Source organism: Camellia sinensis, chromosome 6 (assembly GCF_055761805.1).
Source record: "Camellia sinensis isolate YWXY chromosome 6, ASM5576180v1, whole genome shotgun sequence".
Lineage (NCBI taxonomy): Eukaryota > Viridiplantae > Streptophyta > Magnoliopsida > Ericales > Theaceae > Camellia > Camellia sinensis.
The window spans coordinates 86,728,397-86,800,485 of NC_138966.1; the positions used below are offsets into that span (position 1 = coordinate 86,728,397).

Consider the following 72,089-nt stretch of genomic DNA (forward strand, 5'->3'; position numbering starts at 1 on the left):
AAGGATGTAAACAAAATAATAAACAACTACCAACATCCACGGACACATGTCCGGATCACGATATAACAAGGGTAAACCCGGGATCGCTATAAGATCATTGTATCGTGGGAGATAGACGCCACATAACCATAAGCACCGTAGCGGGGCGAATCTGTCTTAAGGACAGAGTGTCACACACTCAACTTGATCTTTTATTTTTCATTTGGTTCGACAAAATAAATTCTGTAAGTTTTATTTTATTTTGTTTGAATTAGTTTCTATTTATTTTATTTACACAGAAGATTGTTCCAACATGTAATATATCATTTTGTAGTGTGAGGTTATAAATTTAAATTCAATAAAGAGGAGTTTGATACTTTTTAGTTTCTGTCCTTAGGAAGATTATTCAGCATTCCTATTGTTCTGTAGTTAGAGATTAAAAAAAAAATGACTTAGTTAATTTGTATTGGAATTTCATATTAGACAAGAAAATTGTTAAGATATTCTAAAAGGAAATAGGGTGAATTGTTGTGCCTCCCGCACAACAATCACTGTTGTGAGGCTGTATGGGCCTATTTAGGGGCCCATTTTAATAATCTGAATCGTTAATTTTTAAGAGTATATCAACTAGAACATACCTGTAAAAAATCAAATTGATCGGATACCGTTAACCATTTCATCGAATTACATTTGTATCTAAAAAATAAATGACAAATGTGATTTGAATTATAAAACTAAATACAAATGTGAGTAGAATAAAGGGTTAAAGATATTCAATCAACTTAATTTTTTGCATGTATATATTCTACTTGTTAGGTTTTTATTCTTGGCAATCTCGTTTGACAAAACTCCTTTCAGTTGTAATTTTATTCGATCTTCTATTTCAGTGAGGCTGAGTTTTAGATGCAAATCCAACCCGAATTGCGTCTATGCAGAGGAGTTTGTGATCTTAATCCTATCACGTTTGCCTCTTCGCTAACTATGTCAGGGATCGAGCTACCCGGTCAGCTTGCGGGGGTCTAGGGGATAGCGCCCCTTGGCGGGTCTAGGGCAACGCCCTAGTGGGGTCGAGGGGCAATGCCCCCGAAGCAAAAAGTAAAAATGCAGTCTAAGTTGCTTGTTCGCTTGAGCAGCCATTTGTGCGCTCGAGCGGAGAATTTTTGGTTCCAGAAGTTTGAACTGTCTGTAAAAGTACTGGAAGTTGTGTTTTTGCGCTCGAGCAGAACTTCCTACGCTCAAGCATCAGTCCGCTCGAGCAGCCATTCTTGCGCTCGAGCGGAGATCGTGGATCAGTTTTCTATAAATATGTGGTTCCATCCGCTTTTAGGGTTACGACTTCCAGATGTTCTTCTTAGGTATTAGCGTTTTCATCTGGAGCTTCTTTGCTTGTTTCCTTTAATATCTATGAGAGTCTATATCATGAATTGAGTAGATCATACCAAAGGGTTTGTTTGTTTAGTTTGTTTTATTCAAAAAGCGAGAGTTGTTCTCCGGTGGATTCCGGGGAATTTGGGCCTGAAGCTTTGGTGGATTCCGGAGTTGCTCATCATCATCGGCGTTGTGGATTCAATGTTGGGCAAGACAATTCCGAGGTGAAGACGGGGCTGGAAGCGGCACATAGAGGTCGGTTCAATTCGAGCGTGGATTCGCTAGGGAATTGAGAATACACTTGTGTAATTTCTTTATGTCTTCTTAGTGGATTGTTGTGTAGCTTTTGCCTTGGGTTTTCTTATCAGAATTGGAGGAGCTCTAATTGTGATTTTTTCACGTAAAATCGTTGTGTCGATTTGTCTTTGATTGTTTTATTGGGATTGCTGTTTACTGGTTAAAATTTGTACATAATCACAAATCAATATTTAGGGAATTTCTAAATTTTTCACTACTATTTGTACTCTAAAGAGTGTACGGTTCAAATTATTGAAACAGTTCTCAAAATGGATCCATATAACCCCATAACAGTAACTATTGTGCAAAAAAACATAACAGTTACCCCTTTTTTTTTTCTTTTTTTTTTTTTTTTTTTGATACTTAGAACACCCTCAAGACAAGACCCTTAGGATCCACCCATACAAGCCAAATTGGAAGAAACTAGTCGATCCACCTAAACTGTCGGACTTCCACTTGAGTAGTAGGCGGTTCGAATCCTACTCAGTAAGAAGATGAGCATACTCCCTTACCAACTAGGATGGTTCCTTGGTGGTAAGTTACCCCACTGTCATTCTAAAAATATCTAACAATTTTTCGTAGCAGTCACGTGTACGAAATGCATGTGAACATTGGTGCTAATCAAGTTTTAAAAAAAATATTTCATTGCTTTCTACTCTTTAGTCTCACTGAAAGAGATAATATAATTATATTAAAATTGTAAAAATTATTGTATGTTTTTTAAATTCTAAAAGAATCAGTGTAATACACCTAAAAATAAATGAGAGAGCTTGTGAAGGATGCTCTATTAATACCTCCCCATTTAAAGTTTATGGAAATGTGTGCAATATTTAATTATGTTATTGAAAGAAACTGCAATTTATGATCAGTGGTGTTTAGAAAAAACAATTATAAAAGAATAATAAATATTATAAATATTAATAATTAAAATTATAAATTTTTTTACTAATGTGTAATAATTTTTAAAAACTCTTGAATGGTAATTTCTCTAATAAAAAACAACTCAACAACCAAAATTCCAAATTAGTCTTGGGTTGTTGATTCCATCCCTCCCTTTTTTTTTTTTATTATATATGTATAGTTTAGGAGCACTTACATGTCGGTCTTATTGCCCAAATTTATTTATTTACAAGTTTTATCTATTTTTTTACTTGTCAATATCCCTAAAATACTCTTCATTCACCTTTTTCATCCCCAGTATTAACACTGTTATGACTCTGTCCTCTTTCACCAACAACCACCTCCGGTGACAGTTTTCGATGACCACCTCCAAGGCCGGTGACCATTTCCAGTAAGAATTTTTTGTGACATTTTTTTGTCTTTTTTCCAACAAAAATAACATCTATCACAATCACATCACTACCGCCATCACTTCCAACACTCAGTATTCATTCTCACTCACTTACATTTACATACATATAATCACTAACTTCATTTACTATAGCAATCCCGGTTCTGGCTCGACTGTTGTGGTATTCCGGATTCAGGTTTAATGCTTTCATATTGTTGTGTACCTCTTTCTTCCCTTGTATGTCTTTGAAATTGGCCCTTGGGTTGTTGTGGTTGCGTTTGGAACAGGTTGATTGCTTGTTTTTCCAAAACCTTGTTGCCCAAATTTTTGGTTCTTGCTCAAGCGGCCATTCTTGCGCTCGAACAGGCTATGTAAATTTTGGTCCACCACTCGAGCGGTCTTTCTTGTGCTCGAGCAGGATTTGCAAACTCTCAGTACTTTACACGTCTACAAAAGTGCTAGAGAGGTGTCTTTCACGCTCGAGTAGCGTTTCCTACGCTCGAGCGAGTGGGCGCTCGAGCATCCTTTCTTGAGCTCAAGCGGTTTGTCTGTTGTCTGCAAAATACTGGAGAAATGTATTCTACGTTCGAGCGGGCCTCTTCTTGCGCTTGAGCGGGACAAGTTTTTGTGTCTGACGCTCGAGCGTCAAACTCTCTGCTCGAGCGGACTGCACGTATATCAGATCGCAAAAGTGACTTTTTACATTTCTTTTTCATATTTTTTCATCCTAAACCCTAAAGTTGAGAGCTTCTCTCTCTAAAATTCTCTCTCTCTCTCGCTACATTTTGACCTAGATCTATTGATTTCTCCACCCTACTCCCTTTGATAAAAAGATAAAACTTCTCAAGATCTTTCATTTGACCCGATTAAAGTTAGATTTCAACATTTTGGAGTTCCATCCTTACTTGGCTCATCTTTTCTCTTTAAGGTAGGGATTTTCTACACTTTGTTATGATTTTTAACTTAGTCATTTGTGATTGTGTAACAATTGTGGGATTTGGGTGTATTTTGAGCCAAACCTAGGGTTTGGGTGAGATGTAAAAGAGGGGTTTTTGGTGGAAATGGAATAAATGAACTTGGGGTTTGAAAATGAAGTCTTGTTATGTCAAAATAGGTGATTTTTTCCCCTAAATTGATTATTATATCTATTTTGTATAAATAGTTGAAATTGATGTTACAAATATGGAATTGAGTGAGTATTGAAATAGATGATGGAATTGAGTATATAATGCTTCACACCCTTAGAAATTTTGGATAAATTATTTGTCTTAAGATTGTATATCTGTTTCGAAATATCTATATTGGGCTATCAGTGGATGATAGCTTTGTTTGTTGAAGAAATTGCATGTGGATTAGATGAATTGAAACCAGTCCATGGTTGATTATCATTGAATATGATCATGTTGTGAATACATTGTATATGTATGATTATTTGAGAGGAGAAAGAAGATGTACTCCATACATGTGATTATGTGTTTAAATACATTGTATATGCATGATTGTTTGGGAGGAGAAAAGGGATGGACTCCATTATAATTAAGTTGGCCGGAGTGTCTTGGGTGAAAGTCCCCGAAACTATACATGGGTGTCGATCCCGCGGACAAAATATCCCTAAAATGGCAAATTGAAACTATACATGGGTGCTGATCCCACAGACGAAATATCCTTAAGATGGAAATTGGAAGTGTTTATACGTTGATTGTGAAACTTTGAACCATTGAGTTGTAGTCTCATTTGGGTTATTGAAAAATAATGAAGTTGGTTCGTGCGTTAAAATGAATTGAAGAAAAAAATGAAATGGAATATGGAATTGATATTTGATGATTATGAAAAATGTGAATGTTTTATCCCTAGCATTATATATGCACATGCACTTATAACTCTATTAAATCTCATATATTGTGTTAGATTATTCCTACTGGGCTGTGGCTCACCCTACTTGGAAAAAAAAAAATTCAGGTAATGATGACATGCCTCCACCAAGGTAATAACATTGTCAAAATCTTGGGAAGCAAGAGTTTCTTGTCTTGTTTTGTTTTATTTTTGTATAGCCTAGGGCTAAATTTGTATGAGCTAGTCTCCTTTTGTTGTAACCAAGCCAAGACTTGGAAAGGTGTATGCCCAAAGGGCATTTATTTATGTTAAACTCTTTTGTATTATTATCTTCTGGTAATGAAAGGACTATACACTCTTATTGATGAAATTGTTAATTATGCTTTGGATCATATTTATTGTATTATTTTGGGGGCGTTACATTCACGTATATATTTATTTACTCACAAAAATACAACCACACACAAATATATACATAGAGAAAGTAATAGATACTAATCTAATAAACTAATCATAAATGCATTCAGGGATAAATTTATCACTGAAAAAAATCACTAGTAAAATCATTCATAATGTAAGAAATGGTTTGAGACCATTGTTTGGCAAAAACAGTTTTTTCTTAAACTTTGGTCTAATTTTTAGGTGAGACCCATGCGCCAAAGCTTGCGGGTCCATGTGGCAATGCGTTCTTTGATATGTAACAATTCACATCGTATATTTGGTTGCTCAAAACCATTATCGGATGAATGGGAAATCAATACTAGATTGAACTCCATGAAAATGGTATTTGGTGAAGTTTCCATAAAGAATGGAGTTAAGGTTTGCCCTACATTGTTTTGGTGGGCAAACTTTGTATGGGTTTATAAGCCTTGGGTTTGTAACTTTTTTTTTTTTTGGGGGGGGGGCAAGAGGTACCTAAGTTTTGTGAAAGGGTGAGGTTATGGGCAAAGTGGGTTAGACCCATTGGACCCAAAACAAACACACGCGCGCGCCGCCGTTTGTCCGTCTAGCCTGACGAATTAGGTGCGTGGTGTGAGGTTAGGCTTGTTCGGGCCAAAAATATTTGAATTTTATTTTTCTAAAAATTAAATTCTTACCATTTGGAATTTGAATTTCAAAATTAATTCGTTTGGTCCAATGCACCTACTCCTCTTACTGAACAGGTTCCTACCTATTTAAATTAAACTTGAACAGGTTTTATCTATTCAATTCAATCCAAACAGGTTTTTACCTATTCAAACTGGTTTTATTTGTTCAATTCAATCTGAATAGGTTTTTACCTATTCAAACTCTGTCCCGAACAGGTTATTACCTGTTGAAACCTGTTCTGAAACGCCATAAGTTCTCTTATAAATAGTCAATCCCTCATTCGAATTTAACACTCAATTTTTTCATTCTTTCTTCTGCTATTGCTTTCTGCATTTTGCTGCATTTATTTTTTTTATGAAAAAGTGTATAAACACAAAGTGTGTTCGTTGTGTGAATAGCTTGTAGTGCTGCTACTATTTGTTGTAGATCATTTCACCCTGGAAGATAGACGTCCATAATCTGTTAGCACTAGGGAGAAGACGAATCTGTCTTAAGGAGACAGTATAAACCACTAGACTTGATCATTTTCAAAAATATTTTCTGTAGGTATTTTTCTAGTTTTATTTTGTTTCCTTTCTCCTACTATGTTTCCATTTTCGAATTGCTTTCTGTAATTAAATAGATTTTGGAAAATCTTTCTTTTTAATTTATTCCTTGTGTTTTCTGTTTGTTGTTGAGTACACAAATATAATTTAATACAGTGAAGATTGTCCAACAATCTTAAGACATATTTGCTTTCTTTAATACGTCTTCGTTGTATTAATAATTTTTTTTTATAATCTTGTTTTATTTGAATCCAAGAAAATAATTTTTTAGTTTTTGTAACAAGAAAATTATTGTGTTGTATTTTATTTTTCTGGTTTTAGTAACTATAAAAGTACAATTATTTTGTGTTATAACTTATTTTTTGGTTTTAGTAACTAGAAAATTAATTTGTGTTTTGGTTTTGATTTTTTTTTTTTTTTTTTTTGTAATATGATATTATGGCTTCTGCAACTGAAAGTAGTACTCCAAATCCAATTATTACAACAACTCCAATCCTTACCCAAAATCATGTTCAAGTTCCAATAAGTCATAGAGAAAAACTGGAAAAATTTAATGGCATCGAGTTTAAGAGATGGCAGTAGAAAATATTGTTCTATCTTACAACTCTTAATCTTGCCCGGTTTATTCATGAAGATGCTCCAATGCTTAAAGAGGATGAAAGTAATCTGCAAGTTGTTGATGTGGTGGATGCATGGAAGCATTTTGATTTTCTTTGCAGAAATTACATCCTCAATGGCCTAGACAATATGTTGTATAATGTTTACAGCCCCTTGAAAATAACAAAAGAATTGTGGGATTCTTTGGAGAAAAAATACAAGATAGAGGATGTTGGCACAAAGAAATTTATTGCTGGTAAATTTATGGATTTTGTTATGGTAGACTCCCAAACGATAATTTCTCAAGTTCAAAGTTTTCAATTAATCTTGCATGATATTCATACCGAAGGTATGTCTTGTAGTGAGTCTTTCCAAGTCGCAGCATTAGTGGAAAAATTGCCACCGGCTTGAAAAGATTTCAAAAATTATTTAAAACATAAACGCAAAGAGATGACCATGGATGAACTTATTGTAAGACTAAGAATTGAGAAAGATAATTATTAGGCTGAAAAGAGAAATGGTAACAATCTCATTGAGTCCAAGGCTAATGTAGTGAAACAAGTGCCCAAATCACATAACAAAAAGAGAAAGTATGTTTGAGATGGTCCTAAATAAGGCAACAACAATGGCAATAAAAATTTCAAAAGATAATGCTATAACTGTGGCAAGACTAAACATTGTGCCTCTGATTGTCGCCACCCTAAGAAGGATTGAGGAAGTACAAGCAAAAAGACCACCAATCAAGCCAATGTGACAAAAGTTGATTACATTTCTGATGGGGTATATGACATCAATCTCTCTACTGTGGCGTCTAAGGCTAATTGGTTGGAAATCTCAACGAGTGGTGGGTCGACACTGAGGAAACTTGACACATTTGCGTGGACAAAAAGTTGTTCACTACTTATAATGAGGCTATAAATTATGAGCAATTATTCATGGGAAATTCATCTACTTCTGCTGTGGCTGGACAAGGGAAAGTTATCTTGAAGATGACATCGGGGAAGAAACTTGCCCTCAATAATGTGCTGCATGTACCAGACATCTGGAGGAATTTAGTTTCTAGTTCTTTGTTAAATAAAAATGGTTTTAGGCTTGTATTTGAGTCTGATAAGTGTGTATTAACGAAGAGTGGCATGTATGTGAATAAGGGATACATGAGTGATGGACTTTTCAAGTTAAATGTAATGACTGTTGCACCAAAATCTGCTATGAATAAGAATAACACATATTTTGCTTGTATTCTTGAGTCAAATTTATGGCATGGTAGATTAGGGCATGTGAATTTTGATGTTTTGCGTAGACTAATTGGTTTCGATTATATACCAAAGTTTGAAATTGATCTTAATCACAAATGTGAGATATGTGTAGAAGCAAAACTAACTAAAGCTCCATTTAAATCGATTGAAATAAAAATCAAACCTCTAGAATTAATTCATATTGATGTGTGTGATCTTAAATTTTTTCAAACTAGAAGAGGCAAAAAGTATTTCATAACATTTATCGATGATTGCACAAGATATATTATTATGTATATTTACTTAGAAGTAAAGATGAAGCCTTGAAAATGTTTAAACTCTACAAAATTGAAGTTGAAAATCAACTTGGTAAAACCATTAAAATGGTTAAAAGTGATAGGGGTGATGAATATGATGCACCTGTAGATGAATTTTGTGCACAACATGGCATTATTCACCAAACTACATCACCCTATTCTCCACAGTAAAATGGAATTGTTGAAATGAAGAATAGAACCCTTAAAGGAATGATGAATGACATGTTACTAAGTTCAGGCCTATTGCAGAACTTGTGGGGGGAAGCAATATTGTCTGCTAATTATGTTGTTAACAGAATACCCCACAAGAAAACGAATAGCACTCCTTATGAATTTTGGAAAGGTCGACAACCTTTCTACAAATATTTAAAAGTGTGGGGGTGTTTGGCAAAGGTAGAAGTTCCTGTTCTAAAAAAGACTAAGATAGGACCAAAAACAGTGGATTATGTGTTTATTGGTTATACGCACAATAGTAGTGCATATCGGTTTCTAACTTATAAATCAGAAATACCTAATATACATGTGAACACTATTATAGAGTCAAGGAATGCTGTGTTTTTTGAACATGTTTTTCCTTACAAGAAAGGACATGAATTAAGTTCACAAGAAAGAACTTATGATTTTACACAAAATCAAGAGACTAATGACAATCAAACGCAAGAGACCAGTAATGGTCACAACCAACATGATTTAACTGATGATAAACCAAGATGAAGTAAGAGAGCGAGAATATCAAAATCCTTTGGTCCAGATTTTCTGACATACCTGTTAGAAAATGAACCTTAGAGCTTTAAAGAAGTAATGTCAGGTTTTGAAGCTCCTTTGTGGAAAAAGGCTGTTAATAGTGAAATTGAATCCATTATGCAAAATCATACTTGAGAATTGGTGGATCTTCCACTCGATTCTAAACCACTTGGGTATAAATGGATATTCAATAGAAAAATGAAAGCAAATGGTTTAATAGACAAGTATAAAGCAATACTTGTGGTAAAAGGTTACAGACAAAAGGAAGGTCTGGACTATTTTGACACATTCCCCTGTGATAAGAATAACATCTATCCGCATACTTATTGCTATAGCAGCGTTATATAATTTAGAGATACATCAAATGGATGTTAAGATAGCTTTCTTAAACAGTGATCTAAATGAAGAGATCTATAAGGAGCAACCTGAAGGGATTGTAGTGCCAGGGCAAGAAAAGAAAGTCTGTCGGCTTGTAAAATCTCTTTACGGATTAAACAAGCTTCTAAGCAATGGCACGAGAAATTTGATCATGCTATGCTAACTAATGGTTTCAAGATAAACGAATGGGACAAATGCGTCTATGTTAAAAATACTGACAAAGGTTATGTCATCATTTGTCTTTATGTGGATGGCATGCTTATCATTGGAAGCAGTCAAAACATGATCAAATCAACCAAGCAAATGCTGAACAAAAGATTTGATATGAAAGATATAGGAGTCGTAGATGTTATATTAGGAATGAAAATTACTAAAATATCTGATGGATATGCATTATCATAATCTCATTATATTGAGAAAATTCTTAGTAAATATATCAAGGATGATGTGAATATAGCAATAACACCCATAGACATCAGTTTTTATTTATCGAAAAATAAAGGTGATACGGTGTCTCAGTTAAAATATTCCCAAATCATTGGAAGCCTAATGTACCTAATGAATTGCACTCGTCCTGATATAACTTATGTTGTTAGTAAATTGAGTAGGTACACCAGTAACCCTGGAGAAGACCATTAGAAAGTGATCATTCGGGTTCTTAGGTATCTAAGATTTACCCATGATCTTGATTTGAAATTTACTCGATATCCTACAATACTGGAAGGTTATTGTGATGGCAATTGGATATCCGATACTAAATACTCAAAATCCACTAGTGGATATGTCTTTGCTCTATGGGGCGCTGATGTTTCTTGGAAATCCACAAAACAAACATGCATCGCACGATCCACAATGGAATCTGAGTTCATTGCTTTAAACAAAGCAGAAGAAGAAGCAGAATGGCTTTGCCACTTCTTAGAAGACATTTTAATGTGGCCAAAGCTTGTGCCAGCTATTTGTATTCATTGTGATAATCAATTTGCAATAGGCAGGACACAGAGTCATATGTATAATGGTAATTCATGACACATTCGTCATCAACATAATATCATAAGGCAATTTCTCTCAAGTGGAATAATCTCAATAGATTATATAAAATCTGAAGAGAATATTGCGAATCTATTAACGAAAGGTTTGGCAAAGAGCAAGTGTATAGTTTATCAAAAGGGATGGGATTAAAGCCTATTACATAAGAGTCATCATAATGGTAACCCTACTTAGATGACTGGAGATCCCAACAACTAAGTTCAAAGGGACAACAAAGTTATGTGTGACTCGCCAGAAATCGCCAAGGGATTAAAAAAATCTCTACCCATTCATATGGTGAGAATGATATCTGCAACATGTGTTGTTTGCAAGGGTTTAAGGATAAGCTTTATTTTTAATGATTACTTATATCTTGATTTAGGCATAAAAATCAAGACGAGTATAAGAGATACTCACAATAAGAATCACATATATGAGTGTCGAACTGGGGTCGGTTCTATGAGAACGAAGAGGCTAAATTCTCTAGAAACACTCATGAACAACTAGGAGCGTTCAAGGCCAAAATGAACACAATAGTGAGAACCACAATGTTTCAGAAGTTATTTTGTGTGAAATCGATTGTCTTGGCTTACACTAACGGCTGAACAATTCAAGGCATAGCGTCTATTGGTTAGCTAGTAAGTCCGATAGGTTATCACTAGGGAAGGTTCAAGGCCAAAAGCTACATATCCTAATGCAAGATATTTTCAATTTATACTCTTTCAAAAAAATTTGCATATTGTTGCATTTCCATTGTCATCAAATTCCATTCATGTGGAGGATTGTAAGAAATGGTTTGAAAAACTTGTTTGGCAAAAAGAGTTTTTTCTTAAATTTTGGTCTAATTTTTAGGTGGGACCCTTGCGCCAAGGTTGGCGGGCCCATGTGGCAACGTGTTCTTTGCCGCGTAACGATTCACGCCGTATATTTGGTTTCTCAAAACCATTATTAGGTGAATGGGAAATCGATGCCAAATTGAGCTCCATGAAAATGGTGTTTTGGTGAAGTTTCGATAAAGGATGGAGTTAAGGTTTGTGTCACATTGCTTTGGTGGGCAAACTTTGTGTGGGTTTATAAGCCTTGGGTTTGCAACTTGAAGAGGGCCTCAAGGGGTACCCAAGTTTTGTGAAAGGGTAAGGTTATGGCCAAAGTGGGCTAAACTCATTGGACACAAAACAAACACACATGCGCACACCGCCACCGTACACGTGCAGGTGCACAGTGTGAGGTTGGACTAAAAATTAAATTTGAATTTTATTTTTCTAAAAATTAAATTCTTACCATTTGGAATTTGAATTTCGGTTTGAAATTCAAAATTAATTCGTTTGGTCTAATGCACCTATTCTTCTTACTGAACAGGTTTTATCTGTTCAATTAAATCTAAACAGGTTTTTACCTGTTCAAACTGGTTTTATCTGTTCAATTCAATCCAAACAGATTTTTACCTATTCAAACTCTGTCTTGAACAGGTTTTTACTTGTTGAAACCTGTTCTGAAAAGCCACAAGTTTCATATAAATAGTCAGTCCCTCATTTGGATTTAACACTTATTTTTTCATTCTTGCTTCTACTATTGTTCTCTGCATTTTGTTGTATTTATTTTTCTGTGAGAAAGTGTATAAACACAAAGTGTGTTCGTTGTGCGAATAGTTTGTAGTGCTACTACTATTCGTTGTAGATCATTTCACCCTGGGAGATAGACGTCCATAATCTGTTAGCACTAGAGAGAGAACGAATCTATCTTAAGGAGACAGTGTAAAACACTGGACTTGATCTTTTTTAGAAAATATTTTCTGTAAGTATTTTCCTGGTTTTATTTTGTTTCCTTCCTCTTACTCTATTTCCATTTTCTATTTGCTTTCTGTAATTAAACAAATTTTGGAAAATCTTTCTTTTTAATTTATTCCATGTGTGTTCTATTAGTTGTTGAGTACACAAACAGAATTTGATACAGTGAAGATTGTTCAACACATAATTTATCACTGATCGATTTGTAAAAAAATTATAAACAACAAATTTGATTTACTCACCCTTACTCATGTTCACTTGCAATAACTCACGCTTCTTTTCCACACAGAGGGGAAGAAGAAGAAGAAGAAGAAGTGATCGATAAATTTATTACTGAAAATTAAATTTAAATCTGAATTGGATTTGTAACAGATCTAGTTAAATGAACAGCTTGAGATATAGAACAATGGGTGAGATATGGAGAATCACCATTATTTAGAGTCATTTAAAGCCAATTTCACTACTTCAACTACTAGATTGGTGTACATCTAGATGTGCTAGCTAGAAAATGGTGGCTAATGATAATGATAATGATAAAATATAGTGGCAACGACAAAGGAGATGGTGGTGATGTGGTGGTTGTATATATCAGCGACGATGGAAATGGATCAAAGATAATAAAGTATAGATTGACGACGGTGGAGTGATCTGTAAGAGTAAAGTGTAAATCTATAATAGTTGAGGTAAACATGCAACGGTAATGGTGGATTTGAGATGGTAGCAATGGTGTATAGATCAGTGAGATGGTGATAGTTAGTGAATGATAGCAGTGGTCGAACAACGATGGTGGTGGTGGACGGCAATGGCGACAGTGGCGGTGGCGGTGGACGGCAACAGTGGTGATGGTGGTCGTATTGGTGGTGATCGCCAGTGGTTATGTAAAGCTTTTGAAAAAAATGGTAAAGAGAGAGAAAACAATATGAAAGAACTTAACAGATTAAAATTTAATAAGGGCAACTTAGGTAATGTAAGATTTATTGGTACATTTAAAAAGTTAATAAGACTTAATAGTATTTAAGTCTACTTAGTTGGTAATTAACTCCTTAGGGTAGTTAGACAGCTCTAGCTTTGAGTATGCAACTTGGATAGTTGGACAACTAGGATAGGGTCGAGTTTAGGGTTTTCTTATGGGTTTAGGATTAAGAAGCCAAAAGTCTACAAGTTGACTACCATTTTCTCGTTTCAAATTGTATTGCCCAAGCCAGTATAGGTTCGACATTAATTCTCTAATCAAGAAAAAATAATAATAATAAATTCGTAGGTGATCCGTATGATGCATAGTAATTTATTTTTAAAATGAAAAATTAATTTTGAGTCTTAATACTTTATGTGTAGAAAATTTTAACAATTGAAAGTCAAATACTAACAAATGTGCTAATGACTGATGAAATTTTTTTCACTATATGTGTGATTTTATATAAAAGGCTCATAAAAGCAATTTGTTTCAAAGTAAAAAAAAAAAAAAAAAAAAAAAAAAAAAAAAAAAAAAGAAGAAGAAGAAGAAGAAGAAGAAGAAGAAGAGTGTATTCTCAACCTGAAATCAAATCCTCATTTATGTAAACAAAATTTACCAAAAATCATGAATTCCACTTGTATTAAAATATTTTTTCTAAAAAAAATAAAAACAACGGAAAATGCTATAACATACAAATTATGACTTGGTTATAACTCATGGTGTATTATTTTGGTTATTAATCGAAAAGGTCTTTATTAATTTCTTATATTTTTTATTATGTCTATAGTGGTGCATCGAGTCTTTAATTATACTTAAAATGGTATTTAATTATGATTTATTATAATAATTTTATATGGCAATATTTAAGTATTTTATTATATGAATAAGTGCTTAAAGTGGGTTAACTCAAAGGTAGAATTTATGGTTATATCAGTAAAATCATAATAATTATTCACATTGATGTATAAAACATTACAAATTCAAATCTTTAATAGTGTCCTCAAAAGGAATTATGCACAAAATGTGAGGCTGCTAAAAATTTTACTTTCTTAAAAGTCCTTTACTTTTAAATTATTTCTTTGAAGTCCCTCAGTTTCTTAATTAATTGCAATTTTAACCCTAGGATCAAAATACATGCGTCAACAAAATCCGGAAACCCTAATCGATTTTGGCAACTTAGAAATCATTTCTAATACCCTAATACTGATTAATTGACCCCCTAAATATGAAACTACCACTTGAAAACCCTAGATTTTTTCGGTCTTTATCACGTTGGTCGGTTGATCACGTTTTTATTTGAAATAAGAAATCCAAACCGAATTAGACTCTCTAACCCCAATTTAATTTAATTCTACACTAAAATAAATGTTCCAGTTCACAAATTAAACCCAAAGCCCTCAATTTTTTCTTGAATCACATTTTGACCCAAACTAGTACCATTATACACATATATACATATATATACTTGTACATTTCTTAAATAAATAATTTTGTACACAAATATCTTCATATATATATGAAATCAACAAAAATCTCCCCAAATCTAGCACATGGCCAGCCATCACCCTCTCTAGGCTACAATTATATGTACTTTAGAGATAAATTCCTTAAATCATGGAAAAAGTATCATTGGTACCCCCAAATCAAGGAAAGTTGTCTTGTGTGTAACTATCTTGGTTCCTCTTAAGCCTAACCCTAACTAGATCATGCTTTAATACATGATTAGGCTCCCTAATGATCCCTCATTCCATTACATTCCAACTAAATACAACTTAATTCCATTTCATTCCAACTAATGGGCATTTTGGACTTTTCACAAACCAAATTCTCTATAAATATACCACTCATTCCCATTTGTTGAGCACATTTACACACTCACACACACATAAAAGGCTGAGAGAGAGAGAGAGGGAGTAAAGAGAGGAAGAGAGAAAGCTTGGTGGTGGAAGAGGAAGAAGAAGAAGGAGAAATTGTGCAAACACTTCACAAGGCAATGAAGTAAGCCACAACACAACTCTCTCTTTTATTTTCCTTTTTCAATTCATGTTATTAGAGGTTAAAAATCATATTTTCAGATGTGTTTTAATGGTGTTCATGTGTTCGAAGTTGATGAATTAAGGTTTGATCCTTCTCCTATTCATATTCCCTCTTAATAGATGCAAAACTATCTTTTTCTTTCCATGTCTCCCATTATTTCCAAAGACATACCATTAGTCTAAAAATCTGAGTTATTGATATATTATTTAGTATGTTTTCATCACAAAAGAAGTGAAAAATTTCCCTTAGTTGGCCTTTTTCTCATTAATCTTCTTATTTTGAGTATTGTGAATGAAAAATCTGTTTTACAGCCAACTTTCAAAAATTCTAAAAAACTGTTGAAAGATATCCTGGACTTCAATTTCATGTCAAAATCTTCCTTAAAGAGTTAGATTCCAAGGGAAATTGGTTTCATCGAAAAAGAGCGAGCGGTTTGTGAGAAAATCCAATGTTCGTAACGGTCGACGAATCTGGACAGCGCTGGAGTATTTCTTAAATAACTAAAAATCTAGAAAAGCTATCACATTTCCAAAACATATTCTACAAACTAGATTAAATTCTCTACAAACCATAGGAAGACTGAGTTTGGGAAAAAATTAAAATAGCCCTTTTGAATCTTTAAATGATACTGAATCTGGAAATTTAGTTTTGTATGGGTATTTTATGCTCTTGTGTTCATGAATATGCTAATTAGTTTATGATCATGTCTTGGTATGATATTGCATGTGTTATGAATATGTTCCTTATTTCTTGATTTTAATGATGTTCATGCTTATGTGGATATTGTTGGACAATCTTCACTGTATTTAAAAGATTTAATTCTATTGTGTACACAACAACAAATAGAATTTAAAGAAATAAAGACAGTGAAGATTGTCCAACAATCTTAAGACAGACCCCTTTTTGGGTATCTTCATTGTATTTAATTTTCTGTGTTTTCAAATTAATATTCTGGTTGGAAAAACAAATAGTGATTTATGCTATTTGACAGATAGTAGTAATATACTGTCTCTTTTCTTTGACAACTACTAGTAGTACGATACTGGTGTCATTAACAATTCAGAATATTATTTGGTATTACAGAAAATTCTTGTGATATTTTATTTTTCTAGTTTTAGTAACAAGGAAAATAAAATTAATTTGTTGTTATAATTTATTTTCTGGTTTTAGTAACTAGAAAATTATTTTGTGTTTTAATTTATTTTCTGATTTTTGAATTAGAAAATTATTTTGTGTTTGTTCTGATTTTTGTAATCAGATAGTTTTGTGGTATTTTATTTTCTAGTTTTAGTAACAAGAAAAATAAAATGATTTTCTGTTATAATTTATTTTCTGGTTTAAGTAACTAGAAAATTAATTTTTGGTTTGGTTTTCTGATTTTTATAATCAGATATTATTTCGGTATTTTATTTTACTAGTTTTAGTAACAAGGAAAATAAAATTATTTTGTATTGTAATTTATTTTCTGGTTTTAGTAACTAGAAAATTAATTTTGTTAATCAATCATGTAACTTTGTGACTCGGTCACAATCTGTTAATTTTATAAGTGACTTATGGTTTCGTTTGGTAGACCACTTATTTTTTGAACCCTTTGTGAAAATGTGTTAATTCTTTTGACTTTATCATAGTTCATCGTGAGTATACATGGAAGAATTTGTTTCTAGAGTAAAAATATTAGTTTTACAAACTAATTTTATTTTTATTACAATGTGGATTCATAGTCTTGAATTGTTTCTGCACTTGAGTTGGGAAAAATATATATATATATATATTCACAAGAACATTTTAATGCATATTTAATTTGTTTATTTATGTACAAATCAAACTTATTAAATGAAGGTATGTTTTGTCATTTTGAAGTTTAAAGTTTAAATGCGTTGGATTTTATTTATGAGTTGAGAATCCTTTTATTTCATGATGCAAGTGTTGGGATCGTGCATAATTAATTTATTTTGTTAAATTCATTATTTTTAGTTGATACGTTTGATATGCATGTATGATATCAACTTGAGTTATTTCTTAACAATAATTTCAAGTGATTTGGAATGATAAATTGTTATGTCGACTTTGGACATAAGCAGGTTATTTTGAATATTTCTAATCAATTTTGAATGGGTGTTTAAACACCAGAGAAATTTAAACATGCAGATGTATGTAATTATATCGGTCCGTTTAATTGGGAAGTAATTTAAGAAATCTTTTATGTTGATTATTGAATTATGTGACATGAGATGTCATTAATAATTATTTTACTTGCGTAGTAGAATTTGTTAAACCATGAACCATTTTATTAATATGGGGGTGTATCTCTTGCATTAGTTGAGATAATTTAATTTTCTTCTGTCACAAATATTTTTATGACAGTAACATTTATTTGTTATTAAGTTGCAAGAATGTATACAATCAAATGGGTTTTTGAATTGTTTGATTCTTAGGCAAAATTTTTTATGAGGACATGATTTTGTCAAAACATTAATTCTGCCTGGAGTAGTCATAATTATTTTGGTTTTTTCTTGAATTTGTTTTAAAATTCATTGATTTATATTAGAAGTGATAGGGGTGGTGAATATGATGCACCATTAAATGAATTTTGTGCACAACATGGCATTATTCACCAAACTTCAGCCCCTTATTCTCCACAGCAAAATGGAATTGCTGAAAGGAAGAATAGAACCCTAAAAGAAATGATGAATGCCATGTTACTAAGTTCAGGCTTACCACAGAACTTGTGGGGGGAAGCAATATTGTCTGCTAATTATGTTCTTAATAGAATACCCCACAAGAAAACCAAGAGCATTCCTTATGAATTGTGAAAAGGTCGACCACCTTCCCACAAATACTTAAAAGTGTGGGGGTGTTTGGCAAAAGTTGAAGTACCTGTTCCTAAAAAGACTAAGATAGGACCAAAAACAGTAGATTGTGTGTTTATTGGTTATGCTCAGAATAGTAGTGCATATCGGTTTCTGACTTATAAATCAGATATACCTGATATAAATGTGAACACTATTATAGAGTCAAGAAATGCTGTGTTTTTTGAACATGTCTTTCCTTACAAGAAAGGACAGGAATTAAGTTCACAGAAAAGAACTTATGATTGTACACAAAGTCAAGAGACTAATGACAATCAAACACAAGAGACTAGTAATAGTCTCGACCAACAGGATTTAACTAATGATGAACCAAGACGAAGTAAAAGAGCGAGAACATCAAAATCCTTTGGTCCAGATTTTCTGACATACTTGTTAGAAAATGAACCTCAAAGCTTTAAGGCAGCAATGACAGGTCCTGAAGCACCTTTGTGGAAAGAGGCTGTTAATAATGAAATTGAATCCATTATGCAAAATCATACTTGGGAATTGGTGGATCTTCCACCAGGTTCTAAACCTCTTGGATATAAATGGATATTCAAGAGAAAAATGAAAGCAGATGGTTCAATTGACAAGTATAAAGCAAGACTTGTTGTTAAAGGTTACAGACAAAAGGAAGGTCTGGACTATTTTGACACATATTCCCCTGTGACAAGAATAACATCCATTCGCATGCTTATTTCTATAGCAACGTTGTTTAAATTAGAAATACATCAAATGGATGTTAAAACAACTTTCTTAAACGGTGATCTAAATGAAGAGATCTATATGGAACAACCCGAAGGGTTTGTAGTATCAGGGCAAGAAAAGAAAGTTTGTCGACTTGTAAAATCCCTTTATGGATTAAAACAAGCACCTAAGCAATGGCATGAAAAATTTGATCATGCAATGCTTACTAATGGGTTTAAGATAAACGAATGTGACAAATGCGTCTATGTTAAAAACACTGACCAAGGATATGTCATAGTTTGTCTTTATGTGGATGACATGCTTATCATTGGAAGCAGTCAAAACATGATCAAATCAACTAAGCAGATGCTTAACAAGAGATTTGATATGAAAGATATGGGGGTCGCAGATGTTATATTAGGAATGAAAATTACTAAAACATCTGACGGATATGCATTATCTCAATCTCATTATATTGAGAAAATTCTTGATAAATTTATCAAGGATGATTTGAATTTAGCTAGAACACCTATAGACATCAGTCTTTATTTATCAAAAAATAAAGGTGATGTAGTGTCTCAGTTAAAATACTCCCAAATCATTGGAAGCCTAATGTACCTAATGAATTGTACTCGTCCTGATATAGCTTATGCTATCAGTATATTGAGTAGGTACACTAGTAACCCTGGAGAAGACCATTGGAAAGCGATCATTCGAGTTCTTAGATATCTAAGATTTACTCGTGATCATGGTTTGAACTTTACTCGATATCCAGCAGTACTCGAAGGTTATTGTGATGCCAATTGGATATCGGATACTAAAGATTCAAAATCCACTAGTGGATATGTCTTTACTCTAAGAGGCGCTGCTGTTTCTTGGAAGTCCACGAAACAAACGTGCATCGCACGATCCAAAATGGAATCCGAGTTCATTGCTTTAGACAAAGCAGGTGAAGAAGCAGAATGGCTTCGTCACTTCTTAGAAGACATTCCAATGTGGCCAAAACCTGTGCCAGCTATTTGCATTCATTGTGATAGTCAATCTGCAATAGGCAGGGCACAGAATCATATGTATAATGGTAGGTCACGACATATTCGTCGTCGACATAATACCGTAAGGCAATTGTTGTCAAACGGAATAATCTCAATAGATTATATAAAATCTAAAGAGAATATTGCGGATCCGTTAACAAAAGGTTTGACAAAAGAGCTAGTGTATAGTTCATCGAAGGGGATGGGATTAAAGCCTATTACTTAAGAGTCGTCATAATGGTAACCCTACTTATATGACTGGAGATCCCAAGAACTAAGTTCAAAGGGACAACTAAGTTATGTATGGCTCACCAGAAATCACCAAGGGATTAAAATTCCTACCCATTCCTATGGTGAGAGTGATATCTGCAACATATGTTGTCTGCAGGGGTATAAGGATAAGCTTTGCTTTTAATGATTACTTATATCTTGATTAAGACATAAAATCAAGATGAGTATAAAAAGATACTCACAATAAGAATCACCTATATGAGTGTTGAACTGAGGCCGGTTCTATGAGAATGAAAAGGCTAAATTCTCTAGAAACACTTATGAAAACCAGGTGCGTTCAAGGCCAAAATGAACACAACAGTGAGAACCACGATGTGTTAGAAGATATTTTGTGTGAAATCTATTATCTTGGCTTACACAAACGGCTGAACAATTCAAGGCATCGCGTCCATTGGTTAGCCAGTAAGTCCGATAGGTTATCACTAGGGAAGGTTCAAAGCCGAAAACTACCTATCCTGATGCAAGATATTTTCGACTTATACTCTTTCGTTAAGTCTGCATATTGTTGCATTTCCGTTGTCATCAAATTCCATTCATGTGGGGGATTGTTGGAAATGGTTAATTTTTCCTCAAGTTTGGTCTATTTTTAGGTGGGCCCCGAGTGTCGATTTACTCGGGTCAAAGTGGTAACGCGTTCTATGCCGCGTTGTGATTCACGTGGTATATTTGGTTGCTCAAAACCATTACCGAGTGAATGGGAAATTGAAGCCAAAGTGTGCTCCATGGAAATGGAGTTTTGGTGGAAATTCCTTAAGGTTATAAATTGGCTTGTCCCACATTGTTTTGGTGGGAGGTTTTGAAAGGGTTTATAAGGCTTAGGGTGAGATACTTGGGGTGTGCCCCAAGGGGTACCCAAGTGTTTTAGAGGGAGAGGTTATGGGCAAAATGGGCTAGACCCATTGGACCCAAAAATCACCACACGCGCGCCGCCGCCGCCGTCCGTCCGGTCGGTCGGGCGGGCTGGGGCTGGACGCGGGTGCGTGGTGTGTGGTTGGGTTGGGCTTCTAATCTTTTTGGGCCAAAAACATTTGAATTTTATTTTATTTTTTATTAAAATAAAATTCAAAATTCAATAAACTGGTTTGGATTTATTGTTTATCCAAACAGGGCCCTTCCCGTTTTCAAACAGAATTAAACTGTTTTGGATTTAGTGCTCATCCAAACAGAGCCCTTCCCGTTTTCAAACAGAATTAAACAGTTTTTGGATTTATTGTTCATCCAAACAGGGCCCTTCCCGTTTCTATCTGTTTGAATAAACAGATTCAAATTTGTTTAAATTTGAATCTAACAGGTTTCATACCTGTTCAATTCAAAACGAAAAGCCACCTTAACATCTATAAATAGACTAGCCTCCCATTTGGATTTTACTCAGATTTTTCGTACTCCATCCTCTGCAAATTATATTCTTCATCTTGCTGCATTTTATTTCCGAAAGAAAGAGTGTAAACACTTAGTGTGTTCGTAAGGCAAACAATTTGTAGTGCTGCTATTATTTGTGGTGAGATCATTTCATCCTGGGAGATAGACGTCCAAATTCTGAAAGCACCGTGGAGAGGACGAATCTGTCTTAAGGGCACAGTGTTAAACACTGGACTTGATCAGAAAAATAATTCGAAGAAATTAAATCAAGTAAGTTATTTAATTACTTTCAGTGTTGTTTTATTTGTTTATTTATTCAGATTTTAATTTTGTTTTTGTAACAAAATAAAATCTATTTTTTTTTTATTTATTTATTTTATTTCGAGTTTGATTTTTGTAATCAAACATATTCTCTCCTTTTCTCTATTTCTTTTATTCTTGTTGTTGTTTTGTACACAACAGAATTAAATCTTTTTAAATACAGTGAAGATTGTCCAACAGATATTACTATCTTGTTAAGTTTGTTCTAACTTGACTTAAGATGTTAATCTCAACAGAAAACATAATTAGGGTATCACTTGAATAATGAAGGGATGATAATGTGTTAAGTACGGATTGATGGGATGTGTTCCCTAATTAAAGGTTAAGTCTTGCACAAGCAATTATCGTATAAACCCTAGAATTGGACGGACGTATTTAGATTCTTGCAATGATTTGATTTGGTTAGATAAGGTTAGGTCTAGATGGGACATTCAAGAGGATAAAATTTTTTATTGGAAGGATAAGGTTGGATTTAGGGTGATGAAACATTTTTTCTTTTTCAGTCCCTTTTGAGGCCCTGCGGTTGGCGCTACGTGGTATATAACTGTTAGTAGGCATCCGAGGTAAGTTCTGCAACAAAGCAGCAAAAGAGGGAGTTCTGAATAGTCTGGTGTCCAATTCTTGCGGTTAGGAGAATGAAATCTCTTTGGGGGATTTCTAGAATACTAACATCTAACCGTGTAATCCTTGTTATTAACTTGAATATCTTGCTTCATTACTTGCTTGTTATAAATGTGATGGTGTATTGGATTGGGAAAAAGGGATAGGATATGTGTGCGTTTACTAGGTATTCAAAGCTCACGACCTTTCATGCTAGGTATTGAGGACTATTAGACTGGTCGAAGGCAAAGCTGAAGTATTTGAAGACATATGGCTATCTTATGAGAGTTAGGAACTAGTTTTGTAAATAAGTTATGAGATTGTAAGTGATTAATCACTTATTGTATTTAGAGACATGATTTTGTAATTATTATGTATAACATTTGTAACCTATCCTTATACTTCGTCAACTCCTGTCGGCATTGTGTTAATACCTTGTCAAGATCTATCAAAAATGTAGCTTTGCTATCTAAGGTGGTTGGACTTAGAAAGGAGGCTATATTGACTCCTCCGACCTTCCTGGAATCTTTCTTGGTTATTAGCCAAGGGACTCATTAGTGACGTTTTCTACTCTTGTAACTTTAGATAAACCCTGTATTTATTTGTAAATATATTCTCTGATGTTCCTGATGTTTGGGACATCACACAAAATCTCTATAACCTTAATAATTTCAATTCTTAAAGGAGTTCTGATTAATTATGTAACACATCATAATGACCACAAATAGTTGGACTTAATTCCTATCAAGTCCTATTGAAATACATCCTATTAAAATCGTCGTTACAAATAATTTTTTATCATGATTTTTTGCATATGTCGCTAAAAATTGACAATTAGTGACTTTTTTTGTAACGATTTTATGAATTGTCGCTAAAACTTACAATTAGTGATATTTTTCTATGACCAATTTTTCAACTTGTCGCTGAAAGTAAAAAAATAGTAACGTTTTTTTTTATAACGATTTGTTTAAACTGTCACTAAAGCTTATAATTAGTGACAAAAATGTTGCTGAAAATTAATAATTAGTGACATTTTTTAATAGTGTTTGATGAAAAATACCATTAATTATCATAGAACCTATTGGACAATAAGTCCACTTATTAGAACCTGTATATAAGTCCTCCAAATTTTTATTCCAGCTACATTATTTTTGCATATCTTTTCTGACAGAGCTCATGAAGGTGCATTATCAGTAATACTAAATTTTTATTTAAAAATTATCCAAGAAACATTAATAGGTGAGTCAAACATACACAATCATTTTTGATGAATTATTATTTTTTAAAATAATACTCCACACTATTTATTATTCGGTATTTGTCAATTTATCTTCTAAAAACTTAGCAAAAAAGTATTGAGTTCCATTATTTTAATAAGTCGATATTAAATTGGACACTACACGTGTATGTAAATCACTTTACAAATATGATGTCAAACATAAAATCACAATGGAGTTAATTTTAATTAATATAATGATATTTTATATTATTATATGTGTTACAAAATAATAATATTGTAACGCCCTCAAATAGTTGACATATGATAGGTCTAATCAACTCATTCAATTATAATAATTTCAACTTAGGTGACCCAATCTGTATATTTGTCTTTCATTAATGTGCGAGATCTACAAAAGACTCTTCATGCATTACATATTCAATCTTTTTAAAGGGTGAATCTATATCATATGTGACGATTTTGAAACAACGGAAATTATACCAAAGAATGTCCAATGGACTGCAAATTTGAAGGCTTAAGCCTAATTACACAAAAGATGGTCATCTAAAACTCATACAACTAAAACCCTTGGCTTGCAAAAAATACACAATAAAATAAAAGAGAGCCTCTTACTCTGAAACACATTCCTCGCCTTTAGTTAGGCGAAAGTACCACATCTTTTCCTACACAAATCTACTAGGGGTGAACACAAGCCCAATAGGGAGATCTAAACAAAGTATATATGTTTAAGCAATCTTACAAAATGAATGTCATGCAACGCCATGCTTCAAAATCCATAACTTTGTTTCATTTGAAAACCATATGCAATTAACATTTCAAAAGTCATTATCCCAGAAATTTCGCAAAATACACTGGGGCGATAAATAAGACTCAGGTAATCCCTAGGCTAGTGTCTGCAAGTAGTCATGTCAAGCACTATCAATCCCTCCTTTAAAGGCTCCTAACCGGAAGGCACATGGTACCATCTCCGCGAGTGTTTTCGGTCTTTTATCCTGGACACTTAGACTAACTTCAACAATACCAATTTACACCCCCTATCTGGACTTACCAAACATATTTACCCCAAAACATTTTCAAGATCTACAATTTTTTTTGTCAATGACAATTCAATTTCCAAAACATATATAGCAATGATAATCAATATTCCAAGCTATGCAAATACATGTATGTAAATACAATTTCACAATTCTCATGTTCTCTAGCATTTTACCTTAAGAGAATACAATCATTAACATTTTTAATGTTTTCAAATTAAATATCAATAATCATATCCATGGGTCACAAGATCCAATCCACAATCACAATATTATACAATTTTCAACCTTCCCATGATTCCAAGTATTCTCATTATACTATCCATGGCAATTTCTCAAACAAAATCTTCCTTCTTTACATGGATGATTCAATAATAAAATCACATATAACTTTCCCCATCTTTTTCAACAAAATCTCATGATTTCATGAGTTTCCTCTCAACAATTTTAACTTTTCCCCAAATTTCAAATTTTAGGATTTTCACACAAAATGAATTTCATTTATTCTCAAGAGATATTTTTATCAACGGACTTTTAATAGTCATACATTTCAAGAATTAAAACCAATTCCATGAGAGGGGTGAGAAATTTCTATTTTTTAAAATCCATTTAAACACCTAACTCATAACTTAAAGATTTCATCAAGAGGAAGCTAGAACGTGCCAAAATCATATATAACTCAAAGAAACTTCCTACCTCAAGATTTGGAGAAGAAGAGAGAAGAAACCCCCAAAATTGACGGTGCTGAAATCTGATCTCCACTACACAAAATGTTGCCCTCGAAGAACTCTCCAACTTCGATGAAGAAACTTGGGTCAAAACTCAAATGGATTTGGAGAAATCAAAAGTTTAATGGAGTTTGGTGAGAGTAAGGGGTTGTTTGGGGTGTTCTAAATAAGTGTACTTTTTGACTTTTTGGATAAAAAAATAGAGGAATAAAAGTTGGTTGTTTGTGATAACTTTTTGACTTTTTACGAAAAAATATGTATTAAAATATTGTATAAAATAGCAAAATTACGTTATTACCCCTCTGTCCTATGCGCACTGACAGTGTTGACTGAAGGACAGTACGGATTGCTTTCAAAATGGTGATAACGTTAGAACATATATGTATATAAGATGAGGCTTCAAGGGAACTGTTGGGCCCGTGGGGGCCCACTATGGGTCCTATTTTGATAATCGAAACCATTGAATGTGTAGAACTTATCTAGTATTATATGCCTGTAAAAAATCACATTGATCGAATGTCGATAGCTATTTGATCGGATTAGTTTTTTGTCAACCGTTAATTTGTTCACCGTCTATTTTTTTGATACAAAACTGATTTGATCATATAATTATCGATATCCGATCAACGTGATTTTTTATAGGCATATAGTACTCAACGAGTTCTACACATTGAACTGTTCAGATTATCATAAAGGGACCCGTGATGGGCCCCCACAAGCCCAACATCATTGTCCTGTGTATCATGACATGAGAAATGCATCCGCTTGATTATTTTTGTATCATCACTGCAGTTTGCAGACTTCATTACAAAAGTTGAACTTGACTTATACTTTTTTTTTATAAATTTATTATATATATATATATATATATTTTTGTGAATAGTGATAACTTTTTGACTTTTTGTCTTTATTAAACTATGCCAAACACCTACTAAATGTAGAGAGAAGGAAGACAAATGTACTTTAGAAATAGAGAGGTGAGGGAAAAGTGAGGTGGGTGCTGAGCCCAAGAAAGAAAAAGAAAATAAATTCAGGCATAACACATTTCCACACGTGTGCGCCTTCTTCCGCAAGTGTGGAGCGTATCTCTGTCGCACGTATGGCCCATCTCCCCCGCATGTGCCCTCCTCACGTGCATTTATTTTAGTAGCCAACACCCTGAACTCTCCCTCACCACACGTGCAACACATCCTTCTCGCACGTGCGGTTCTGCTGCCACCCAGAATTTTGCAAGCACAAAATGGTTCCAAACAACCTCGATTCCAACTACGCTCCCAAAACAAAAGAACTCAACTCTGGAAATGAAATGAGGATGTAAATTTGAGGAAAGTCTCAAGTATGACAAACTGAAATGGGCGACAAAGCCTCAAATTGGTTCTCCGACATCCCAAATATGAAAAAAATAAACATGACTAAACGGAAATAAGATGAGTTATGTACCCAGATGTCACAAATATTAAATTTAATTTAAAATAAAAATAAAAATTTAATTTAAATTATTTATTTTAATAATCTTAACATTATCGTTCTATAAAAGTGTTACTTGAATATTTATATACAATAAATTTAATTAAGTTATTTGTTTATTTTGATAATTCTAATTCTATTGTTCTATAAGAGTATAATTTTCATATGATGATTTTATATTATATATATCTTAAATTATAAGATAGTAAAATAAATACTCATTTTGATATTAAAAATAATAGTTACATTAGAAAGAGAATTAGTAATATAAAACTAAAAGTGATTCTAATTATTTAATTTTATTTTTATTTTTATATTTATTTGGAAAAAAATATATGTAGAAATAGAACTACACAAAACTTATTTAAAAAATTAAATATAAATATGTTGCGATTGGATTAAAAAGAAAATACATAAATTAATTATATAGGGTATTGATTTTTTTTTAATATTGTTTTTGAATTATTTATGCATATTGTATATAGGCATATAAAATTTAAATTAAATAGAAATGTTTTGTAATAAATAATTTTATGTTAAATAAAGAAAAATTAAATATAAATTAATATTAAGACATCAATAAGATAGAAGAAAAATATAAAATATAAAAGAAAATTAATTTGATATGTGTGATGCACATTATGTCTTATTTATTTATTTGTATATCGAGAATTTTTTTTTTCCAAATATCATAATAATTAAATTATAATTATATATATGAAAAATAAATATTTCTCTAATAGAGTTCATATAAAATTGATTATTATAATTAAATTAAGTTTGTATAGAACTTTATATGTAAATGGAAAAGATATGCTGATGTGGTTTTTTTTTTAAAAAAAAAAAATTAATCATTTACAATAAAGGAAAAAACACTACTTATATATATCTACTATCTATTACTATTTTAAAACTTTGAAAAAGTTTGAATGTTTTCTACTTTTTCCGTATCCCGAAAATATCCTCCCAAAGGTTTTGGATTTAAATCCAACCACTGCATTATGCACAAAAGTCATGAAGAGTCCTACATAGACCACTGTCTTCTTTTTTTTCTTAACATGGACATTAACATTTATTTATTTATTTAAAAATTACAAATGATCAATTCTCTATATCTCTCCTTCCAAAATTCCTATACCAAAATCTCCCAATTTTTTGAATTGATGATTGAATTATAAAATCTTTCTTATTTCCTCTATTTATTTTCATACTGTTCTACATATTATTTATAACTGTCCATCATGGATTAGACCGCTATGAATATTTTGTGAATATTTTGTGAATATTTTGGGGTGAATATTTTGGGTTACGTCTTAGAGTTGTATTCATTTGTTCGAATCTATACAAAAATACTGTGAATATTATCTTAGAGCTTTATGCATCTATTCGAATCTACAAAGAGGAAAACACATTCAATTTCGTACTGCATCACAGGAATTCTGTAATGCCTCGATCTTTTAATCCATTTTATAATTACCAAACCTTTAACAATCTCCAATTTCAAAATATAAAGAAAGATTATGGAAAATAACTCAGAGTACAACCACTACATAAGTCCAATGTTTATCTTTCTCATAAAAGTTACATTTCATTTTACAACATTAACAATCTCAATTATCATACATTATAATTCAAGAAATAAAATAGATACAACCAAATGCCCAAAGAGGGCTTACAACTTTCAAGTCTAGGGCCTTAATTACACACATAGGTGGAATTCTATCCCAAACACATAAGCCCGATGGCTATAATCACATAAAACATCCAAAATAAGCTTACGTGTTCCATTAAGATCTCCACCAATTCCTAGCTAAGTGGAGGCACATCATCACAACCTGAAATATCTGTTATGATAAGAATGAGCTAATGCCCATTGGAGAATACATTTACCAAGGTATACAAACATTTGATATAATTGTGTTACCCAAAATATGTTGCTCCAAGACTCTTATTTAAAATAAACCCACTTGAGTACATATATATATATATATATATATATATATAAAGTATATGTCACGCTCCCAAAATAATACAAATAATCTAACTCATAAGAGAAAAGAATATAATAAAGTTAAGGTATTTCCATTCACCAAAGTTCGTATTACAAAAGGGTATTACATGCTTCATACATTCATAAATGTTCATCCTAAATCTATAACATGTAATGTCAGTTAATAATAATAAAATAAAATGCCCTACGGGCTTACATCTTTCCAAGATATTAACTTGGTTACAACAAAAGGGAGTCATAAGTTCCATACATATAAAGCCCAAGGCTTGAATAAACATTTGAACACAAAATGAAAAAAAAAAAAAAAAAAAAAAATAGAGCCTCCGCCCCCTAGATCCTTCCAAGCTATGTCCTTGGAGGAAGTATATCTCCAGTACGTGAAAATGGTTTCCGAAGTAGGGTGAGACAAAGCCCAGTAAGAACAATCAAACACAATATATGAGATTTAACTAAGATATAAGTGTCAAGTATATGTATACAATACTTATGACCAAAACACATCTTCTTCGCATGGTTACATGATATCAACATTTATATCTAGTTCCATTCCCGTTTATTCATTTCAAAATAGTTCATTTTATTTCAATTCATAGGCCACGTTTATGATTTTCTGAATAACCCAACTGAGACTACAACTCAATGGTTTCAATCAACACAATAAACATATAGACACTTCAACCTTGTTATTTTATGAAAATTTTGTCTGGGGGATCGACACCCATGTATACATAAGATTTCGGGACTTTCATCCTAGACACTTCGGCCAACTTAATTTTTAATGGAGTCCATCCCTTATCTCCTCCCAAAACATGGAGTACATCCCCTTTCTCCTCCCAAAACATTATACATATACAATGTATTTAAAGACACCGTCATATTCAATGGCATTCAATTACACATATTCAATGTATCAACACACCGTCATATTCGATGACATTGTTATATGATTAGTTTCACTTCTCTTAATCCTCATGCAATTTCTACAACAATCATGGCTATCTCCACCAATAGTCCAATATAGATATTTCTAAACAGATATACAATCTTTATAACAGATAATCTTATCAAATTTCCATAAGTGAGTGATTAAACAAATCCAACTCCACCATTCATTTATACATCCCCCCCAATTTCATATTTCTCATCTCAATTCCATTATTTGTACAAAATATTTATTCAATATATATTAGGGCAAATTTCCCCATTTTTCAAATATTGACCCAAAGGCCAAAATCAGCTATTTTAACATGAGATACCCTAACATCCAAACCTCATAGTCAATTGTATGACATCACATGGAAACCCCTCTTTTTAGAGCATGAACCCAAATCCTAAGTTTTCTCCAAACATCCCAAATCTCACCATATACACATAACAACAAATAACTACATTAAAACCCATAACAAAGTGTAGAATATTCCTATCTTAAGTGTAGAAGCCCAAAGGAGAACAGGAGGAACTTCAAGAAAGATGAAATCAAGCTTTGTTCGGATGAAATGGAAGCCCACAAGATGCTCTATCTTTTTCACAAAGGAACTAAGGTTAAGAGATCCCTAAATCTAGGTGTATTTGTATAGAGAGAGGGTATTTTAGAGAGAGATAGAGTGTCGATTTAGGGTTTTGAGTGAAAAGAAGTCCAAAACGTGATAAAAAAAAAACTACCCTGTTGCGAACTGATATACGCGAGGCTCGCTCGAGCGAAGGAGTTGTCGCTCAAGCACAAGAGGCATCGCTCGAATGCAGAATACATACCTTCAAAAGTTTAACAAGCACACACCATCGCTCGAGCGCAAGAAGCTCACTCAAGCGAAGAACTTTACCTTCCCAGAAATTCTGCAAGTCTGGAAAAAAATACAGGGAAAACTCAAAGCTCGCTCGAGCGAAGAGGCAAATTTCTAGACAACAACCATTTGAATAACTAACAACCAACCTGCTTCAAACAAGCCCAACACACTTCTAACACTCAAATTCAAAGACAAAAGAGGGAGAACAAGACATGGATAACAATATTAAACCACGGAACCCAAGTCCAGAATATAACAAAGGTCGGGTCAAAACTGGAATCGCTATAATCTTCCTCCCATAAAGAATTTTGTCCTTGAAATTTTAAATCAAGTTTCAAAACCGTGTTTAGCCAATTTCCAAAATGATTACAATTCAATTCTCATTATCATCACCCACCTACTGGTCATTCAATCCCTTCACAAGAGAACAAATCCACAATATACATCTCAACATATATTACCAATATGCATCTCCCGAAATTTAACCAATTTCAATATGTACATCACATATTTCGAAAACATATTCAATGTTTATGATACATTTGCATTTCCAAAACTTAAACAACATATACAATGTTCAAATTAAACTTGCGTTTTCAAAACATATTCAACATATACAATGTTCTCATAATTCAAAACATATACAATGTCTTTGTAGTTCAAGAACAAAACTAAAATCTCAACACATACTCAAACATCAACAAATAAGTCCAGATATTTCTCTCGGACTTCCAATTCACACTCCCAAGTTACTTCATCAACCCCGTGATGTTTCCACAATACTTTGACCAAGGGAATTGTTTTGCCTCGCAAGACTTGGTCCCGTCTATCCAAGACTCTCACCGGTCCCTTTTCATACGGGGCATCCTCATCTACCTCTAAGTCAGTCCAATCCAATACATGTGATGGATCTGGCTTATACTTCCGAAGCATACTAATATGAAATATGTCATGCACTCCGGAAAGTTATGGTGGCAAAGCCAAACGATAAGCAACCTCCCCAATCCACTCAAGGATCTCAAAAGGACCTATAAACCGAGGGCATAACTTCTCACTCTTCTCAAATCTCATTAGACCTTGCCTAGGTGATATTTTCAAAAAGATGTGATCACCTACTTCAAAAGACAAAGGTCTCTTCTTACGGTCGGCATAACTCTTTTGGCGACTCTGGGATGTAACCAACCTCTTACGGATAAGTGCAACTTTCTCCGTCGTTTCCCGTACCAACTCTAGGCCCAACAAAGGTGCATCACCCACCTCAGCTCAACACACTGGAGATCTACACGGTCGGCCATACAAGGCCTCAAATGGTGCCATACCGATACTCAACTGGATACTGTTGTTATAGGTAAACTCCACTAAGGGCAGGTGCCTCTCCCACGACCCCTTGAAGTCAAGGACACAGTCTTGAAGCATATCCTCTAGGATCTGAATAGTATGCTCAGACTGCCCATTAGTCTGGGGATGGTAAGCAGTGCTAAAGGTCAACCTAGTGCCCAAGGCACTCTATAAGCTCTGCCACAACTGAGCTATAAAACGCGGATCTTTATTTGAGACAATTGTCACAGGGATCTCGTGCAATCTCACTGTGTCCCTAATGTAAAGGTCGGCAAGATAATCTACCGAATCACTTACGCGTATAGGAATAAAATGTGCCGACTTGGTCAACCGATCAACTACCACCCAAATGGCATCACTACCCCGTTGAGTCCTTGAAAGGCCCACAACAAAATCCATCGTGACATGCTCCTACTTTCACTCAGCTATAGGCAAGGGTTGCAAGAAACCCGCTGGTCTCTGATGCTCGGCCTTCACTTGCTGACCAGTAAGGCATTTCGATACAAACACGGCCACATCCTTCATCATATCTCTCCACCAAAACTAATGACTCAGGTCGTGATACATCTTCGTACCTCTCAGATGTACCACAAGGCGTGAATGGTGAAACTCTCAGAGTACTTCCTCTTGGCAAGACTCCAGCACGAACAAGCAGTCACGGTATCTCACACTCTGGTTGAGATACACAATCAAGCCCTTCTCTATCTTCCTACTAGAGATCTTCTCCTGGAGGGATTCTACCTCTAGGTTACCCTTCTGCGCCTCTAACACTCGGTTCACAAGTGTAGGCTATGCAACTACTAAAAATAAGGTTGCAGATTCAACAAACTCGCCCAGATACAAGTCAAGAGCACCCAACATCGCCCATTCCCGGATGGCAATACAAGCTACACTACTAATAGATTTCCTACTCAAGGCGTCGGCTACAACATTGGCCTTCCCCGGATGGTAATGCAACTCGAAATCATAATCCTCTATGAGCTCCATCCACCTTCTCTGCCTCAAATTCAAGTCTTTTTGTGTAAACAGGTACTTCAAACTCTTATGATCAAAAAACACCTCAAATCTCTCACCATATAGATAGTGCCTTCAAATCTTCAAGCCAAAAATCACCGCTACTAACTCTAAGTCGTGAGTAGGGTAGTTCCTCGCGTGGGTTTTCAACTACCGCGAGCCATAGGCTACTACCTTCCCTTCTTACATCAAGACATAGCCCAAACCTTCCCGTGAAGCATCACAGTATACTGAATAGCCTAAACCCCTCTCCTGAATAATCAAGACTGAAGCGGTGGTAAGTCTAACCTTAAGCTCTTGGAATGACTCTTCACAAGTCTCACTCCACACAAATTTGATTCATTTTCTCGTTAACCTAGTCAAAGATGAGGCTAGTCTGGAGAAATCTTTCATAAACTGATGGTAATACCCGGCCAACCCCAAGAGACTATGGATCTCGAAAGCATTCTTAGGTTGGGCCCAATCTTACACTGCCTCTATTTTGGATGAATCTGTGGTCACTCCTTCCCTGGATACCACGGCCTAAGAACTTAACCTCATTTAACCAAAACTCACACTTCCCCAACTTAGCATACAGCTTATGGGCTCTAAGCAACTCAAGCACCACTAGCAAGTGTTCCTCGTGCTCCTCCTTGGAGGGTGAGCAAATCAAGATATCATCCACAAAGACAACCACAAAACGGTTTAAGAACTCCCAGAAGATTCAGTTCATCAACTCCATAAATACAACCGGTGCATTGGTTAGCTCAAAAGGCATCACAAAAAACTCATAGTGGCCATACAGCGTACGGAATGTCGTCTTCGGGATATCCTCCTCCCTTACTCTCAATTGGTGGTAACTCGATCTCAGGTCTATCTTAGAGAAACAACGGGATCCTTTCAACTGATCAGACAGGTCATCTATACATGGCATTAGATACTTGTTCTTAACGGTTACCCAGTTAAACTTTCGGTAATCGATACAAAGTCACAAGGCTTCATCTTTCTTTTTAGCAAAGAGGGTCGGTGCTCCCCAAGGCGAAATACTAGGGCAAATAAAACCCTTATCTAGTAATTTCTGGAGTTAAATCTTCAACTCACTTAATCTAGCAGGCGCAAATTGATATAGTGCCATAGAAATCGGTGTCGTGCCAGGCACTAAATCAATAGAGAACTTAATCTCTCGGTGAGGTGGTAAACTAGTAAGATCCTCAGGAAAGACATCCGAATACTCACAAACCACTCTTAGTAACTCAATTTGGGCCTCATCACACTTACTACCCATAAAGCTAGCGAGCATAAAACTAAGTTCACTCTGCCCACGCAGATCATATACCAGTGATAAGACTCTATCCACTCGGTCCCCCAAGAAATAAAAACAATCACCGCTCGAGGTACATACAGTAACCCTCTGACGGTAGCAATCTATAATAACCCGGTATGACAATAACTAGTTCATACCCAAAATAACATCAAAACTAGTCATATCAAGCAAAACAAATGCAAATAGAAGTCGACGACTGGCAACCTCTATGTCACAACCCCGATACCCCTGTTTCAGAATAACCTCACCGCCAATAGGTGACTCGACACAAATAGAAGATGCCAACTGTGCCAATTCTAACCCCAAAACCGATGCAAATGCAGATGAAATAAATGAATGGGATGCACATGTATCAATCAACACACTAGCAAATGAATTCTAAAACGAGAAGGTACCTCTCACTATAGAAGGAGTAGATATAAGATCTGGTGCGGTAACAACATATACGCACCCCGTAGGTCTCTAACTACCTGCTCACCCCTCGGAGCGTAAGACTGTTGCACTGATTGAGCCGAAGAGGCTCTCTGATTAGCGCTCGAGGCCTGTGCTGACTATGTTGGCTGGTGACTCTGTGTCTGCCTCGAGCCAGATGCACCAGGTGCGCCACCCAACTGAGGGCAAAATCTCTTCAAGTGCCCTGCTTGCCCACACTGATAGCAAGTGAGCAGCTGGCCTCTACCCTAACTCTGGCCCTGAGAACGAGCCGAAGATGAAGCTGTTCGCTGCCCTCCTCCCCTCTGTGGGCAAGCTAGAGACTTGTGGCCCAACTGACCACATTTGAAACAAGTGATGTCTCCCTGACCACCTCTCCTACAACCCGAACTCATCACTAGAAAGGTAAACCTCAAATGCGCTCCCTGGGACTGCTGGGGTTTAGAACCCCTCTACCTCTTACTATCCCCCTGACTATCTTGACTCCTCCTGGAGCCCCTCTTTCTCTCCTCCTCTGCATCCATGATAGTCTCAAGATGGGCTGCAGCCTCTATAAGGTGTCCATAGCCCCAAATCATGGATCTGGTCACTCTAAACATGAACCTAGTCCTCAATTTCTTCTCGAACTCCAAACATCAGTACTCCTCAGTCGCCACCAACTCTGGAGCAAACCTAGACAGGCTAGTGAACGTGGCTTCAAACTCAACCACTGGTATGTTTAACTGCTTGAGCTGAGAAAACTGATCTCTCAACTTCTCCTTGACAGTAGTGGGTAAGTACTTGTCCTGGAAGGCATCAACAAAGGCCTCCCAAGTCCCTTCAGTGGCTCATTGGGATCACCCAAAAACTCATCCAGATTCGATCCGAAGAACTCCCTCTTCAAAAAATACGGCCCTGCTTCAGCTACTTGGGCCTGGACTTAATTCTCAGCCTTGAGAATGTCCATGGATTCCCGCAATGCTTCGGCTAAGGTGCCCATGGCCTGTTGGCCTACTGGCTCGGCCACATTGGCCTGACCAACTCCCTCTTCCTGTGCCGGAATTTCATCTGGTATAGGCGTCTCGAACCTACCACGCCTACCACATCCACGTCTATGTCTTGACTTCCTAATAAAGTTAACAATTGGCATTAGCACATTTATAAATGTGTCGAAACTAATTCACTTACGTCCTAATACAATGGACAACTGTAACTCACCCCACATAAGCACATAATTACATAAACACATACGGATTTCCTTCCTAGATAATGACTGTCCCATGGCGTTGTTAGAATTCCAATTAGAAACAGCAGTAATCAAGTGCTCTTCTAATAGGACTTCCAGAAACCCATAAATCCAATAACATCTTAGGAACCAAACATATAATCATATAAGCATGTTATCATATAAGTACATATCATCCATACTAAGTCTCTAACAAGCGAGACAAACCCATTATGGTACTAACCACTTCTCACGTATCCAAAGTATTCAAACTCGGTACACTCTGATACCTACTTGTCATGCCCCCAAAATAATACAAATAATCCAACTCATAAGATAAAAGAATATAATAAAGTTAAGGTATTTCCATTCATCAGAGTTCGTATTACAAAAGGGTATTGCATGCTTCATACATTCATAAATGTTCATCCCGAATCTATAGCATGTAATGTCAGTTAATAACAACAAAGTAAAATGCCCTATGGGCTTACATCTTTCAAAGATATTAACTTGGTTACAACAAAAGGGAGAAATAAGCTCCATACATATAAAGCCCAAGGCTTGAATAAACATTTGAACACAAAATGACAAAAGAATAGAGCCTCCAGCCCTTAGATCCTTCCAAGTTACGTCCTTGGAGGAAGTATATCTCCAGTGCCTGAAAATAGTTTCCCAAATAGGGCGAGCCAAAGCCCAGTAGGAATACTCTAACAGAATATATGAGATTTAACAAAGATATAAGTGTGAAGTATATGTATACAATACTTATGACCAAAACATATCTTCTTCACATGGTTACATGATATTAACATTTATATCTAGATCCATTCTCATTTATTCATTTCAAACTAGTTCATTTTATTTCAATTCATAGGCCACATTTATGATTCTCCGAATAACCCAACTGAGACTACAACTCAATGGTTTTCAATCAACACAACAAACATATAGACACTTCAACCTTGCTATTTTACAGAAATTTCATTTGCGGGATCAGCACCCATATATGCATACGATTTTGGGACTTTCACCCTAGACACTCCGGCCAACTTAATTTTCAATGGAGTCCAACCCTTATCTCCTCCCAAAACATAGAGTACATCCCCTTTCTCCTCCCAAAACATTATACATATACAATGTATTTAAAGACACCGTTATATTCAATGACATTCAATTACACATATTCAATCTATCAACACATCGTCATATTCAATGACATTGTTATATGATTAGTTTCAATTCTCCTAATCCTCATGCAATTTCTACAACAATCATGGCTATTCTCCACTGATAGCCTAATACAGATATTTCTAAACAGATATACAATCTTGATAACAAATAATCTTATCAAATTTTCATATGTGAGTGATTAAACAACTCTAACTCCACTATTCATTCATACATCCTCCCAATTTCACATTTCTCACCTCAATTCCATTATTTATACAAAATATTTATTCAATAGATATTAGGGCAAATTTCTCCCCTTTTCAAATATTGACCCAAAGGCCAAAATTAACTATTTTAACACGAGATACCCTCACAACCAAACCCCATAGTCAATTATATAACATCACATGGAAACCCCTCTTTCTAGAGCATGAACCCAAACCCTAGGTTTTCTCCAAACACCCCAAATCTCATCATATACACGTAACAACAAATAACTATGTTAAAACCCATAACAAAGTGTAGAATATTCCTACCTTAAGTGTAGAAGCCCAAAGCAGAAGAGGAGAAACTTCAAGAATGACGAAATCAAGCTTTGTTCGGATGAAATGGAAGCCCACAAGATACTCTATCTTTTTGACAAAGGAACTAAGGTTAAGAGATCCCTAAATCTAGGTGTATTTGTATAGAGAGACAGAGGGTATTTTAGAGAGAGAGAGAGAGAGAGAGAGTGTGTGTGCCAATTTAGGGTTTTGACTGAAAAGAAGTCCAAAAAGTGATAAAAAAACTGCTTTGCTACGAATTGATATACGCGAGGCTCGCTCGAGTGAAGGAGTTGTCGCTCGAGCAACCAGACAAAATAAGTGACCTCGCTCAAGCGCAAGAAGCGTCACTCGAGCGCAGAATACATACCTTCAGAGGTTTTACAGACGCACACCGTCGCTCGAGCACAAGAAGCCTCGCTCGAGCGAAGAACTTTACCTTCCTAGAAATTCTGCAAGTCTAAAAAAAATTACTGGAAACACTCAAAGCTCGCTCGAGCGCAAGAAGCTTTGCTCGAACGAAGAGACAATTTCTAGACAATAACCATTTGAACAACTAGCAACCAACTTGCTTCAAACATGCCTAAAACACTTCCAACACTCAAATTCAAAGACAAAATAGAGAGAACAAGACATGGATAACAATATTAAGCTACAGAACCCGAGTCTAGATATAACAAAGGTCGGGTCAAAACCGGAATCGCTATAATATAAAACATTTCCAAACAATCCCACATTTTTCTATCATATATATATAAGAATACAAAACATTTCCAAACAATCCCAAATTTTCGTCCTTACACAAATGGGCCAGTGAGAACCTCATACTTTCCACATTTATCCACTTCCACATTTTTCCGTCCTCACATGGATGGCCAGTGGGCACCTCACACTTTTCACATTTATCGTCATCACACGATCGGGTACGTTGACAACTCAAACATTCTCGTATTTGTCGTCCTCACACAACCGGGCCAATGGACACCTCAATTTCTCCACATGGGTACCAAACACATCACACAACATATCATTTTAACAAACCCCTAAATTTATCACATCACAAGATGTCTCAATAATATTAATTTATTCCCAATTATCTCTTAAACACCAAAATCCTTAGCTATGGTTTTGTAGAAATTAGGGGTTTTCCCCATATTCTCTATCAATCCAAGAATCATGGAATCAAAGTTGATTTTATTCTAGAATATTCAAACATTACAAAATTATTAAAGCAAAACCTCCCTTCTTCCATAAATACCCATTAAATCAAATCATTTATCTCATACCATATATATATACATATATCATGAAAATGAACACATAATCAAATCAAAATATAGATATACAAGGTTAAAAGTATTCTTCCCTCAAAGGAGATGATGAAAAGATGAAAACCTAACTTGAAGCACCAACAAAATCATGAATCAATCGGTAGAAATCTTGATCAAGGCTTGTTCTTCAACTCTATTGAAAGATCTAAGGTGGATTCTTAGTAGAAATGAGAGGAATCATGTGTTTTGGGGGCTAGGGTTTTGGAAATGTGTGTGTGTGTGTGTGTGTGTGTGTGTGTGTGTGAGAGAGAGAGAGAGAGAGAGAGAGAGAGGATATGAAAAAGTGGGAAAAAAAATGAGCAAGAGTCGGTTTTTAAGTTTCCTTATTTGCATAGACCGCTCGAGCAGTCTCTTCACCGCTTGAGCGATGAACTTAACCTCCTAGTATTTCAGTTTGCAAAACAAGATATTGGATGCACCCTCGTCACCGTTTAGCCGTAAATCTACCACTTAAGCAGTCACTCAGGAGATAACAATCACACAGGCACAGACCCTCAGATACTCACAGCACATCAACCTTATTTCCATTTATAACCATTTAAGTAAATGAAGTATAAATGTAAATAAATGTAAGAGGATTGAATGAAAACATTTACTTAAGTTTAAAATGTAAATAAGGAAATACCCCCCATTTGGATTCAAAAAAAAAAAAAAAAAATCAAAATCATAATCATAATCCAATCAAATCAAAAAGTGGTTCTTCCTGTTTTAGTACAAAAATAATTTTTTGATTGAAATTTCTAAGTTTGATGTTGAAGTAAAGGGATAATACTTCATAGAAAAATTCCATAAAATCAATTTAGACTATTTAAAATATAAGGAACAATTACTGCAAAAAACTGTTTTCAAAATTGTAAGTTTTGAAAAACCCAATTTCCACAGTTAGAAAATTTTCAAGTTAAGTCAAATTTTCGACAGCAATCCTTTTTAATGCACCATCTTTATAAGAAAAGGAATAGGGGTCAGGTCTCAACCCGAGCCATTACAAATTCGCAATCTATTTTTATACACTTCTTTTTGTTCAGATTTTTAGAATTGTATATTTTGCATGGTACTTTAATAATCCATATATGTTGTCAAAATTCTAAATAACAAAAACTTTCTTTGGTTTAATTTTTGAAAACTATTTTTCAATTTTGGGTTTTTTCATATTTTTGAATGATTTTCATTTCATATATTTTTTTTCATTCTTAGTGATTAGCGATAGTGAAATTTTTTCATATTATATAGATGTATATCAAATCTAAATATAATTAAAAAGTAATATATTTGTGAAAAACTACTGAATACAAATAAATATGAACGTGTACTATTTTTTTGTATTTTATTCATATTTTCTTGTATTTAAAATATAATATTATTTAACATTAAATAATTTTAAAAAATTACACAAATAAATTAATTTATAAAATGTTGACACCATAAATAGTATTATTATTATTATTATTATTATTATTATTATTATTATTATTATTATTATTATTATTACTACTATTATTATTACTATTATTATTATTATTATTATTATTATTGCAGGACACGTGGCACTTTCTTGATCAATCAGGAGTTGAGAGAATTTACAAAGTTAGTGGTCTTGCATGGTGGAACATGGAAGACAAGGTGGAAGAAGTTAAAGCACATGTGAAGAATATGATGGATAAAGTGACTTAGTGAAAGACATTGAGAGATATGTGGCATTATGGGAATGAAGGTGGAAGAGTGGATAGTTTTAGGTATTTATTGGGTAGTTATTGCTGGAAGTTTTTTTTCCTATAAATAGTCATTAATTGCTACATTTACAGGACACAAAACCAAATCCAGAAACCAATTTATTTTACCTTACATTTTTCCAGTTATTTATTTTCTAGTTCTTTACCTTCCAGTCCTTTACTTTCCCACACTGCATTCCAATTTTTTAGGAGTAGTTCTAAATTAGTATGTTCATCACTGTAATCCTCTTCAAAGTTGTGGAAGTGCGAAGGTACAACTGTAAACACTTGTTTACTTGATAAAATCTATTTTCTGACACTATTATCTCCCTCATTCTTTTACTATTGCGATTAGTTCTTCTAAATTTTTTTTCTAAAACAAGCTACCGGTAAAAGTTCTCTTCATTGAGGCTAAGAGAATTTCGAAGCAATTGTCTGATTAATTGGTTAGCATTTATTATTTCTGTAATGACTTATTTATCCTTGCTGGCACGTTCAAATTATATTTTTAACTTTCGAAGGCCAAAAAAGCCAACATAAATGTATTTAGATTAAAAATTATATTATATTATTATATTATATTGGTAACAATAGCAATGGGAAAGAAGGGAGTCCTAATGGAGCCATTAAATGACAAGATTTGATGGTATCTTAAAGTCATCACTTGAAAATTTTTCCCTGCTAATATAAATCAATAAGATACCTAGAATTGTATTTAGAATTTTACATAATATGTGTAGTTCAAATTTATTTTACATATGGATTCACCATATACCAATTGAATCTCAACCACACTTCATCCATGACAACTTTCTTGCTTTGGAATCATTCTACATGTATAACTTATAATACGCTAATTAAATCTCAACAATGCTTCTTGATTCAGGGTAAATTTTTTTTGGCAAATTTTCATAGTAACTAGACTTTTCTATATGTGGAATTAGAACAAATCTCAATCACACATTGGCATTTACAAATAAAAGTTATGGGTGTGTCTTTTAACTTCTTTTAAATCTTATTTAACTTTCAATTTCAATTTATGAGAACTCGATCTGTTTAAATTGTGTTTCACTTTAATTTCATAAATTCATTATCACATTGTAGAGATTGAACTTGCGCCAAATCATAAAATTCTTGTTCATTTGAAATTTTGACGGAAAGGTATTTTTTTAATTTTATTTTGTGTTGAAGATAGTTATAGTTGGATTGTTTTTCTTTGTGTTAAGATTATTATAATTAAATTTTTTTAAAAAAAAATTGATTTCCTGAAATTTCCTATTAAGTTAGAACTCTATATTAAAGTTTTTATTCAAAAATAAATAAATTTTGTTCAACAAGCGGTATGCGTTATTTTGTTCATGATTCCAAAAGCCTTAAACCCTAATATAAATTTACTAATAAGGACAATACATATTAAATCTTAAAATAAATTTTTTTTTCTTCTCATGGTACCTCCAAATTACTTATACGTATTCTTCACATTCAACTCTTTTCATCTTTATCTTCAAGTTTCAATTATTTTCTCATCTTCTTCCTCACTCCAAACAACAACACAAAACAACCACTACAAAAAGCTTTAGGCCGGTCGTGGAATAGAAGAAAGAGAGAACAGGTAGAGAGCAATCAATCCCAAAGGAATAACTGTGATGTGAAATCTATTTAAAGTTTTTTTAAATGATTTTTTAAAGTGGTGTAATTTGGGATTTGGATGTACATTGAAAGATAATTTGGGAAAAAACATAGGGTATATTTAGAGTAAATTATAACTCTAAATAATTTAATGGAAGTGTATTGAAAAATTGGGCAAACTTAATGATTTTTTGGATACAAATAGAATTATCCTAATAATTGTAAATGCACAAAGTACTAAACACAAAATGAGATAAGATGTTTTTCAATGAGTAGAACTCACATATGAAACTTTATATATAAAGAGTACAATTCGGTCTGGTGTGAACTTTGTCACATTTTTTTAGAATTCCTAAATTTTTATTATGTAACGGCTTTAAATTTTGATAACTTCTTCAGTTTTCTTTTTCCTGCATTTATTTATTTTTTATCAATTAATAAAAAATAAAAGATAAAAAAAGATATCCATTTACATTTGCCTGGTTGATTTAATGGCTATGGCACACAACCTTATACTATGTTTAAACATTCATTTTTTGATGTTCATATCCAAATTCCATGTAGTTTATGCCTATATTTTGATTATGCAATGTAGACAACTATACAAAAGTTAATTCACACCTTAATTTATATTTTTATGCTGCCTAACTTTTAAGTTCATTTTCAAATGATATACATGCTCATAGAACCCACACAAAGTTGATCTCAATTTTTTTCAAAATTTTGCTTAAATTCATGAATACTACCTGCTACAATGGGTGAAAATATGGGTTGAACCAAAATAGCCACGTGCGTTGCATGTGCGCTTTAACTATTATATATATATGATGATTATCAAGAAAATAACATTGAAGGAAAATAATAAATAATTTTATCTTCTTTCGCTTCTTTTTCCTCTTATCTTTTCGTTTTTGTTTTTCTTTTCATTTACAAATTTATTATCTAAAAATAATCTAAGAGAAGCAAACAAATATAATAGTATTAGCATTAGAAAATGATATTCACACATTATTTGATCACTACTTTGTAAAGCAAATTAAATTTGTCGAACTAACAAAATTTTCCTCCATGTTCCTTGTTATTTTTTACTCATTGTTGAGGTAACCAATTAAAACTAGTTTAGTTAATTAAAATCTCCGCACTTTTCTGAAAATTTAAGGTTCAAGTCATACTACGGGTAACACTATCTCTCTCCCACTATGGCTTCTGATATATCAAAAAAAAATTAGACGTGTAAAAAGATTCTCATTGTAAAGTTATACTAGTTTAAGAACAATAAAAAGAAATTTCTAATTTCATACATCTAATAGTTTGGCAATGTTTAATGGAAAATTTACATGTCAGAGATATCTTCAAAAATTAATTATAAATTCATGAAAAAATATATGATTTTACCTTTTAATGTTTATATTGTTTACCACTAATCTGAAAATACTTTTCTCAACATCCATGGGTATGAAATTACCCCATGTTTTATTGGTGTACATCACAATTTTCAGGGGAGTTGCAATTTTTTCAAAGAAGAGTGGGAATTATCACCTTCCCATTGTTTATCTATTAGCTATAATTTTATTTATTAATTAATTATTTTATTTAATACATATAAGATTGAAAAAATAAAAATAAATGAAAAAATAAAATCAGAAAGTAGATAACATTGAACAGGGCAACACCCTCACTAGTCTTGTACAATATTTTGAACCCAAGGAAGTATCTATATTACTATAAAAATGCACCATTACACTAATGGCAGCTTATTTAGATAGCATAGCTTATACTCTTCACTGTAAACAACATAATAATCTTTGTATGGCAATGGCCTTGGTTTTGTGTTTTGCTATGATTCTTATGGCTTAATTAGCAAGACTGCCGCTGAGCGGACATCTACTGATAAATTGTTGTGAGAAACCATCATCATGAACATGAAGCATGACATCCACCACCACATCCACCGCCACGACATCCACCGCCACCACCACATCCACCACCACAACCACCACAGCGACCACCTCCCGTCCACCCACTATAATGGCTCTTCACTTTACTTACATCACCATACTCGCCACATGTTAAGCTTTCTACAACTTCACTTTCATTTCCATACTTTCCTTTGAATAGACAGTTCTTTTCTAGCATCAGCTCATTTGTTTCTTTTGAATGCTCTCCTTTGGTGATGAAGATACTTCCATAGCCCTCTTTCTTTATAATGTCTGAAAGTATAAATCCGAGTGCAATTGCAGGCAATACAAGCCATTCTTCTTCAATCTGTTCACGTCGTTTGTAAGAAAATCATTTTGAGCTTCAGTTTTAAAATACTGAATTACTTAACTAACCCTGTTTGGCAATAACTAAATAAGCTTTTTTTAGCTTTTTAAAAAAAAAAAAAAAAAAAAATCAAAAGTAAAATGTATGGTTGCTTTTTGCTAAATGAAAAAGGGTAATATGGTAATTTCAAACAAAATTGAAGTTTAAGCGACACATAAAAGTTTCTTCATAACAAAAATAAAAGTAACTTTTTTAACAATTGTCAAACACACCAGCTTTTTTAAATTCTAAAAAGTAAAACGTACTAAAAAAGCAATTGCCAAACCCCACCTAAGAAGCGCCAACACATCTATTGTGTTCATGTACATGGATACAGACACTCCTCAGATACTTCCTAACACATGTCAGGTACACATCCGAATTAATCACATTTTTAAAATCAACAAAATGTACCTTGAGAAAACCAGACTTCAAGTTGAGCAAAGCCACAGCTTTTCCATAAGGATGTTCAATAGAAAACTCAACTATGGTGATGAAGTCTTGTTCATTTTTCTTCCTCTCAGCATTCTCGAACTCATAACCCAGTTTTCTTCCTTGAAAAATGGTTACCTGCCAAAAGATAAATCAAACTGTATGAGGCTTGAAGACAGTATTGAGAAACAATATGGAATGATAATGTCCACCTTACGATTTTCGTCTTGATGGAGCGTCTGCAGATCCCTCATTGTGACTAGTAAAATTAAAGCCTCCAAAACCCCCCAAACAAATATCCAATCTTCCAAATGAAGCAAAACACGGAGTAAATACTGACCTTTCGGCTCCCTGTGAGGTCAAGAATAGGATCTTCCTTGCTAACTGTCTTCTGAAGCTGAAAGAACCATTGAGAATTCATCAAAGACCATCCTTGTCCGATGAATTCAGCAAGAACACGTGTTTCACCAGATCCTGTCATGCCAATCACTTCTGTTTTGGGAATACCGTTGATTCCTTCTTGTGATTTCTGTGGAATCCTGAGTTTGAAGCAAAAAGGCAAATAATGAAATACAATATGGTTTATGATGATATGCTAAGTTCTAGTATATCTCTAGCAATTACTGAGATAATGCATCAAAACAGATACATTATACATATTATAGCATTATGTGATAATCACTTTCCAACCAAGCAGGCCAAGAGACAATCATTGCACAAGGCTCAGGAAACTTAGGACAACATATATATATATATATATATATTAAGAAAATATTGCACAAGGCTCCCGCTAAAGCAAGGTTCAGGAAAGGCAAGATATATGCAGTGTCACAGCCTTACCCCCATTTTTAGAAAGACTTATGTGTTCCCAGCAGAATTAAAGTTTTATATACCTACCCAAATTTATGATCTAAATACAGCCTTAGCTATTCTCAATTTGATTTATTTGCAGTTATGTACAAGAAAATGGAAAATGCTGACCACTAGTCTAAATTTTTGGGTTTATAGAGTTTGAGTACCTCATTTGGATGCTGATTACCACATTACCTATGCCATCCACAACATGTGTCCAACCCTTGGCACAATAAACCCTTTCAGGGAGTGGGAAAAAAGAACCACTTGAGAATGGCTGCGGCTGAACCATGTGTAGCACATACGGTGCTTGAACCGGAGCGGTAAAAGACAGTGCAATACGAAGACTGACAAGCCTGGACTCTGCAATTCCAGAAGTGGGCACCAATTCAAACCAATTATCCTCAAACAATTTGGAAACCGGGTTAAAGAGGTCCTCCAGAGAGATCAAAGTAGTCCCTAAAGTTTTGGTTGACTTTGCTATGGGCACGTTGGAAGGTGAAGTGGACAGAAGTTCAAAGAGTAGCTCTCCAGTTGGTTCACATTGGAACGCTGCAACTCTTTTTTCCCTTGACTCGGACAAAATGTTTAATCTCCTGCTGGTGTTGAAGAACAGATCAGGCTGTTTCTTACTGAAGGAAACAAAGAGGTTGCCTGCATGCTCGGATGGTAAATTTCGTGCCCCCACAATCTCTAGCAGAACCTGAATGGTGGTTAGGAACAAAAATTACATGAAATTGACTGTAGACAATAAAAATTGTTTGAAGAAACAAGGAAATAAAACATACACAGAAAGAAGGATTTGTCTAATTCAGCTATATTATGAATATATCTACTCTTTATGTAGGCCAAGACTATTAATCTTTTAGGATCATGTTAGGATTTAATATTCATACTCTCCTTGTATAAGTTAATGTGGAATTTATCTGTGAAAATGTACAAAAATGGGAAAGGAAACAAAAGAAAACATACGGCACAGATAGAAATAACAGAAGCCTGGGATACCATTCCATTTGCCAAGTTTAACTATACAATAATTTATAAGCCTTTATAGTGCTAATTAAGCTAGGATGACTTTGGTTTGGAAAACAGAAATCCGTCACAACTATCAACTTCACGGATAGTCCTAGTGTGACATATAGCAGCATACTATTCCGAGCATAATTTCATAACCCCCAAGCTCCAAAAACTTGTATTGGTAGAGTTAAAGGTAATATAAGCACCTTAGACTACCTCTAAGTGCCTTTCTTTTCATTTTATTTTTTGCCGTTTGTTAATTTCATTCTCTTGCATCTATCTACCTTTCCCACATATATTACATGCTTAAAACAAATTTTCGAATAGTGGCATGAGTACCTCCACAATCTTCTTCTTGGGTAGTTGAATTATATCTCGACATTCAATGTTTGGAACCGCCTTCTTGCTGAGAGTGTTCAATGGCTGCACATTCACAGCTAGAGTTGAAGGAGTACTGCCTCTATACATTGCCCCTGCCCTCCAGTACCGTGAACCAAATGTCTCTTCCCACTGCCTGGTGGTTTCGCAAAACCCAACATTCAGTTTCTTTCCTTCAGCTCTATCAGAGTCCGTGTCATCGTGCTCCAATACCTTTCCCAGTATTGCCACCAAATCTTTAGAGTAGGAAACAGGATGCAATTGATGGGAGTGCCAGATGAGATCAATGTCATAAGTTGGAACACAGAAGTGGGTAATTTTTTTTTCCTTGTTCCTCTTGATGAGATGCAGAAACCCCTTGTATCGGGCTAAAGCTCCTTCAAGAAAGAGATCATCATTCATGCTGGCTCTGGATACCTGTTACATGCACACACATGAAGACTACTTAAGTAGGAGAAATGAAGGGTTTTGCCCATTCAATAAGAAAATGAGAAAAAGATATAGTTTATGATGCTGGAAAAAAAACCGTATTACAGTAGTAATTGTTATGTATATTATTAAATTATATAGGTTCATTCCCTAAGATTTTTTGAAAAACTTAATGCCCGCCCCCTTATTAGCATTTGTCCCTTGAAGCTAGAATTCTGAATCTGCCCCTAATGGTGCCGAAGACTAAAGGTTGCTGCCGTCTAAACTTGAAATGGCTAATCAATAAGACAAATGTTGAAGGCCTAGAAGTTCCGCTACAAATACTATGATGATACGGGGCATGGTTTTAAATAAGGGCATCACAATATGTACAGTCATATATCGGTTGATATTGGATAGTATTGGCCGGTATATCGATGAATAACTATAGTGGGTAATGTACTGTCCCATATTTAAAACCATAATAAGGGATATTTATCAAGTACAATGATTTGGCAGTACTTTTGGTGTAGTGTTATACAAATAAATAAATAAAAATACAATATTTCTTCACTAATTGATGTGGCATTGGAATGGGTCTGGTTTCAAATTCTAAAATTTTATTACCATATGCCATGTTATTATGAAAAGTTTGTAAAATTTGTTATTTTGTATAGGATTCTCATATTTTTCTATATTACTAGCTTTGAATAAGTAAACTATTTTGTAAAAACAGTAGGGAAAATATTCAGGATCCATTTTGTTGACAGAGCTTCCATTTGCCAATATTAATCAAGAAACAGTTGAACCTTACAGAACTTTTCTCATCACCTGGTAATAGAAAGTGCTTTGCCTTTTGACTGCTGAAACCAGATCATAATTGGTGCTTTTTGAAGCTTCCACTTTACTGTCAAAAACAGTTTCTAAAGAGCCAAACAGATTCAGATTGAGCTCATATGGTTCATTTGGATACATGATTTTCCAGATTTCTTCAGTTTGCTCTTTGGAGGTCCCATAAACAGAGGATACAACATTTTGACTGTCAAGAATCCTCCCATAAAGTTCCATGCAATCCATCTTGTATCGTATCTGAAAAACCAACAAACTTAGACCATGTTTGATTTGCCGGGACAAGTAATTTCTTAAGAAGATAATAAAATATATTTAATTTTAGCGTTCTCTCCTTAAAAGTAATTTCACACATGGATAAAATTAGAAGGAAAAAAAAAAAAAAAGTTCATATGATGGGTGTCAAGAGATAAAGTAGTGGTGTAAGTAGAATCACTCATTCCAGAATAGATTGTCGCACTCTTAGGACAATGCTGCCACAAAGGGGACCTATTTACCATTTTACACTTACTTTAAAAATTAATTCCAAAACAATATGATATTTTCAAACTTATTTCCTAATCTACATGAAAATGTGTTTGCTAAACATGGTTTTGGTAATCACGCTTTCAAATTTCCTTGTTTTGAGGTTAATTTAAAATATAACTCTATTAATACTCAAATTAAGAAAAAGGGTGGTTAATAACAATGCTTTCTATTAAAATGATTGTTATCAATCACAATTTTCACCAGAATTTGAATAAAATTGAGAAAACGTGAACGTAGTTTGGGAACTAAGTTCAAAAAGTTTCTATCTTTCTAAATCATTACTATTATATAAAGCACACAATTCATAACTTGAAGTTTCATTGCGCTATTTTATTTCCCAATAACTGCTAAAATTCCAATAACTAACTATTAAATCAGTTTCTTCAATTTAACTAATCTTCTTCATTCATCAAACTGTCGCATCGCATCACATTGGTAAAAGATTTCATTCTGAGATTATTTAATCCTATCCTGCTGTTATCTTTGAATCAAATGTGGAACTTAGTTCAGTAGTACAATATGAAAAACACTGAAAAAACAAAGACATACCGGATTGAGCCTATGACAATGCCAGATCCATTCACAGTCAAGAGGCACAACCAAAGGGCCTTCTAGAAACCGAGACTCGGTATGTTTGGCAAGTAATGGAAGCCAAAAGTTTTTGTACCTGATGAATTAGAAAAAACCTTCTTCAGTTAGTGATTACAATCTGACCCGTCCCGTTGGGATCAGGACAGAGACACAAGGGAATACAACATACTCTGCAATGGGGTAATGGTGAATTATTTTCATCTATTGTTTCTTGCAGAAAAACTTCAGACAAATATTGCTTTGTTAGTTCCAAAAATGGTGAACATTTTCGATCATATGCCACGGCAAGAGTTTATACAGGTTGTTGTTACACCATATATTACATGGTTTCACAAGGTCAATGATAGGTTCCGAAAAGTACACATTTAGAGCCCTCTAAGTTATGCTTGCTATGTCCATAATCATTATTTGTCTGAGTTGTGTTTGGTGGCCCTATTCCTTTCCGAGGTCCATTTCGAATGATCTAAATCGTCCAAGAAAAGCATCAATGTAAAAAAATTATGTTGATCAATGATCGGATTACATTTGTCTTATAAAAAATAGAATTGACACTTTTCTCCCATAGACTTTGATTCAGATTTTACTTTAGTCCCTTCAATTTGAACAATTTAATCCCTATACTTTTAGTCTAGTTTGAATTTGATCCTTCGTCTAAATGTCTGTTAATTTTGTGTATATAAACACCTTAAAAAATTGACAATTATCCTAAATTGTTAATTTTAACCTCTATTTTGGACATAATGACCAAATTAAAATTACACTTGAAGTGTAGGGACTAAATTATTTAATTTGAAATTATAGAGACAAAAGTGAAATTTAGATCAAACTATAAAGGTAAAAAGTGTAATTAATCCTTTAAAAAATAGTTTGTTTTCAAAATCATACATGATCGGATCATGTAGCTACGGATATCTGATCAATCTAATTTTTTCAATGAATTATCTTCTCTACAACTCCTATAAAATGAACAATTTGAATCACCGAAATGGGTCCAAAAATTGAGCCCAATATGCCCAACAACATCTCTCCTATTAGATCACCAACCAATCATAGAGAACTTTCTTAAGATCTATATTAGCTCAACAAATAAGTACATTTTGTTTGAAGAGTATGTACCTATGTATGGAAGAGTCTAATGCAGGGCCATCATAGAGGCATCGGTTCCTGTCAACAGCAGCAAGGAACTGCAGCTGCTGCTTGGCTGCAGCCACAAGGTCTTGGCTTACCACAATCTTCTGCGCTTCCACCCACTCTAGCTCTTGATGCTTCTCCATCTTCTCCTCTTCCAAAAAAAAAAGCAGCCTACTAACTAAAACACCATTAATTAGAACATTATTAAACATTAAAATTCCTAATTTTGGTTTTAGACATTGCATAAAACTAGATTAATCACATAAACTGTTCCTAAAATACGTGTCAGGTATCATTTTGGTTCCCAATGTTTAACTACATCCATTTATACATGTTTTGGTCTACCGTTAACAACGGAAAGAAGGGTATTTTTGTCAAACCACATTTAAAAATCAACAAAATGAAAAGAAAAAAAAAAAAAAGTCCTTAAATATGTGATTTGTTTCATTTTGGAACTCAATATTTTCAATTATGTCAATTTAGTGACATAGGTGGGTTGATGAAAATGCTCTTACTTTTGTAATCAATTGTAAATGAAAACAAAGGTAGAAACTATTTAGTAACAAAATTAATAGGTTGAGGACCAAATACAGTGGGAATTATTTGTGTAATTAACCTAAACTACAAATTGTAACCGTACTCCTAATTGGTTGTGAAAAAAAGGAGGAAGGGTTCTGTTGTGCCCATTAGGGAGCATTACATCAAACTCGTTTCAACAATTTCAATTGTTCATATTATAGGTCTCATCTAAGATATTATTATGTAAAAAATTATATTGATCGGATTTCGATAGTCACATGATCTAATCAGATTTATTTTGAGAAATATAAATGGTAAATGTGATTTTACAAAAAAAGTGTTTATATATTTTCTTTTGAAAAATGATATAATCACGTGATTACCAATATCTGATCAACCTAATTTTATATATAAATAATCATATAAATTATATATAAATAATAAAAAAGGGGTTAATTTATATTTTTAAATCCTGTACTTTAACTCAAATTTTACTTTGATCCCTATAGTTTCAAATTGAATAATTTGATCCCTGTACTTTAAATCTAGTTTTAATTTAGTCATTTCATTCAAATATTTATTAATTTTTTTCTACATGTACACTTAGGAGACTGATAAATATCCCCATATTATTAATTTTAACAATTAACTTGAATAGAAAAACCAAATTGAAACTAGAATTTAAAGTGTAAGGATCAAATTGTTCAATTTAAAACTATAAAGATCAAAGTGAAATTTGAATCAAATTGCTAAAGTGAAAAGTGTAGTTAACCTAAAAGAAAATTGCAAAAAGATTGTCTTTTATACAAAATTTGTTGAAAACATAAGCATTATTTACCTGAAAGTGTTGGGAAATATAGCCTCTGTTGAATCAAAGATGAGCTATTAGTTTTTGGCAATTTCACATGCTATGTCTGCTCTATCTATACAAAGTTGGTTGTTATTTATAAGGTCCAATTACAAATTAATGTTCTCCTCAAATGACCAATATACCCTTGGTTATGTTTAGTTTTGTACATCAAGAAAGAGATCATAACTTCATTAATGTATTCCATTATTTTTTGTTTCATTTTGATTTCATGCCCAAGGTCTTCTCCTAAAAATGGGCAGATTAAGCGCAAATGAATATCGTACCTGCAAATTTTCATGCGTCTAAGGCTCTGTCATGAATTTCTTTATAATGGTTTCGTAATTGTAATTTAACGATTCAAGTTTAAAATTAAAATAAAATAACATAATTTTTAAATGTAGGGTAACATTATTTTGTTTTAAACTACTCCTTTTAGACTTTCTTTGGCAAATGCTACAAAGTCATTATTAGGCATTTTTAAATTTAAAAAGTAATCAATCAGTTATTGTTTGTATATCTTTCGTTAAACAAAAATATATCATATTGGTCCCATTCATTCTTTGAGATAATTATGAAATTATGTAGTTTCATATATTTTATTGAAAACCAATATAAGAAATAACGTGATTATAACTGTTAGATCAATTTAATTTTTTTAGCAGATCACAATCACATGTCTTTTTATAATATTTTTTACTGCCTATTCAGAATGGATGCAGGCTTCATATTATGTGATGATATGAGGTTCACTCATTGTGAGTAGACAGTAAAAAAATTATTAAAAAAAAATGTGATTGCAACAGACTAATTTTTAAAGAAATGATTTATTTAGGAAGAATTACAGGTCAGTGGGATAAAGAAAAAAATTAGAAAAATATGTAGAATACAAATCATTTTATAGTGAGGTGCAAAGTGAAATACTGTTTGCACCCCTTCATATTTATTTAAATTTTTTTCCTTGTCTTGCTAGAATGTAATTTCTCCATTTATCTACAAAAAAAAAAAACCTATTAAATGAACAAATGATATCATTAAAGAGGAACTTGTGATGAGCCACGAGTTAAAGGTAGACTAGTATAGTTTAGATAAAGATTAATGCTTCCTACCCCCCACTGGGGGTCGACCCCCAGTGAGGTGTCATTGGGGGATTGGCCCAAAAAAAACTTTTTTTTTTTTTTTTTTTTAAGTTTTCGGCCAGTGGAGGCGCGCCACGTCACTGGGGGCGCGACCCTCACTGGGGTATGCAGCGCGGTTGTCAGATAAAATTGCCCAACCTACTCATTTTATTTGGCGGCAAGGTACGTGTAGGCCCTAATAAATATTTTTTAGGTACTAAGCAGCTAGAGTGATTGGACTCTCGTTATTTGGTGGAGTCCACTCAAATTACAATTGAACTGGGAGTTAACCTTAAGATTAAGGATTATCAATGGGCCGAGTCGAGTTTACTCAATTCGTAATTATTGTGTTTAAATTTCATATTTTGATAAGTCTTTTGGGCTTTGATTAATTAATGAGTTGGTACGAGTTGAATCTATTTAAAAAATTAACACCACATTTCACCCAAAAACTCAAATCTTATTGGCTAAAATCAAACCGAATCGGACTATTCATTTTTCATTATACTTATGTTACTAAGTTTTATATATTTTTCATTCACATGTTTTTATTATTTTCATTACTTATTTTTGTTGTTTACTTTCCAATATAATTCAAGTATTTTGATTTTTTTTTTTAATCTTTTTACGTCTCATATAATAAAAAAAAAATCAAGTATATATAATAATCACTAGTAGAGAGGAAAAACGGAAAGAAAAAAATAAAAATGTTAAACATGAGAATAAAAAAAAATAATCAAACTAAACATTAGAGCAAAAACCAAAAAACGAAAAACAAAAAAACAAAACATTAGACTTACCTATACAGGCTCTTACAAGCCGGATTTATGGACGGACTCGAATTACAAACCTTTGTCCAAAATCCTAAATCATCTTTTATGGGGTGGGACAGATTGACCATTCAAGTGGGTTGGGACGGACCATAAGACGGTTTGGTTAAGTTGAATAATATTGGGTTGTTCGCGGGTCGTTTGGTGACCCCTACTTAAGATCAAACAAACCACCCCTCCAAAAAAACAGAAAAAAAAAAAAAGAAAAAAAAACAAAGTTAATTAGACTTACCTCCAATGAATTTTGAATTTGAACAACTGTGCATTTGTCCTCTTTTCATTCAACAAAATAGAAGTAATTATTTTGTCATGGAATAAGCATATGTATTCCAATAGATTAGATACCTTGTTTAATGTATCTCTACTGAGTGTACAGTTCATTCCTATCAAACATTTTCAAGATTTGACGATGTGCCTCCACCCCAATGATCAAGAGGTAGATTTTGTGAATGGAGCACAAAGGCTCGTGGATGAGAATTAGTGACGAAGCCAGAAAATCAAATTAAAAGGGGCACTTATTGATTACAATATCGAAAATTTTTACAAAAATATTTCACACAAGTTTTTACGATTGATTTCAAGAAATATCAAAAAAATAATATTATTTATAACTAGTTTATTATGGACAATACAAAAAAATATAGATATAAACTTTAAAATAAATTATATAATGATAAATTATTTTTTTATACAAAATTTGATTAAAAATTCAATATAATGGTAATACCACGCCATCATTAGTATGTGATATCACGAACTAATAGTAAATAAACACATAGAGAGTGAACTTCACATATCAAATGTAACTAACAAACTAATAAATTTCATATCTTTATAGTAAGATTACTTAGTGGTATTTTGAGAAGTTTGTAAAAAGTTGATTTTTTTGGCTTTCTTAGTTTATTTTGTCTTTTTGTGAGGAAAAAATGTGAGAGGTGATATGACCCAAAATGGGTCAAAAAGACTTTTTTTTGGCTTTGCATGTTAATAATAATGACATCACCGTTACATTCAAAAAATTTTATAAAATTTTCATAGATAATATGATTTATAATAGCCTCTTTATTTTCAATCAAAATAACCATTATTGTTCTCATAATTTTTAAAATGTCATTGAAACTTCACTCTAATAATATTTTTGTAATTGTTTTTATTTAAAATATTTTCTTTATATTTTCAAAAAAAAAAAGCCCAAAATCCAAGGGGGGGCACGTGACCCCCCTGGTCCTCACTTCCCTCCCCCAGTGATGAGAATTATGTGGAAACTCCAAATTTAATTGTTTTGGGACCGAGCGTCCAATTTTTGTTGTACTAAGGCCCTTGCCTTGATTTTTGTAAGCCATTAGGACATTTTATTTTTAAACTTTCTAACTTCTTGAACTATGATGACATGACTTTCACTATAGTTGAATTTGAAATTGTAATCTTTTGACTATAGTTCAATGAGAAAGAGTTTATAGTGTACAAAAGATATCTTTTGGTACTAAAGAGTTTTCTAAAACATTTGTTTACATTAAAATTTGTTGAAGATAGTTGTGAGTCTACATTTATGTTTGCTTTACATTTTCGGGACATTACAATATATATGTTGTAAATATTTGTGAAAAATGTTTATTTTAATGGAGTGTACTTTTATATATATAAAGTAATGAATTTGAGGCTAATGTACAATATTAATAAAATATGTGGGCATTGACTAAATTTATAAATTAAAATACCTATTTCAAGTAAAGAATTAATTAACATAGTGATAGGAAAAATAATTTGATTTGCATTACTTCACTTTGAATTAAAAGGTGAACAACCGAATGAAAAAGATGAAAATCGAAAATTAGGGTTTAAAGTGATTAATCTATAATTAGAGAGTTAAATAATTAATATTAGAGTTTTAGAAAAGATTACTAAGTTACTAGAATCGATTAGGGTTTGTACGGACTCGTCCACGATGCGTTTTTGATTCTAGGGTTAAATTCGTGAATAAACGAGATATTAAGAGCTTTTATTATAATAATTCAAAAGTGAGAACCTTAGCAGGGTTTACAAAAGTTAGGGTTCTCACAAGCCACCAACGATGATCATGTCAAACTAGGGCCGGCCCTGGGATAGGCGACCAGGACGGTAGCTTTAGGCCTCCAAATTTTGTTTAAAAATTAGGACCCCACATATCCACTATAGGCAAAAAGCACTTTAACAAGGTTTTTTTTAGTCACCAAAAATGTAATTTTCATTACTGACACAAAAAGTGGTTCGTCGAAACCATGTCACTAAATAATTCGGCAACCAAATAAATTATAGTCACCTTATAAATAAATCGGTGACCAAATATTATAGTAGCCAAAAGCCAAAAAATTCGTCGCCATAAATTAACATTTAGTGACTAAGAGTAGCCTTAAGCAGATGACATATCAGGTTTTAGCGACATATAAATGTGTCGCCAAAATATGTTCAAGCGACGAAGCAAGTTGATTGTTGAATGTCAAAACTTTTGGCGACCAATTAAGATTTTGGTTGCTAAAAATTCATATCCTATTCACATAGACTTTTAGAAATGGAAAAAAACTGTCACCAGAAGTAAATTCACAACTTAAAAACATGTCACTAAAAATTCATTATTTATAAAAATAAAAAAATTACAATTTCCCTATTAAGTACATAATTCATAAACCTATAAAAAAATAAAAAAAATCCAAACCCAAACTTATTTTTCATGTGCATCATTTCTACACATACATGCAATAAAAAACAAATTAACACACTTGTGCAAGGCATCCAGAATATAAACTAAATTCAAAAGTAGCAGCATATTAAATATAAACAAAATATTAAATCCAAAACATCCAACATAAGTACAAATACCTTACAATCCCAAACTTCAAACATGTACACAACGAATCCCACAAAAAAAAAAAAAAAAAAACTTCAAACAAATTCATAACAAAATCCTATGACAATATACACAAAAATTCAAAATATAATCCTCTGAGGCTCCCTAAACTACGTTCCATCCATTGCCAATCTAACAAATATAAAAAAATAAAAAAAATTACAATATAGTAATAAAATGCTTGGTCTCAAAACTTTTTTTTTTTTGGATCAGTGAAGAAGAATAATTCATTAGATAAGAAGAGAATAGTACAAAAAAAATGCATACAAGGAGGCTATGGGAATCAACTGCATCATTACCAAACATAAAGCATCCCAACTAGGTTGCCACCCTCCATAAGGCCAATCATGTGCAACCCATCAGCCAAAACAAAACAGCAAACAAAATTAAGAAACATAGTACAACCACCAAATCACCCTCAGACCAGCACCCCTGTTTCAATGTCCCAAGCACCTTCTGACTTGTTGATAGTTACCAATAAGACCATTAACTGAGTAGGAGCTACTAATGGAATGAGATTTCATCCACAGTGCTACCCTCACTTTGATCAGTTCACTTAACTCCTCAGCAACAGGTTAAACATTATTAAATGTACAATTATTTATGTACTTCCAAACTAACTAGAGGACTGTAATGGGTAGGGCTTTCCACAACTGTTTCTCACCCTTCCTTAGCCTCCAGCCCTTCCACTACAGCAATAGGCATTCCACATATCCTGGCAATACCTATTGAATCCCCCGCCACTCCATTATTTTTGACCAAACACTCTAAACAAAAGGGCATGCCAGCAGAACATGCTCAACTGTTTCCCTCTCAATTTTACAAAACACACAAAGCTCACCTAAGCAAACTCTAATCTGCCTCAAATTATAAATAGAGTCATGAATTGTGAAATGAGATTCCTTAGTGCTTATTGACTTCATCCATAAGGCCACTCTAATTTTGATCAATTCACATAGCTCATCCATAGTGCTTGGCTTTTGCTAATTTGCTTATAATTTCCTAACTGAAAGTTCAATTGAGGTGTTGTTTGTTTCTAACTTTATATATACATGAGTGATAAATATCTTGGTTATAATTGTGTTAGTTGTGGAAGGTAGAATCTTGAATTTGTTAGAGTTAGTTACTTGTAACCATTTCTATATAAATATCTTTGTAATCATTCAATCAAAATCCAAGAAGAAAACTCAACACAAGTAACAGTAGAAGCACAACAGCAGTAACAACTGCAACTATCATTAAATTTTAATCTTATATATATATAAGATCAATCATTTATGGCTATGTTTTTTGTCCTATATTCTGTTTCTGAGGTACCAAACAAAGCAAGTTCAATTGGTTGGATGCACTGTTTAGACTGATGGGAACTTTTAGCTTATAGTATTGAGCATGCTACATTTCTGACTTTATGTCATATTACACCTTTGATTTTACTTTACAATATCGTTTAGGATGGTATAAGCATTTTGCATATGGGTCAAAACATATTTATGTATAAAGAATTTTGCTAAGTTGGTTCTAATTGAAAAGCCAAATCAACTAACTTAGGAGTAGCATAGCAGCAGTTTGTTTCAACAAATATATTAAGTGAAGTGCTTTAGTGATTTGAAAATTAAATTATGAAAAATATACTTATAGAGCAAGTTGTCAATAAGATTCCGCTTATGGACAATCCTCATCATCAACCTACATGCCTACCTGATCCTTGTAAATCCTTATATACTTCTCAATCTCTTCAAAACTTTTGTTTTGCATTTCAATTATTCTAGCTTGCTTTTGAAAAATAGGATTGAAACCCCTCTCTAATTCTTTATTATTAGACCTTTTACTTAATAATCATTTTTTGTTTGGTTTTTTTGGGAATGAGAGGGTGTTGTGGGCCATTGTTTGTCCCGTTGTCATGCCAACAATCCCATTGTCATATGTTGTGATGGTCCTGGAGAGAACAAGAGAAAAATAGAAGGAAAATAATTAGAAAACATATAGGCAGACAAATGTTAAGTAAAAGGTTGTCATAGGAGTGAGATGTGATTGATTTCGCTTGATTAGTTTAACGGATAGAGTATGACCATTTTCAAATTGTTTACCAGTTCCTACCTTTTTTCAAATAAGTAATTAAAAACCAAGAAGCTAAATTAGAAATTAAAGCCAATTAACACCCATAAATTTAAGTTCCTAAATACATAAATCAAGGTATGAAATTTATATTAACAATTCCACCTTCAAATGTACAAAATCCCAGCCTTCTAGATACCTGAATCCAACCGTCTTCCCATCTTGTGTACAAGCTAATTGATGACCATAACAAAGTAGACAAGTGAACAAACTTCAAATAATTTAAATTTACTTTCCAAAATTTAAGGAAATTAGAGAAGAAAAAAATTCATATACGACCAAGTTCAAGAGTTGCAAGAAAGCTTAAAAGAGTTCTAGAACTTCAATTTTGACTAAAATCTATTTGTTTATTATTAAGGGAATCTCTTTTGCAAATGGAAAACTAAAGTAGGGATGGTCCTATAGATTTGGTGAAGATGTCTGCAATATGATTAGAAGATGGAACAAAAGAGGGACACACAATGCTAGCTCTAACACTTTCTCGGATGAAATGAATATCAACTTCAATATACTTACTACGCTCATGAAGCACAGAGTTAGAGGCAAGTAATTTAGCAGACTTGTTGTCACAAAATAGCTTGAAGGGAATATTGTTCTCAAAGCCTAACTCAATAAGAATGAACCGAAGCCATAGTAACTCACATATCCCATGAACCATGGCTCGATACTCAACTTCAACAAATAGTTGAGAAACAACAGCTTGTTTTTTGCTTTTCCATGACAGAAGATGAATACCAAGGAAAGTGCAAACTCCAAAAGGTGAACGTTTGTTAGTCAACGAACCTACATAGTCTGCATTAGTAAAATAGGACAATCTTGTCTGAATCCCACCATTGAAGAATAAACCCAAACCTTAACATGACTTGAGATACCTCTAGATATGGTGAACAACGTCAAGGTGAACTGTACGAGGTGCATGCACAAACTGACTAACCACACTTATAGCAACTGTCAAATCTTGTCATGTATTAGCCAAATAGATCAAACGTCCTACCAATCTCTGGTAGCGAGATGGATCGGAAAGCAGCTCACCAAACTCAGCCAAAAGTTTCAGATTCGAATCCATAGAAGTAGAGGGAAGCTTGCACCCCATCATACCAGTGTCCCGAAGAAGATCTAAAGTATACTTGCTTTAGGACAATGATATCCCACTGCGAGAACGAGCTATTTCAATCCCCAAGAAATATTGGAGAGGACCCAAGTCATTGATATCAAATACTTGACTATGCTCTTGTTTCACCTGAGCAATACCAATGGTGTCATCTTCTATAAGGATGATATCATCGACATAGAACAACAAAATAATACATCGACCATTGGGTTGACGGCAAATAAAACATGTATGGTCGGAGTGACATTGAATAAAATCCATGGATAAGATAACAGAGTTGAAACGGTGGAAACATGCACGAGGAGATTCCTTCAAGCCATAGAGAGACTTATGTAGATGACAAACCTTTCCAACATACTTCCCTTCAGCTTGAAACCTAGCTGGAGGATCCATGTAGATCGTCTCAAGTAAGTCTCCATGTAGGAAAGCATTCTTGATATCAAGTTGATAAAGGGGCCAAGAACAACAGGCAGCCAAGGAAACAAGTAAACGAATAGTGGTTAATTTAGCAACCGGTGCAAACGTAGCCCCAAAATCCTTGCCCAGAACCTGTGTAAATCCCTTAGCTACAAGACGAGCCTTATAATGTTCCACTACACCATTAGCCAAGTACTTCACAGTAAAGACCCACTTGCACCCAACAATCATCTCACCAGAAGGTAAAGAGACAAGATCCCAGATTTGATTATGCTCCAAAGTAGCCATTTCAGTTTGCATAGCCACAACCTATTGGGGATTCTGGAAAGTCTCGGACACAGACCGAGAAATAAAAATCGACTCAAGTTTTCCAAAAAAAGACCAATGAGAAGCTGAAAGGCATCATAACATAAAACTGGGAAATAAGGTGATTAGTACTACTAAACTAACCAAAACGATTAGGGTGATGACATTCACGGGTTGGATAACGGGACGAAACTGGGGAGCAAATAGTAGTGGGGATACTTGGGCCTGAGGGCGAAGAAGATACTGTAGAGGGAGGAGCACAAGGGCGACTAGAGTATGTCTTTAATGGCGAAGGACTGGAAGATGTAGATACAGGCGATGATGAGGGAGCAGATGAATCAAGGATACGAACATGGCGAGCGCTCAGTGACACAACAAGAGGCGATGCTCCTGAAACAGAATCCTACAACATAGGTTTAGAACCAAAAAATGGCATAGCTTCACAAAATGTGGCATCTATAGAATGACAAAACCGAAGAGACAAAGGATCATAGCACCGATACCCTTTAGAGAGAGCTGAAAACCCCAAGAAGATGCATTTAAGAGACTTGTTATCTAACTTGGTCTGAGTAGGACTACGATCCTAAACAAAACATATACAACCAAACACACGAGGCACACTAGGAAATAACACGGTGTCTGGATGAAGTAATTGAAAAGGTGCCAACATGTGTAGAACCCAACTAGGTGTCCGATTAATTAGGTAAACAGCAGTAAGCACAGTCATCTGCCAATAAGATTTGGGAACATTCATTCCACAAAGAAGACACCAGACAATAGACATGATATGACGATTTTTACGTTCAACAATCCCATTTTGTTCAAAAGTGTAAGTACAAGTGAGTTGCTACAAAATTCACTGTTGATTAAGTTGGAAGTGGAGCACATCAAAGATGTACCCCCCTTCGTTATCAGAACGAATATTGAGCACCATAGTGTGAATTTGGGTTTTCACCATTCGAAGAAATTGAATAAAAAGTGGAAGCACATCAGACTTCTTTTTTGAGCAAATAAACCCAAGTATATCTAGAGTGATCATCTATGAAAATTACATAATGCCTATGCCCAGAAAAAGCCAAAACAGAAAAAGGACCCTAGATATCAGAGTAGATAAGATCAAACATATAGGAGGCTTGATGCATGTGAGGAATATAAGTATTATGAGTATGTTTAGACAGTTCACAAACAACACAATGAAATTGATGATCCTTGTAAGCTTTATTAAGTAATGGAAAAAGTAAACATAAATAAAAAGTTTGCATGTCCTAAACGACCATGCCACAAAACAAAAGTCTAAAAAGAAAACACATATGAAAATGACTCAAGTAACACAACTGCTTGCAGGCCAGAAATGGTAGGATGAGAAGATGGTGAGTCCCCAAAGTAGTATATCCCGTTACACTCAAACCTCTTGCCAAAAATCTTCTTCGAAGTCAGGTCCAATAATAAGTAATGAGTGGATAAGAAAATAACAGCACAATGAAGATTTTTAGCAAGGCGACTAACAGAAAGAAGATTATAAGCAAAATGTGGCACATGTAATACAGAAGTAAGTGTAATATCAGACAACAATGACACATCACCCTTATGTTGGACATGTGAGATAAACCTATCAGCAAGACATACAGTCTAAGCGGCAATAGATACAATAGAGGATAAACAAAAAAACTCACTGGTCATATGATTATTGGCCTCAGAATCTAATATCTAAGTAGGTATAGCGTGAACATGAAAGGCTATAGGAGTACCTATAGCAAGTGTGGCAGTGGAAGATGAAAGGACACTCAGAGACAAGGTAGTGAATGATCCAAGCTACTCCTGAAGACAACCAATCTAAGACTAAAGCTAATGAAGCCAACAGAATGAGAAGGCTGAGTAGTACTAGATGTGTCAGCAATAACAGTAGTATGGGGAGAACCTGGCGTGCCCCAACAAAGCATTGCTTCAACTTAGAATGAAGCTTGAAGCACCGTGTTTGGACATGACCGGTTATGCCATAATGGTGGCAAATAACCTTTCTACTAGAAACACAAGAACTAGACTTTGCAGCAAGAGCCATCTGATCTGGAACTGAAGATGAGGCAGGAACAGGGGAAGGAAATGGAGCAACAAGCAGAACCAGTCGACGACGATGCTCCTTGCTGTCAATAATAGCAAAAGCCTCATATAAGGATGGCATAGGTGATGTGTTCAAAATCTGAATACAAAAAGATTCGAATTCAGGTTTTAAACCCATCAAAAACTAATAGGTATGCCGGCAAGCAAGACGAGCAAACACAAAGCGGCAGCAACTAGAAAATTACTCAATGGCTTATACTATGCTAACTTCTCCCAGCAAGACTGAAGATGTAAAACCCAAAGCTTCTTAAGAAGCATGAGAAATATCCTGATAGAGCTCAAAAATCCGAACATCGCTATGGGCATGTGCATACATATGGGTAAGAGCACTCCACAACCAAGAAACTGTGTCACAGTGCATAAACATGTTATAGATGCATTCCTCCATAGAGTTGAACATCCATCCAAGTAAGGTGCAATTGTCAATATCCCATTGAACTCGCATAGGATTATCAGTTGGAGGTTGTGTCTCAATTTCTAGAAGCCATCCAGATTTGCCTCTACTCCCAAAGGTAGAGATGTATAGAACAACTCCAAACAATAAAGTTACGACCATTAAGCAACACACTAGTAATCTAATGAAAGGAAACTTTTGAACGAGGCACAATACTCTGGGTTTGTTCAACAGATTCAATTATTCTAAAAAACATATGAGGAATGGAACACACACCCAATACCAAAAGAGAATAGGTAAATAACAAACCCCAAAAAGTCAAAGGAGCGACGCCATGCACAAAAGATGCTATCGAATAAACCGATAGCCCAAATAAAAAAAAAAAAGAAAAACCAGACACACACACATAGGTTGCTTACCACATCAACAACATATGACCCTAAAAGGGTTAGAAACCAACCCAAACCACCCTAGAAGGGTGCCGAACTGCACAAAACCAAGAAAAAGGCCTAGTCAGTTGCTATAAGGGCCTCAACAATGACTAGAAAGGACTGGCAAGGAAGAGAGAAAGGGTTTCGGGTTGTGTAAGGTGGTTAGAGGGGGTTGGGTAGGTGAGTCAGCTAGTAAAAAACAAAAGAGAGGCTTGCAGTGGAGATGAGAGTGGAGGAGGAGCTGGAATGGAAAAAAGGCTAGGGTTTCTTTGGCTCTGATACTAAGAAGAGAATTGTATGAAATTGGCTTATCCTAATGTGGTTGAGACCATGTCTATATATAATGAATATATGATACACTACAAAAAGGAATTAAATAATTACACAATCAAATCCTAAAATGAAATTCCTAAATAACCGTAATTTAATATACTCTATTCTACATTCCAACAGTAACTAGATTCAATAAAAAATTCAAAATTATGAACAAATTTCCTGAGAAACATAGTTTTCTTGAATCCCAAACAATAAATATCATCAACCATAAGAATTTGATAAAATTCAAAATCAAGCAATAACAAATCCCAATCAAACCGCAACTGAATTCAAAAAATAAAATATAAGCTGAAATAACAGTTCATACACAATGTTGAAAAAACACATTCAAGACTCAAAAGTCAAAAGAAGAAAAAAAAAATCATTTCACCCAAAAAACAAACTAATGAAACAACAATCAAAACATATTTCAAAGCACAAACAAAGTTTCAAGATCAACTCAGTGAGATTCATTGTGTGTCATTCTCATGAACGCTTGATTATTGTATTTTATAATCTACTTATCATCTTAATAGCCCAAAAGATACCCTTCAATCCGCAATCATTCCTCAACCTACTCAAATTCATATAATGCAAAACAAACAACACCCAACAATCAAAATAAATCAAAATAAAGAGATGCATTGCACATTTTGGGAAAAATAAAAGGGAGAGAAAATGAGAGAAGAGACTGTAGAGAGAGAGAGAGAGAGAGAGAGAAGAGAAGATGTAACGTCCCGAAAATATAACAATAAGATCATCCCAGGACAGATTTTAAATAATAACAGATGACTAAATATATTGTTCTTCCATTCATAAGGTTTCATCTCTTTACAAAAATGTAACACATGTAATAATACATTTATAAACCCTAACCTTGAATCTATAGCATGTGTTATAAACAAAGATATGATGTAAGAGTTAAAACAGATATAATAATGCCCTATTAGCTACATCTTTCCAAGACGGTGCTTGGTTACAACAAAAGTGAGTTTAAACTCAATACAAAGAAAGCCCAAGACTTGTACAAAACAAATACAACATTAATCCAAAGTAGAAGCCCTTGGCTCCAAGTCCCCTTAAACTATTGCTTTGGCGGAAGCATATCATCAGCATCTGAAAATGGCTTTTCACATTGGGTAAGCCAAAGCCCAGTAAAGATACTTCAACACACATGAATCTTAACAAAGTTATAAGGTGAATGCATATGCAATGCTTAGGTCAAAACATTTTATATCTCTTTCCAAAAACCATGCTATGCCAGGTTTATATCACAATTCATGCAACCAATTCATTTTCAATAGAAAACAAGGCAGCAGATATAACAATGGGAATCTCTAAGACGTGTCTGCAAATAGGCTATAAGCACTACCAATTTGTCATTTTTACCGGTATTAGTCAGAAGGCTCGACACTTAACCGTGCGAGTTTCTGGACTTTCACCAAGAACACTTAGGCCAACATAATACCACAACTACACTCCTACCAGATTCACCATGGTATTCACCCATTTTTCTCAAAACAACAATATTTTCAATGTGTTAAATATGTTACAATGCTCAATGCATATGGATGAAAGTTTAGTTTCAATTTACCTAATTCTCATGCAATTTCTACAACAATCATACATATCCTCCACCGATAGCCCAAAATAGATATATCTAAATAGATAATTAATTTTTCAATACGGATATACTTTCCAACATTTTCAATTAGGGGTGGTAATTCATATCCAACTCCACTATCATCATCATCATTATGCCAATTCCACAATACCAACATCAATTCCATTTTTTCTTTACCAAACCAAATATTCATAATTTAGGGCAAAACCCCTTTCCTTTAAAAATCATTTCCCAAGGATAAAATCCACCATTTATTCCAACCCAACCATTTTTGCAAAGTCACAATCATATACAAGAACCCATTTTGAAAACCCCTCTTTTGAATTTTTAAATCAAAACCCTAGATTTGTGTTTAAAATTCCCAAATCACAACATAGCTTAGAAAATCAAATAACCAAGTTAAAAGCCATACAAAGTGTCAAAGTAATCCCTACCTCAAAGAAGAAGACTCAAATGAAAGATGTGTAGAACTCGACGGAGCCCAAAACACAAACTTTTCCAATTAAAATGAAGCCCTTGATGTGCTCTACCTTTTCAATAAAATATCTAGGGGGAGGAAATCAGTAGATCAACTTCACCGGGGTTGTTAACAACTCTGCTGGTTCCAAGCCCGGGTTAAAGAGGAAGGTTGTATGTTAGGTAGCTAACAACCAACATGTAAAAAAGCTGCTCGGATCCCTTATGCCAATGAATCCTACTTTGAATCGTTTAAATGTTAGGTCGTTCCCCTCAAATGAAGCGTCGTGCCTACCTCCGGGTGTTTTCGAAAAGTGAGCAAAGGGTGCCTCATCGACGCTTGGGTGCGGTGAAAAATGACCAATGGTTCTTGCATTTTTTCTGGATGAATGCAGGTAAAGAAGCTAGTTCAAGACTACAGGTTTAGGGTAGCCACTTAGAATATAAGAACCTTAACTGGTAAGACAATGGAATTGGTAGATGTTATGATTAGGAGGAGAGTTAGTATAGCTTGCATACAAGAAACTAAGTGGACGGGTGAGAAAGCTAGGGAAATTGAGGATACTGGTTTTAAACTGTATTATAGTGGTAAGGATAGATGCAGGAATGGGTAGCAATCATAATTGCCAAGGGTCTTGTGGAGAATGTAGTGGCGTTCATTAAGAAATGGGATAAGATTATGTTAGTGTAGATACCCCATTTTTGACCGACCTTAAGACTCAGACGTCATCGATTGAGCACTCGATGATTGTGCATGCTTGTGCTCGTTTTGAGTTTTCGGAGCCTTCGGCTGAGCGCCTTGTCTCGGGACCTCTTAACTTTCTTCTCTTGGCCTGGTTTTTGGACCATGCCTTGCTGCCTTTCCCTAGAGGGAAACAGAGGCCTGTAGGCCACTTTTGTAGCCGTAGGCTACCTTTCTCCCTCGTAGGCCCCCTTTTTGTACCAGTAGACTAGTTTTCGAGGCTTCCAGCTGTGTGTCTTGCCTTGCGGACTCTTATCTTGCTTCCTTTTTGGTTAGTTTTTGAACCAAACCTTGTTATTCTTTGCCTGGAGGGTGGAATAGGGGTGTAGACCAGTTTCTCCCCCTGTAGACCACTTTTTGTCCCTGTAGACCAGTTTTGGTGGTCGGCCAGCTAGGGTTGGTGGTCTGTGGACCATCTAAGGTGGTTGGCAGCCTGCCACCACCCTCTACTCTCTGTGCAGACCCTTCATCTCCCTTACCGACCAATTTTTGTCCCTGTAGACCACTTTTTCTGGTCGGTCGACCAATTGAGGTGGTTGGCTGACCACTTTAACTGGTCGGCGGCCTTCTTGCTTTTTCTGCAGATATTTTCCTTGCCCGCTGTGCCAGCTGTTGGGCACAGAAGGCTTCCTCCATACACGAGGGATTGCTTCAAATCTCTAGCTTGTTCAACAAGCTTGAGGCTTGGATTTCTATAAGACGGAGGCTCTCTCTCCTTTTCCAGGGTTCAGAAAATTTGCATAGAGATATACATATCCCTCTCTCTATATTGCTCCCTCTCTCTATATATTTGTATTGTTTTGTGCTCAAAAGTGTCATTTCTTCACACTTTTGCACACAAACACATAGTGAAACACCTTCACTCTTGGGCTGAGGCTCTTGGAGGTTTGTTTAAAGCTCAAAAGCTTGGTTTTCATCTCTGAAGTTGCTGCTTTGAAGTGGTTCTTCAAGGGTGAGTCTTCATCATTTTTTAAAGCTTTGTTTATATTGCTTATTTGGCCCTATTTGCATGCTTCTTTTGGATTAACTTTAAACTGCAAAAAGCTTTATTTTCAAGTGCTTAAAGTGTTTGTTTGAGACCTCTTTGGTGCTGGGGGTGGTCTACCCCCTTTTATGCCTTACTTGGCCTTGTTTTGAGCCATCTCTTTTAGGCCATTGGATCACCTTTGTTTGGCCTCTTCACCACTGAATTCCAGAGGAATTTTAGTGGTGGAAAGTGTGTTTTGGGACCCAAAATAGGTGGGGGTGGTCCCCCCCCCTTTTGTATCTTGAGTGCTTGTGTTGATGGCTCACCAAGTTAGCATGTTTTTCTACCTCCTTGAGGCTCCATCTTAGCATGTTTTAGGCCTTTTTTCGCCATGATATAGCTCTGCCTAGGGTTGGTTTGGTTACTTCTTGCATGCTCCTTGCACTTGTAGTGCAATTCCATTCACTAGCCTAGCATGCTTACTACTTTGGCCTATGGTTCTAGCTTGTTTTGGCTCTATTTCAGTATCCTTTTTGCCATGATTTCACATGCCCTAGGTCTAATTTCTGTGGTCTTGATCATGCATGCTTTGCTTTGTATAGCCTTAGTGCAATTTTGCTCACTAGCTTAGTGTTTTGAGTCCACTAGCATGCATTGCTTGGGCTATTTGCATGATTTACCACCATTTGTTACATGATTTCAGAGCACGTTCCACTACCATACTCTCCCATGTTTCACACATTCAATGCTTTTGGAAGGTTATGCTTTGTGCCTCAATCATGAGCCAATTGGCATGCATGCTTGCCTAAGCTTTTTGGGCTACCATCTCAGTGTGTTTTGGTTAGAGAATCCCTCATTTGCTTCTTACACTTGTAGTGTAATCATGCTCATTGGCCTAGCTTAGTTGGTGTTTTGGCCTTTTGTTCTAGCATATGTTGGCTATGTTCAAGCATGTTTTTGGTCTTTTTTTGGCATGTTTTAGGACTATTTTGAGTCACCTTGGCCCTTTGGGGCTTGCTTGATATGGCTATGGTGCAAGTGCCTTTGATAGCCATAAGCTTTGAACCTCCTAGCATGCCTCATTTGTCATATGTGCATGATTTGGCATCATTTAACATGTTATTTCAGAGCATATTTCATTGCCACACTCTCACATTTTCAAAGCATCATCTTGTCTTTCATGCTACCATTTTAGAGTGTTTTGGCCTTTGTTTTGGCATAGTTGAGCTCTGTCTTGGGCTAGTTTAGTTGTTTGAGCATTGCATTACATAGTCCTTGTGTTGTGTCGTTCCATGTTTGAGGACTCTAACTTGCCATGCTCATGTTGTTTGCATGTGTGTTGCATTGCATTGTGTTTGGATCGGATGTTGATCCAAACACAAGAAATGAGGGGTGTTTCATACTTGAAGTGATGAAACGAGCCTCATTTCTCGATCGCCGACCCTTTTGATCAAGCATGATAAAGGCGGAGGTCCTTATGTGTTAGTTGTGCATTCATTGACATTGACTTGTGCAATCTTGGCTTCTCGGCCATCGTACATTGCGATGCTCGGTTGGTGGCCCGAGAGTCGAGTACCGCACTCCCTTGAGCTTGAGAAATGATAGGGATGATGGTTGTGCACACATATCTTGCAAATACACCGTTATGCCCCTTTTTGTTCTCTGTTGCAGCAAAATCAGAGTCTGGCAGAATTTATGGTCTACAACCAGTTTAGGTGGTCTACAGGTGGTCTACACCACCCTTTTCTGGTCGGCAGCCCACCAGAAGGTCCCCATGTTAGAGTAGAAGCAACCTGGAAGTTTGTGTAGTGTTTTGAGATCAAATCAAATGCAAACAGAGACAAGTCTGGGCATGGCAATGGATTTCCGAGCAAAGCCGACTGAGCATGCATCATTCATTATTCCGAGGCAGAGCTGTGGCAGCTTACTTCACATAGTTTTTCTTGCTTAGTTAGTTATCGTGATTAGTTAATTTGTTGATTAGTTAAAGTATTATAATAATTAGTTGTAGCTAGTTGTTCAATTTGTGTTGTGTAATAATTAGCCTAATTAGATTATTAGATTAGTTAACTAGCTTAGCTTAGGGTAGCTAGCTTAGCTTATTCTTTTGGACCCTCCGTCGAGAGGGCACAATTTTGTAATAAGTGTGCGTGTGTGTGATGCATGTCTTCCAACCCCATTTCTTTCTTCCTTTTACTTATCAGCTTTCGACGGTTAGTTTTAGGGCATATTTCAATTAGCATACCTTATGCTTGCATGTGTGCATCATTCATTTGTCTTGCATGCACTAGGCTCGACGCATCATTCAAACTGCATTGTATTTCAATACCTATTTGAATACATGTATTCAATTGTTGCATGCATATGCCATTCTAGATAGCCGAGCCTACTTTAGTTGCATTTTTACATGTGTTGCATTAGGCATTGTTAACATAGCTAGGATCATGCATTGATTATTAACTAGCTTCTTTTTTGGCTCAGAGTACATTGTGAGTGTTTATGCTTTAGCATCCTTGCATGTGTGTAAGTGACTGCTATGTTTAGCATGCTTGCCATGAGGCTATTTGCTTAATTCCTATAACTGCATGGATGCCTGTGGATGAAGGCTTCATTGCTTGAATTGGAACAATTCATCAAAATATGAGTTTTAAGCCCACTTGAAGTGGCAAATCATGTTATTTTCTAAGCCCACTTGAGGGTGGCAAATCTGCGTCTTAGCCTACTTGTGAGTAGCACTTTCAAACCATTTTCGAAAAACAAACATGAGATGCTTTGTTCCAATCCGCACGATTTAGTCTATACTTGTGTGTTGTGTGCATCACATAGTAAGCTAGTCTAATAAACCAGAATAAGAACACATGTTTTCAAAAATAACATATCATGTTAGTAGAGGCTGATCTTTGATCGGGTGAGCGGGGGTGCTCATTTCAGGACCTTCCTCTCTCGTACCCAAGTTCCCGAGCCGAGGCAACTTTGGTGATGACGGACACATGGCCTTAGGCACGAGTTAGGGTTTCCTAAATTTCTCAAAAATAAAATATTTAGGTGGCGACTCTGAAATCTGGCAAAACAGTCCATGTTTGACGCTTTTTGATTAAAATCGATTTTCCAAAACGATTTGTCAGATTTGAACTCTTTGGTGATTTATTAGTCTCACCTTGCACTTTGTAAGATTAGATTCAGAACCATGACAGGAGTCCGAACTATAGTAGCTATGAACACCATTCGCGCCCTCGAGCGTGGAGCGGAGTTCGAGTGGTCTACAGTTAGTTAAACTAGTTATTAGAGGGAATATAGTGAACGTTATTAGTGCATACGCCCCTTAAGTAGGATTAGATAATCAGACTAAGAGGGATTTTTGGGAGCAAATGGATGAGATCTTACAGGAGATACCCTTAGGAGAGAACCTGATTATTGGTGAAAATTTTAATGGCCATGTAGGCATAGATAAACTAGGCTATGAAAGGGGGCGTGGTAGATACGGTTTTGATGACAGAAATGAGGCTGGAGAGAGTATCTTAGATTTTGCGTTGGCTTATTACCTGGTGGTAGCCAATACTATATATAAGACAAGGGAGGCGCATTTGATAACCTTTAAGAGTGGGTCAGTTAAGAGCCAAATAGATTACTTCTTAGTGAGAAAAGTGGACCGTCTAAAATGTAATAATTGTAAGGTGATTCCTGGATAGAGCCTGGCCTTTCAACATAGGATTTTGGTACTAGATTTATGTTTTAGAGGGAAATACCAAGCTAAGAAGGATGGTGGGTGTCGTAGGACAAGATGGTGGGATCTAAAAGGGGATAAATTAGAAATATTTAAGAATAGAATACATAAGGAAGGTACTTGAGACTT

The 72,089-nt window shown here is 34.5% G+C and overlaps 1 protein-coding gene across 1 annotated transcript; it reads right to left on the minus strand.

Annotated features, from left to right (window-relative positions):
* Positions 1 to 44,466: 44,466 nt before the first annotated feature.
* LOC114282530 (glycine-rich domain-containing protein 1) lies at positions 44,467 to 51,200 on the minus strand. The gene is made up of 8 exons (XM_082876218.1): positions 51,028 to 51,200; positions 49,870 to 49,987; positions 48,775 to 49,032; positions 47,497 to 47,952; positions 46,308 to 46,843; positions 45,629 to 45,827; positions 45,271 to 45,426; positions 44,467 to 44,817 (listed from the first exon to the last, which is right to left on the minus strand). The coding sequence occupies exons 1-8, from the start codon at positions 51,183 to 51,185 to the stop codon at positions 44,467 to 44,469; spliced, it is 2,232 nt and encodes a 743-aa protein (XP_082732344.1). The 5' UTR covers positions 51,186 to 51,200.
* Positions 51,201 to 72,089: the final 20,889 nt, after the last annotated feature.

Excerpts from the sequence above, each read along its gene's own strand:
- LOC114282530 (XM_082876218.1), bottom strand. The coding sequence starts at position 51,185 with ATGGAGAAGCATCAAGAGCTAGAGTGGGTGGAAGCGCAGAAGATTGTG. Across the intron at positions 46,844-47,496 it reads CCAAGAAGAAGATTGTGGAG|GTTCTGCTAGAGATTGTGGG; the intron begins GTACTCATGCCA and ends ACCACCATTCAG. Across the intron at positions 44,818-45,270 it reads TGAAGTCTGGTTTTCTCAAG|ATTGAAGAAGAATGGCTTGT; the intron begins GTACATTTTGTT and ends CGACGTGAACAG.